The 72,089-nt window shown below is 31.2% G+C and overlaps 4 protein-coding genes, 1 long non-coding RNA gene, 1 other non-coding gene and 1 pseudogene across 7 annotated transcripts; 6 read left to right on the top strand and 1 right to left on the bottom strand.

Annotated features, from left to right (window-relative positions):
- The first annotated feature begins 24 nt into the window (after window positions 1-24).
- Window positions 25-5,904, top strand: LOC110660439 (derlin-2.2-like; annotated as a pseudogene).
- Window positions 5,905-5,968: 64 nt separating this feature from the next.
- Window positions 5,969-7,609, top strand: LOC131168867 (uncharacterized). Of its 2 annotated transcripts, none has more exons than XR_009141476.1 (2): window positions 5,969-7,137; window positions 7,300-7,609. It is a non-coding gene; the product is annotated as an uncharacterized LOC131168867 (long non-coding RNA). The 2 variants fall into 2 exon arrangements; XR_009141475.1 differs by having other exon boundaries at window positions 5,969-7,159.
- A 16,836-nt stretch (window positions 7,610-24,445) lies between these two features.
- LOC110662180 (disease resistance protein At4g27190) lies at window positions 24,446-28,299 on the top strand. Its single transcript, XM_021821073.2, has 3 exons — window positions 24,446-27,656; window positions 27,835-27,906; window positions 28,054-28,299. Exons 1-2 carry the CDS (start codon window positions 24,453-24,455, stop codon window positions 27,856-27,858), a joined length of 3,228 nt encoding a protein of 1,075 aa, XP_021676765.2. The 5' UTR covers window positions 24,446-24,452; the 3' UTR covers window positions 27,859-27,906; window positions 28,054-28,299.
- A 13,043-nt stretch (window positions 28,300-41,342) lies between these two features.
- LOC110660450 (derlin-2.2) lies at window positions 41,343-46,942 on the top strand. The gene is made up of 6 exons (XM_021818777.2): window positions 41,343-41,648; window positions 42,414-42,513; window positions 44,373-44,587; window positions 44,685-44,768; window positions 44,987-45,040; window positions 46,518-46,942. Exons 1-6 carry the CDS (start codon window positions 41,550-41,552, stop codon window positions 46,698-46,700), a joined length of 735 nt encoding a protein of 244 aa, XP_021674469.1. The 5' UTR covers window positions 41,343-41,549; the 3' UTR covers window positions 46,701-46,942.
- A 420-nt stretch (window positions 46,943-47,362) lies between these two features.
- Window positions 47,363-53,612, bottom strand: LOC110660422 (tobamovirus multiplication protein 1). Its single transcript, XM_021818758.2, has 11 exons — window positions 53,167-53,612; window positions 52,507-52,597; window positions 52,363-52,415; window positions 52,086-52,178; window positions 51,869-51,940; window positions 51,218-51,290; window positions 51,025-51,070; window positions 50,839-50,902; window positions 49,065-49,118; window positions 47,748-47,825; window positions 47,363-47,662 (listed from the first exon to the last, which is right to left on the bottom strand). The coding sequence occupies exons 1-11, from the start codon at window positions 53,323-53,325 to the stop codon at window positions 47,570-47,572; spliced, it is 876 nt and encodes a 291-aa protein (XP_021674450.2). The 5' UTR covers window positions 53,326-53,612; the 3' UTR covers window positions 47,363-47,569.
- A 12,648-nt stretch (window positions 53,613-66,260) lies between these two features.
- TRNAW-CCA (transfer RNA tryptophan (anticodon CCA)) lies at window positions 66,261-66,332 on the top strand. Its single transcript has one exon. It is a non-coding gene; the product is annotated as a tRNA-Trp (tRNA).
- A 109-nt stretch (window positions 66,333-66,441) lies between these two features.
- On the top strand, window positions 66,442-67,896 carry LOC110660416 (pentatricopeptide repeat-containing protein At1g61870, mitochondrial). Its single transcript, XM_021818746.2, has one exon. It carries the CDS (start codon window positions 66,527-66,529, stop codon window positions 67,733-67,735), a length of 1,209 nt encoding a protein of 402 aa, XP_021674438.2. The 5' UTR covers window positions 66,442-66,526; the 3' UTR covers window positions 67,736-67,896.
- Window positions 67,897-72,089: the final 4,193 nt, after the last annotated feature.

The following is a 72,089-nucleotide window of genomic DNA, read 5'->3' as shown; positions in this document are numbered from 1 at the left end:
TTTGCTGAGACTAATCACTGCCCAAGCTAGAACCCTACCCACGTATGTTAGCTGTCCTGCGAGAAGCTCCTCTTTCCTTTTGCTTTCCTTCGGTTATTCCAAAACTCTGAATCGATCTTCAAAATCCCCTTTGCGATTTCTTCTTCGAAATCATTATAAAAGCAATGCGTCTTTTGGGTCTCAAAAATTTTAGCCGTAATCGTTTTATTAACAAGAGATTAAAGGAAAATTATAATTATGGCTCAAGCAGTTGAGGAATGGTACAAGCAGATGCCTATTATCACTCACTCTTATCTAACAGCAGCTATTGTCACCACCATCGGTTGTTCCCTCGACGTATGTTTCCTCTACCCCTTTAATCCTTTATGATGGGGTTCTTTTATATTTTTTAAATATTAATTGGAATTGAATATTTGTTTGGACAAAAGGGTTAAAAAGTTTTTGCATTGATTGCTTAATAGTTGATATTTTGTTTCTAGACAAATGGATATTATTGTTTTTAGTTGATTTCTAATGGTTTGTTTAATTTTGCGAAGTGGAGACATTCCCTTGTCATGTTTTGTGTTAATTGTTGTGTGCTTTTCGGTATATTGCTCAAATTTTAATGCTATAAATCAAAATTTTGGTTTTTAAAGCCGTATTAATTGTTTATTTGGTATATCTTATTAAGGACTAGGGCTACTGAGTTTTTGCTATCGGGGTCATTGGTATCACAGGCATCTTTCCCGCACTGTATTAACCTCAGAGTTCAGTTCAAGGTAAAACTTCCTTATTGTGGTTAGAGGATTTTTAAGGAAGAAGAAATACCATTCTTGTGGTTTAGCATTAGGAGTAGAACCATTATCAACAACACATAGAGTAAATTCACGTCAATCCGGCTATCCTTGGGGTTGAGGCTAGTGAAATTCTTTTTTTTTCTGGGATTATTTTTTTTTTATCTTGGGGCATATTTGCATTAGCTTTGAAGTATCAATTGGATTCTGTTTATTTATTCCTTTTGTAATTTTGATATCTGAATGTATAACTTGATGATTTAAAAGCTTAAGCAACTAGTTCTTTTTCTCATTTTCGTTTTTGGCAGATAACATCTCCTCATAATTTGTAATTGCATCCTGCACTTGTTGTTAAGCATATAGTCAATTCTGGCATCTCATCACCAATTTTCTGTAGTTCCGGAAAATGGGTATGTTTTAAACCTTGTGTTTTAAATGATATATGATGCATTGTCGTGATGGGGATGAGTATAATTGTGCCAGGATAGGGAAATTTGTGGAAGAGAGCTGCTTTCTTTGATGTATTTCTTCGATATTTTTAGTTTCAAAGGTAGAAAAGTTTGATAAGAGAGTATTTCATATTCACATTTAACATACTTATATAGTGATTAATATGCTAATTATTTAACATGCTTCTGTGTGCATCTCTACTCTTTATAATTTTGTGTCAGATATTTACATAGAATCTTACATATTCAGATACTTGAAATCAAACTACAAATAATATCTAAAAGGGTAATTGAATGCCCATCTATAGCAAGTTGCATTGGCATGGTGGTTTTTTGAAAACTGTGTTTGTGATGATGCCAATTCATGTTAAAAGTAGTAGTATGATTTATTCAAACATAGCTGTAGATACCAAATTTTGTCCTAGTATTTTCTAAAAAATTTTCAAAAAATTGTTAATTCTATTCTTATTTCTAATTTAATTTTAATTCAATTTTGACTTTAAGGGAATAGTGATTTATTTCTATAGAATAACTAGGAGCAAGAAGCTTTAAATTTTAATTTCAGCTTTGGCATTTATTTTTTAAATTTCAGTTTTCAAGTTTAATCAAATTTAGATTGTAGTTTCAATTTCTATTCTAACTCAAATTTAATCAAATTCTGATTAAAATATAACTTTCAATTTCAAGCCAATCTTAATTTTAATTTTAATTCAAACCTTGATTTAATTTTGAAATTAATAACTTTAGATTTTCCAGGTGTAAGGAAAGGAAATGTAGTAGTAGTTATACTTCCTTTTTATTTTCATGTGAAGCACTTGTCCTAGGGTATTCCTTTTAGTAGAAAACGTTTTTATAATCTTGTTATTATGCTATGTCAAATTACTTGATCATGGCAAATATTGAGTTTCATGTCCTGATCTGCATGCATGATTGAAATTAATTCTTTACTCTAATTTCTGTTTTTTTAATGTGGCTCTTCATTATATCAGACCTGGGCTTTTTGTTCCACATGTTCTTTCTTGCTTGATACTGCAAACTTCTTGAAGAGAACTCTTTCAGTGGGAGGACTGCAGATTTCTTTTACATGCTCTTATTTGGTGCCACTGTTTTTACTGGCATTGTTCTACTTGGGGGAATGATACCCCATTTGTCAGAATCATTTGCAAAAATCATATTCCTAAGCAATTCATTGACATTCATGATGGTTAGTAAGTCTTTGCCTGCATATGGCGTATTAATGTTGGTAGTTCTTTTTAAATGATCTCTCACCTAAGCTTCTTTCTTACTTTTCATGTGTACAGGTGTATGTCTGGAACAAGCAAAATCCATTTATCCACATGAGTTTCTTGGGCCTCTTTACTCTTACAGCAGCTTACCTACCAAGGGTGTGTTAATTTCCTCTTACTTCATGTATTGTTCCAATATGGTTATAAAATAGTTGTACATGTGTTACTGCATCCATCCACAACTTGCCGGCCATTCCATCTATATTACAAATCACAATTAACCTGATGCATTTGTTAAATTCTAATATTTCAGCTTTATTTCCATTTGAATGATTTGCAAAGTATTCTGTGGAAGTGTAAGACTTTGCTTGTATTCATGCGGGTTCTTTTGGGATTGTTTGTCTTTGTTGGTGCTAGTGCTTTGGTGGATCTACTGGTGCGTTTTACTTTCTAAATATTGCGTTCAACATCAATATTTCGATCATTTTTTTTTTATTATCTGTGCATGTTGGGAAAGTTTTTAACCATGTACTCCCGAGCCCTTTAATTCAAACTATACATAAAAAAAATTGCAACGCTTGCTCATTGAGCAAAATTCTAAACAATGTAGTCCCAAGGACATAGATGGTTATGAATTATAATATGGCTGGCTTGATTAGGATGAATGAACTTGATTAGTGTGTGTGTGTTTCAACAAGTTTGATGTTTTTGCCATTGATAGGTTAAGAGTATTCACAAGAATCAGTGAATCACATCTTAGGAAGTGTTTGTTACAAGGTTAAAAAATTGAAGGTTAAGTGTTACTCTTATAAATTTTAAAAGAGTAATTATTCAGAGAGTAAAAAACAATTAATGGTGTAATACATAATAGTGTTTGGTAGGAAGTTAATAAAAAAAAAAAATTAGGAATTGTTTGGTATAAAGTTAAAAAAATTGTGCGGTAGTATTTAGCACAAGATTAACAAGGGGTAATTATTACCTTTGTAACTTTTAACTTCTCAGTAATTTTGTTTGGGATTCATAAGAGCATAAGTTAACTTTTAAACTCCCTAGGAGTTAAATATTAATCTTGGGAGACTAAGTTATTAAAGCTTATAAATGAACACTATGCTTCATTTAAGCTTTTTATTAACCTCCTACTAAACACCATTAATTGTTATACTATTAATTATTTTTTATTCCTTAACAATTACCCCTTTAAGATTTACAAAAGTATTTGTATAAGGTTAAAAGCTTGAATGTTAAGTATTACTCCTGTAATTTTAAAGGAGTAATTGTTAATGGATTAAAAAATAATTAATAGTGTAATAGTTAATAGTGTTTGGTAAGAGGTTGGGAAAAAAAAAAAATATAGGAAGTGTTTGGTATAAGGTTAAAAAAATCAGTAGCATTTCGTGCAAGGTTAAAAAGGGTTACCTTGTAAATTTTAACTTCTCATTAATTTTGTTTGGATGATATAAGAGCATAAGTTAGCTTTTAAACTTTTTAGGGGTTAAATGTTAATCTTGGGATATTAAGTAAACAAAGCTTAACAAATGGAGGAACAACATACTTCATTTAAGGGTTTTTTTTTTTTTTTTTTTTTTTTTTTTAAAACCTCCTACCAAATACTATTAGTTATTATACCATTAATTATTTTTTACTCATTAACAATTACTACTTTAAAATTTATAAGAGTAAGTATTTGGTATAAGGTTAAAAAATTAAAAGTTAAGTATTACTTTTGTAAATTTTAAAGGAGTAATTGTTAAGAGGTAAAAAAATATTAAATGGTGTAATAATTAATATTGGTTGGTAGGATGTTAAAAAAAAAAATTAAATGAATTATAGTGTTACTCCATTTGTTAAGTTTTTAAACCTGCTGCTGCCTGTGTCTTGCATAGGTTTGATCCACGAAAGCATCCCTAACAGAGGTTAAATATTAAGGAGGTTAAAAATTAATCTATTCTCTTATAGCATTCAAACAACATTAATAAGAGGTTAAAAGTTATAAGGGTAATAATTATTCATTTTTAACCCCGTATCAAATGCTCCATTAAATATAAGATTGAGAGTGCAACTATCCAGTAGTCTACTCTCTGTGGGCATTGTCCTGAGCACATAAAATATTACTAGGGCCAAAAAAAAAAATCATTGAATGCTATGAACTTAAATGCTGTAAGAAATATGTTCTACTATATGAGTGACCTTCCCTTTCTGAGTAATATTTTCTCACCAGTAGATATCTTAGAAATTGGCTGTGTTTTTTCTCTAAAAGTCTCTTTACATTCCTTGTTTAACAATACTATTTTGTGTTTCAGGGAATGATAGCTGGTCATGCTTACTATATTCTTGAGGATGTATATCCACGAATGACCAGCCGTCAGCCCCTACAAACTCCATAATTTATTAAATCACTATTTGCTGATGAGGCTGTTGTAGTGGCCCGGCCTGCAAATGTGAGATTTGCTCCCCCACCGGCTGAGGAGGTGCATCAAGATTGATCAAGACCCCTAGAATCGTAGCCTAATGAGCGGTAGCTTTTCCTTGCCATTAGGGGACGTAAAGTTGACACAGTTCTTTGATAATATCTGTCCTAACGTGTTTTCATTTTAGAGGTTAACTATGTATATGATATTGCTGCTACAGGAGTCATGCATAACTTGGAGACGAGTTTTTGTAATTTTTATCAAGAATGTAAGTCTAGTGATTAGAGGATGTTTTTGTGCATTTGTTGCTGCTTTGGTTTTTCCTTTTTGAAACTCATGCAGCCAATGTCTTTCTCTGAAATTTATGGTTTCTTTATAGTTCATAGTTGTTCCTTCTGTTGCTGCTTCCGATGGAAACTAGATTACACCAAAGTTGAAGTGATCAACTTAAACGACAAAGACATAATGCTTGATGGAAGAGACTTGAACGCGGTCAATAAAAAATCACAACAAAGAGGAGTTATGTGCCTTTGTTGTTTTTAATATGTTGTAGCCCTTGTTTCCAAAATAAACTAAAAGCAGATGACCAAAATCATCTAACTCCGCTTCATCAAATAATGAATAGTTTTATAATCCTAGAGCAATGGTTATGATAGAGGGAGGGCATCAGGGGCCATTGTCCCTTCCCCCTCCAAATTAAAAGATTTTTCTTCAATCCTATGTAGAATTTCTTTTCTATGCCATTATGTTGCCCCTTAATCCAGCCCAAGTATTTGTCTTTTAATATCAACTCCATTTGCTTGGCCTATCTCATTAGCTAAACTCATTATTAATCAATTAATGTTTCACTCCATTAGTTCGTTATTCTTTAATAGATTAACTGATTCAGCAGCCCATCAAGTCATTATTCTTTAACACATTAATGTATTATATTGTTTTCATGTGATATTTATCAATCATGCCAAGATGTGATATATAGATAGATGTAGTATAGTTTGTATTAATCTCTGTTTGAAAAGTTAATTTTTCTTTTTTTTTTTTTGTACTATAACATTATATTTTTCTCGTTTGATATTTATAACATGTGTACTATTGTGCGCACAGTGGGAGGGGACACAAAAGATTTTTCGATCTCAATTGGATTACACCAAGGATCAGTTATAAGCCCTTACCTTTTTACATTAGTTTTAGATGAATTGACGAAACATATACAAGAAAGTATTCCTTGGTGCATGATGTTTGCGGATGATATTGTTCTGATAGATGAGACGCGAGAAGGAGTCAATAGAAAGCTAGAGCTTTGGAGAAGTACTCTAGAGTCAAAAGGCTTTAAGTTAAGTAGAACAAAGACATAATACATGCATTGCAAGTTCAGTGAAGGCCAAACTAGTGATAGGGAAGGAGTTAGTTTGGTTGGAGTGGTACTGTCCCAAAGTAATTACTTTAAATATCTCGGCTCAGTCCTTCAAATAGATGGGGGATGTGAGGAGGATGTTAGTCATAGGATTAAAGCCGGATGGTTAAAGTGGAGACGTGCCACGGGAGTTTTATGTGATCGCAAGATTCCCAATAAGTTAAAAGGAAAATTTTACCGTACAGCCATATGACCGGCTATGTTATATGGCAGTGAGTGTTGGGCATTGAAGGAGTCGTATGCATCTAAGATAAGAGTTGCAGAGATGAGAATGTTAAGGTGGATGAGTGGCCATACTAGACTAGATAAAGTCTGTAATTAGAGTATTAGAGAAAAGATAGGAGTGGTACCAATTGAGGATAAGTTGAGAGAGGGGAGATTGAGGTGGTTTGGTCATATGAAGTGTAGATATACGGAGGCTCCAGTTAGACAAGTAGAGCACATTAGGTTAGAGGATAGAAAGAAAAAAAAGGGGTAGACCTAAATTGACTTGGAGGAGAGTAGTACAACATGACCTAGAAGCATTATAAATTTCTGAGGATTTAACCCAAAATCGTTTAGAGTGGAGAAAGCGAATCCATATAGCCGACCCCAAATTTTTGGGATAAAGGCTTAGTTGAGTTGAGTTGAGTTGAGTTGATATTTATCAATGGCAGGAAAAAAATTTACAAGATCTTCACTCCCCTAACTTAAATTTTTAGCTCTACCACCGCCTATAAGACTATAACATAGTGTTTGATCATACTTATTTGGATTTCCATGCTTTTATGACATTATGTTTGTATTGGTGTTTCAGGAAGATTCATATTCAATTAACTAAAACTGAAGATGTGTTCAAGGTTTGTTGGCAAGCCAAATAAAATGGAGGTATTGATTGTACATAACCAATGTAATAAACTTCTTCCTACTCCTAACTATTTTCTTTTCCCCTTATAAGTTTTTTAATTTGTATAATTAGACTTGACTGCTTCAAAAGAGTTTCTGTTACTTTTTTTTTTCTTATTATTATCTTTTTTTTTTCCCTTGTAGGTGCAAGGTTCTTCCTTAATCCTTATATGATATATCACTGCTGCAAGGAGGTTGCAAATGGCAATATAGTGCGTTTTCGATTCATGGTATGTTCATTGTTAGGCATTAAATTAAGGTGATAGCTGCCTGGTTGTGATATTATTATTATTATTTTCATAAATTTGGCCTGCTTTGCTTAGTACAACAAGGATGGACATGCTGATAAAAATGTTTTTTTTTTTTTCATTATTATTATTTGTGGAGTTCAAATGTTAAGTACAAGACTGCAATAAGAAATCTTCAGCCCTTGTAGCTTTTATCTCTTTCGATTATATAGAAATGACACTCTGCCACATCTCCTCAATCTTTTTATTAGTATGTGATGTTTCTTGATAATTTTCACAAACACACCGCAAAGCACACTTTACAATCACCCTGCAAAGAGTTTATTTGCAAAATCTCCAATTATCTATAGCCTGTTGCATATAATCTGGACTAGTTAGCTACTGGAGAGGACACTGAATTCTCCATGCCTCAGTTGTAATCAATTTCAGTAGTTTTAAAGCGTCTCCAATCTTCTTTCTGCTTTCTCTCGTGGCCACACCATGGCAATTCCTCCATAAAAATAGGATAAATTGAATTTAAATTAGCTATGTCACACGTTCAGAAATGATCTTCCATAAAATATACAAAAGAGAAGCAAATTAAAATTCCAAATGGCATCGTCATACCTTTTATTGGTAGTTGCCTTCCTTGTTAGTTCTTCCACAAGACTTTGTAACTTCTTAAAGAGGGCAGGTAGCGTTCGCAAGGATTCAACACCATTGTGATTTGAATAGATCTTCAGCAGAATCTCTAAGCAATAAAATAACCTTTCTTCTCGCTCCTGGAAATAGGTTATTAGGAAAAGAAATTCTATTTTTTGATAATGAACGAAAAGCATATATTTTCCTAAAAATAAGATGAACACATGAGAAATTCCCAAAATATTATTCCTGTTGATCCATGGCTTTCAATTAGTACTTAATCAAATGTTGATAATGGGTTAACATTCTGGAGAGTTGAGAGTGCATGCTTTAAAACCTCATTGTCAAGTTTGCTTTGGCTGACTGAATGAATTAGCTTCAGCAAAATGCTAATTGCCCCAGCAGTGACAAGTTCCTATACACGAAAATTGGTGCTGCATTGGTCATAAGGGACTCGTGTGGCGTGTTGTTGCATGCTTGCCAATATGTGTTTGGTGGTCCTCCTATCCAAAGCTGGTTGAGGCACTTTCCTTAACAGAGGCGTTGAGTTGGGTAAAGGCTCTTGGTTTCCAGTAGGGGTGTTCAGTTTTGATTCTGGTACAATTCTAGCTAAGAAGGGGATCTAGAACCAAATATTCGGTTCTTTGAACTTTAGGAATCAAATTTGGAATCAAATTTCAATTTTAGTTCCAATTCGGTTCTAGCAATTTTGATATGGTTTCAATTCTAGTTTCGGTTTTATTTTGGTTTTAAATTTAGTTCTAATTCCATTTTAAATCTTGATTTTTAAACATAAAACTACAATATACTTGTGTTTATTTTAAAATAGAAAATATAATCTTAAATTTCTAATATGAAAATAAAAATAAAAATAATAAGACTAAAATTAAAATAATAACTTTAATATCAAAAATATAATTCTTAATAAAAATATTATATTATCTTTTACATATTTTTTAATTATATAGTCTTTAATTGAAAGATAAATATATAATTAAGAATTAAAAAGTAAATTATATGATTTAGCCATACAGTTAATGATTATAAGATGATTTAATATATTAAGACAAAATAATTTTTAAAAGTTAGAAAAATAAAAGATAATATTAAATTATATACACATAATTAAAGATAAATTATATATATATATATATATATATATTACAATACTAATTACATTTAAATATACATAATGTTGATGAGATTATAAAATTGTCTAAAAATTATATTAAAAAAATATGCATAAAATTAGTTTTTTGATTCGTTGCGACTCCAATTTAGTTTTAGTATGGTTTTGATTCAATTTTGGTATAATTCTAGTTTGATTCTTATAAAAAATTAGAATCAAATTAAAATAATAAATATAAATTTAATTCGATTCTTATAGTAATTATTTTTTTAATTTTTTAATTTTTGTATGATTCTTCGATTTGGTTTTGTGCCCATAAACCGTCCATAACACTAATTTCCAGCATGTATTGTTTGAAACGAATGCTCTATTCTTAGTCCAAGCCTTGCGCAGGAATGTTGATGGTGCTTCTTATTTTGGAGCTTTTATCAAAGATTGTAAGGATATTTTGCAAGAGCTGCCTCATAGCTCTATTTCTTAGCTCTATTTCTTTTGTAAAAAGTTCAACTCTTATTGACAACGACATCTATTTTTGTGTCTGATACTCAGAAGCGGGATCCTGTCCCTCCTAATTTTATTTAAGTTGCTGTAATTTTTAATTTTTTTTAAGATAGAACCCCAAAAAAAGTAAAACCTCAAACTATGCCATATTTTCCTCTAGTTATGTGAACAATAACTCAAACAAATTGAAGATTTTGCCAAATTATTGTATAATAAATAATGATATCAAAATTGTTGGCGTGGTATTGATGTTAGTGCCCGTCATTATGATGTCAGTGCGCGTATGCATGCAATATCAAGGCTATGGTAGTGCAGGTCTAGCATTGTTTGTCACTTTAGTTTAGGGACAATAACCAGTAGAGGATCGCAAAAGTTATTTTATTTAAATTTAAATCTAATTATATTTTTAAATCTCAAACTCAATTAAAATTTATCATTAATTACTCAAATTCATTTCAAATTCAATTATCATTACTTAAAAATATTTGAATTATTTTAATTTTATATATTTTAATTAATAATATATATATATATTTTATTCTTAATTTATATTTAAAAATTTAATAATTTTATAAACATTTAAATTCTATTTATTTAATATATTTTATATTTAATTAATTATTTATATAAACGGGTTAGAGTAATACCCAATATGTAAAATCTGAACTCATCACAAATATTATTTTTCAATCCTAAATTCGTGCCAAACCCAATTATACACCACCTAAGTCAGTCATATTAAGATTCTGTCAGGTCGGGTACCTTTTAAAAGTTGACCTATTGTCATCCCTACTTTGATGGATAAATTTTGACAACTGTCCTTGAACTTATCTAGTTGTAACATTACAGTCCCTTAACTTAAAAATGTAACATAAAACCCTATCAACTTTCAAATTTTGTACAGTAAAATCCTTCTAACCTCCAATTATCAGTTAGATGTTGACCTGAACAGCTCCAGCATAGAGCTTAGTCAGTATTTTTCTTTTCTCTCTCAAACTATGTGTAAATTGAATCTTTTTTCTCTCTATAGACAGAATAATTTTTCATGTGTAAAGAGAATAATTTTATATTTTGCATAAGAGAGGAGAGAAAAATATTGACTAAGTGTTATGCGAGAGCTATTCACATCAGTTTCTAACTGAAAAATTAGAAATTAAAAGTCAGAGGAATTTTACTGTACAAAATTTAAAAGTTTAAGGGGTTTTATGTTACATTTTAAAGTTAAAGGATTATAGTGTTACTACTATATAAGTTTAAAGACAGTTGTTAAAATTTATCCTTACTTTGACCTGTAAGTGCTAATGGTATTACACCATGAGCCTTTAAGTGAAAAACCAAAAAAAAATTCATACCCCTTTAATAAAATGTGTAAACCACAAGTTATCTAAATGTATTTTTCCCTTAAATTTTTAAAATAAATCGCATATTCATTTATGATTATAGTAAATATGAAATGATTCTATTGATTATTGTATGCATAATGTGATAGATTAAAATCTACCGAAGAATTTGTTTTAAATCAGTGCCTTCAGTAGAAGTTTAGCATATATTCTCAATCATCCCATGAAAAGCAAGCTAGGAAAGAAGATTAAGAAAAAGAAGGGCAATGATATCTATTGCCACTTTTCCATCCCAACAAGGAAAGTATAAAACAAGAAAAGAATAAATTTGCTTGGCCTTTGATTATAAATTACAAGCCATCCACATTGGCTATTTCTTTATTATAATATTGTGATTTCAATTATATACATTGGCTATTTATTTATTTGAAATTTCTTGGCAGCTGGAAGCTATCAAAAAACAGGACAGGTACGTTCACAATTCACTTCCCTTCTATTGGATTACTTTTAATAATAATTAACTTGTATAATCCCATATATAATTTAATAATGTCAAATTAATTCTACCCTTTGTTAGTTGTTTTTATGGCTTGCTAGACACTATATTTGACCTGAATTCTATTTGATTGCATGCTTATTATCTTTTATAAATTATAATGCAACTGCTAAATATAGTTTTAATATTTATGATAGTTTTATTAGGATGGAGGAAGTGTCTCCTGAACTAGTTCCTTTAGTTTTTGATTCTGATGCATCCATTCTATGCCTTGAGAATTATATGCAAAAAGCCCAGTACACAAGAGTATATTTTGTTAACTTCGAATTTATTTATTCATTTCTTTATTTTACAAATTAAAATAAGCATTTGCTAGCACAAAAATAGGATAAGCCACCCCACACAATTTTGTTTTATACCCTTTGATCTTCTTAATATGTAAATAAGATCTTGAATTAATTAGAAGAAAATTCTATTGTGTCTGTCTCACTCAATCTTCTTTCCCTAAAAATAAATAGACCTAATATATATATATATATATATATATATATATATATATATATATATATATTAGTTAATTATTAAATAATATTAGTATTTTCTACATAATCTTTGAAGGAGCGGAAGCATGAAAACTATCAGATTAGAACACTGAATTCAAAAAATTTCTTTTAGGGTCTCATGCATCATGCAATATTCATTATTTGCCTAATTGATTTCAATGTTCAATTGCATATTAAAACACCTTTTAATATGTATTAGGATCTACATTTGCCATTTAATATTTTAGAATTAACAAATTAATTCATTAGAACCCTAGATTAATACAAGAATATGTGCACTAACCTTTTAATGCACTGTAGATGTGATTGGTACCTTTGGGAAGCATCTAGGACCCCAAATGTTATCCCTCTAATTTGTCCACACCAAGATCACCAATGGCAGCCCCTTGAACAGCTTTTCAAGCCTTGCCAACCAATTAGAAATTAGGGATTTGCCTTTAGAGAGGTTGTAGATGTATATAGGACACTAGAAATAATTTCTAGCAATTTTAATTCAAGAGAATATTGACAATTCTCTTTGAATTGATGAGAGAAGAAGAAGAAGAGAGGAAGAGAGCTTTATGGGTGGCGGCACCTCTTTAGAAAAATTAGAATGTTTATTTGTTCTTTCATTCTTTCCCTTTTATAATTAGGTCATCACTTAAAACCCTTGCCACATGTCATTTTCTAATTGCATCTTAATTTTAATTGACCTAATCACATTAAGCCAAGTGTCAAAGCTAGGTTTAATCTTGACTTTGATCATCATGCATGATAGGAAGACAAATGACAAACCATGATGCCATGTGTCACCATCTCATGGTGCCACATGTCACCCTGTGAAATGACCAAATTACCCTTGTATTGTAATTTTGAGTTCTCAACCCAAAATAATTATTTCTCCTCTTCTAATCAATTTATATTAAATATAAATTAATTAATTAATTAATTAATCTCTATTAATTAATTTCTTATAAGTAAATTCATATTTAAATACTTTAAATATAAATTTAACTTATACTATACATCCAATAACTTAAATTTAGTTTCAAGCCATGCAGGGACTTTGCAATCTAATTGCAAACCAAATATATTTAATTAATCAATTAAACTCTTTAACTAATTAATTAAATCATATTTAACTTGGTGATTACTTGTGTATGTGTGTGACTCACTAGACTCATCACTAATTGGCAATGAGATATGATATCAACTCTTAATATCATAAGAACTCTTTCTTACCATAAATGATTTCTCTAAATCATTTTAGACACCTCATAGACCAAGGTTAACACCTAGCATAGCATGCCATGGCCACCCAATCAGTAATAAGGAATACCTTAAATGAACCTATAATCATATGTTACCATGCACTAGAATCTCTCTGTTACAAAATTCCAATTCGAGCTGGAGTCATGGTTTATGTCAAATCCCATTTGCTATGAATATTATGTTCTCTTTTAATTCCAGTTCTTGATTAAAAAGATTTTTTTTTTCTCATCAAAAACTCTTTTCTGATTAAATCTGTCTGTCCTGGCCAGGAACTTGAAACATCAAGAACAATTAAATGAACATAGGATTTTATCCCTATTTACTTAGGGTAACAGATTCCATCTTGATCAACACCTATCTCCATATATAACTGGTAGGAATCAACATATACCCATACACAGTACAAGTATGAAAGGAGTATCAAACTCAAACTACCTATATACAAGATAACAATGCTATCTCAGGTCTAAAGATTATATGCACTGATATGATTTATGACAATACATTGACAAGAGTAAACTCCACGTGATTGTCATAAGTGCCACTTGTTCGGCGTACTTATTATGTATAAGTGCCTATCATGTTTGTTATATGGCATGAGACTCACCATTCCATCTTATTTATATCTCATATAAATACATTGGGAACAAACATGAATACAATTTTTCTGGATAAGTCATGTCATGTGTGAAGTATCCTCGATTGTGAACCAATTTATGATACTTTGTGCTAGAAATACTGTCACTCATATTTTTAACAACTTAAGAATAAAATTTCTAACAAAATATCAATGAACCTTTTCTACTACACATAAATAAATTATGTAAACGGAAAAGTAAAATTGTCTTTTATTAATAAAACATGTACAAGATACATACTAAATGATATGCTCTAGGGCATATTACTAACAATCTCTCACTAGCACTAGAGTCATTCATTACAATACCTTAGACTCATCTTCTCAAGATGTCGATCTAACTGAGCTTGTGACATAGGCTTAGTGAATGGATCAGCTGGATTTTCAGCTGATGCTATTTTCTGCATGGCTACATCGCCTCGCTCAACTATCTTTCTGATAATGTAGTAGTGCCTTTCTATGTGTTTGGATTTCTAGTGAGACTGGGGTTCCTTAGCCTGTATGACTGCTCCATTGTTGTCACAGTAGAGTGGAGCTACTAACTCAATGGAAGGAACTACTGCAAGTTCTATCACGAACTTCTTTATCCAAATAACTTATTTTGCAGCATCTGATGCAGCAATATACTCAGCCTCTATAGTGAAATCTGTAGTCGTACTCTGTTTGGAACTCTTCCAACTGACTGCACCTCCATTACAAATGAATACAAACCCAGAGGTAGACTTTCTATCATCGATATCTGATTAGAAATCAGAATCAGTATAACCATCCAATTGCAAGTCACAAACTCTATATATCAAGAATAAATCCTTAGTTCTTCTCAAGTACTTAAGGATATTCTTGACAGCTATCCAGTGTTTCAAACCTGGATTGGATTGAAACCTGCTAGTCAAACTAACAGCATATGTGATATCCAGCCTAGTACACAACATTGCATACATCAAACTTTCAATAGTCGAAGCATATGGAGTCTTGGCTATTTTATCTCTTTCTTCAGGTGTCTTTGGAGACATCTCTTTAGAAAGGTGGATACCATGTCTCACTGGTAACAATCCTCTCTTGGAATCAAGCATGTTAAACCTCTTTAATACCTTTTCCAAGTATAGACTTTTGGATAAACTAATTATTCTTTTCACTCTATCTCTATAGATGCAAATCCCAAGAATATGGGTTGCCTCCCTAAGTTTTTCATGGAGAATGTATTTGACAACTATACCTTTACAGTTGTCAACATACCTGTGTCATTACCCATCAACAAAATATCATCCACATATAAGATAAGGAAAGTGATAGCACTATCACTAACCTTCTTATATACACATGGTTCATCCACATTTTTTATAAAACCAAATGACTTAATGGCTTCATCAAAATGGATGTTTCAACTCTTCGAAGCCTGTTTTAACCCATAAATGGATCACTTTAGCTTGCATACCTTGGAACCATCTTAGGATTCAAAACCCCTTGGTTATTCCATGAAAATGTTTTCTTCAATGTATCCATTGAGAAAGCTGTTTTGATATTCATCTGCCAAATCTCGTAATCATAGTATGCAGCTATTGCTAATAGAATCCTAATTGATTTAAGCATAGCAACAGACGAGAAAAGTCTCCTCATAGTTGATTCCTTGCCTTTGACGAAACTCTTTCGCTACTAGCCTTGCTTTATAGGTCTCTACCTTTCCATCGGAACCAATTTTCTTCTTGAAAACCCATTTAATTTCTTATAAGTATAATACCTTCAGGTGGGTCAACAAGATCCCAAACTTGATTCTTATAAGTGGAATCAATTTCGGATTTTATAGCTTTAATCTATTTTGAAGAGTCTATATCAGATATAGCTTCTTCATAAGTAAGTGGATCATCTCTATGATCTACTTCTTCATGAGTAAACAACTCTTGTTCTTCTTCATGAAGAAAACCATATCTCACTGGTGGGTGAGATATCCTGGTTGATCTACGAGGAACAGCTGTAGATATTTCATCAATAGATGTAGGTTGACTAGATGGATCTATATCCATCTAATCTGTTGGTTGATCAGAATTCTCTAATTCTAACTCTATTTTCCTTCCTTTGCCTCTTTCTTGAATAAACTGTTGTTCAAGAAATATGACATCTCTGCTTACCACAACCTTTCGTGATGTAGGCAAATAAAAATAATATCCAAAACTTTCTTTTGAATATCCAACAAATCGACCTTTTTCTGATCTGGTTTTTAATTTATCAGTGTTCAGCTTTTTGATATAAGCTGGACAACCCCAAATCTTAACATGCTTAAGACTTGGTTTTCTTGTATGCCATATCTCATAAAGTGTGGAAGAAACTGATTTTGATGGAATCCTATTCAGAATATGCAAAGCTGATTCTAATGCAAATCCTCAAAAGGAGATTGGCATATCAGTATAGCTCATCATACTACGTACCATATTTAATAGGGTACGATTTCTCCTTTCAGATATACCATTCGGTTGTGGCGTTCCTAGAGGAGTCATCTGGGAAACAATGCCATATTCTTTCAAGTATTCATCAAATTCAGTACTTAAGTATTCACCTCCACGATCTGATAGAAGAGCTTTAATACTTTTTTCTGTTTGATTTTCTACTTCAGATTTAAATTCTTTGAACTTTTCAAAGGATTCATGTTTGTATTTCATCAAATACAAATACCCAAACCTTGATTTATCATCAGTAAAGGTAATAAAGTAATGAAAACCGGCTCTAGCAATTTCCTTAAATGGACCACATACATCACTATGTATTAGCTCCAAAATATTTTCAACTCTTAGTCCTTGTCCAACAAAGGGTGATCTAGTCATTTTGCCTTGAAGGTAGGATTCACAAGCTAGAGTAGGTTCAGAACTCAATGAGGATAAAATCCCCATTTTCGCAATCATATCTTCTGCAACATGACCTAATCTTAAGTGCAAAATATATTTTGAACTTGAGTTAATTTTCACCATGGCATTGCATTCTTTTAGATCGCTTGCATTCATTTTGTGTTTATCATTATTATCCAAATAATAAAGATCATCATGCATATAACCCGAGCTAATATATTTATTTCCAAAATAAATATTGCAAACATCATCTGTGAACTAAAATTCATAGCCATTTCTAGTCAAACTAGATATAGAAATGATGTTCTTAAAAGCATCAGGTACATATAAAATATTATTCAAATACAAAACATGTCCAGACATGTAAAAAGATTTAGATCCTATGGCTAAAGCTTCAACAGTTGAGCCATCACCAATCTGGAGTCTAACATCTCGAGAATGCAAGCTGCTACTGTTTGCTAGTTCCTGCATATCATAAGAAATGTGAGAACTAGCTCAAGTATCTAAAACCCAAGCTGTAGATGAACTATGAGTATCATCAGAATCTAAATAACAAGACACAGACATACCTTTTGAAGGTCTATCCTTCTTGTCTTTCAAAGAAGCAAGATACTCTGGGCAGTTCTTTTTCTAGTGCCCATCCTTCTGGCAGTAGAAATACTTTTCTTTGCCTCCATCAGCTTTGGTCTTCCCCTTCTTTTTGGCTATCTTCTTAGAAGGACTAAGAATTTGAGGTTTCTTTTTCTTATTGCCCTTCTTCTTGTTGGACTTTCCAGTAGAAGAAGATGCAATCAAAGCTACCTCTTTTCCTTTATTGTCTGGCATATTCTTTTGGGCAATAACCAGTATGTTAAGTAAACCAGCCAAGGTGTATTCCTGCTTAGTCATATGAAAATTTGTCACAAAATTTCTAAATGACTCAGGAAGGGACTGAAGGATTAAATCCGTTTATAGTTAGAAATCCAAGTTAAAGTCAAGATGTTTCAGCTGCTTAATAAGCCAAATCATCTTGTGGACATGATCCCCAACATTCTGTCCACCAGACATCCTCATGCGAAATAGCTGCCTAGATATCTCATACCTGGCATTCCTGCTATGTTCACCATACAACTCTTATAGGTGAAGGAGGATCTCACTTGCATATTGTATGTTCTCATGTTACTTCTGTAACTCATTACTCATAGAAGCAAGCATATAACACTTAGCTCTCATATCATGCTCCTTCCACTTGTCCAAAGTATCATGTTCCTCTTGAGTGGCATCTGGAGATAAGGGACCAGGAACATTTGAGTCTAGAACATATCCTATATGTTCAAAGTTCGGGAAAAGTTTTAAATTTCTTAGCCAATCAGAAAGATTAGGTCATGTCAACCTATTGTGATCAAGTATGCTCGCAAGAATATTGGATGGTGATGGTTGTGGTGTGCTCATTATTATCAGAAAATTAACTGCAGAAAATAATCAGATTAATTAGTAAATGTATCATGTATTTAACCAAAATGATTATGGTCTTTTAATTAAATCGGTCCTCCCACTAATTTAGCGAATCCTACACTTCCAAAGTAGGAAAGGAAAATCCTAGTTGGATGGATTTCTAGTAGGTGATTGAATTCTTATAGTCTTATTGATCATCCTCAAGCACATCCATTATTGAAATTACAATAAATTGTACATGAGCAACTCCTTGCCCATCACATCTCATATGAGGTTCAATCATTTACCTAGCCCCTAATGCTCAAAATCTCAGGCACATCCATTATTGACTTATCTTGCATTAGCTAAGCTGATTTCATTGACCCAGTAAACGTGCAAATAATTTTAATGTCCTCAGTCACATCTATTATTGGCCACCAAACCATTTACATTTTTACAACATCTCATGCTTAACAATTATTCTTAAGAAAATCTCTTAAATTAATTGCATCATATGTAAGCATTTAAAAATTCTTAAAATAATTGCCTCAATGGAGGGCCCATGATATAATTACTTTAATTATATTATTTTCAACTTAATCATTTGTTCGGCCTAATTACTATTATGGTCTCACTTTGCACATTATCCAATTAGCATGCATATATCATATACTTGCATACATTCATATACATCTCATGCAGACATGGATAAACAATAAATATTGTATGATCATGGACTTTCTAAGGAATTCAATTCTGAGCCACCAAGAATTGAATCAGGGCATTCCTAGGTGCATGTCATTCGTTCATATTACAAGAATTGCTGAAGGAGTACATAATCAACACTTGATCTTGAATTTCTCCCACTGGTCTTACCAATGCTCTTGACCTCCTTGATCTTCTTGCAATCTAATTACATTTTAATCATTGGCATACCAAGGTGAATTTACAAGAACATGGACTTTAAAGTCCTCAAATAAATCAAATTACAACCCAAAATATTACAACCTTTATAATACATGTCACCAAAATTAAATTAATTAATTTACAACCCAAAGAAAAATAAAAGAAATAAATCCAATCACATTGGTCTTTTATTGTCCATGATCATCCATCATGCATATTACTATTTAACAATTAAATAAAACATACGTACTAAAATTAAATTGAATATCTCATATTCAACTAAAAAATCCAGATTTGAATATGATTCAAACAAATTTAAAAATTCAGATTTGAATCACATTCAAACAAATTTAAAAATTCAGATTTGAATCAAAATTTAATTGTGGGATTAAAACTCCTAATTAAACATTTTAATTAGTCATGGGCCTAATTATGGGCCTTGAAATCAAGCCCACACTCAAGCCCAAAATCCATGCGCATGCTTAGACCCATCAAACATGGCCAAACCATGCGCACCATCATGGTGATAACCAAGCCGCCACCTTTGTTGGTCCAACCAGCAATGAAACAATCAACTCTTGATCAAATCACACAATTAAATCACATATTGAATAATCTAAATGACAAATATAGTGGCTCTGATACCAATTGAAGGAGCTGAAGCATGAAAATTATCAAATTAAAATATTGAATTCAAAAATTTTCTTCTAGGTTCTCATGCATCATGCAATATTCATTATTTGCCTAATTGATTTTAATGTTCAATTGCATATTAAAGCACCTTTTAATATGTATTAGGATCTATATTTGCTATTTAAGATTTTAGAATTAACAAATTAATTCATTAGAACCCGAGATTAATACAAGAATATGTGCACTAATCTTTTGATGCACTATAGATGTGATTGGTACCTTTGGGAAGCACTTAGGACCCCAAATGTTATATCTCTAGTTTGTCCACACTAAGATCACCAATGGCAGGCCCTTAAACAACTTCTCAAGCTTTGCCAACCAATTAGAAAATATGAATTTGCCTTTATAGAGGTTATAGATGTATATAGGACACTAGAAACAATTAATAGCAATTTTAATTCAAGAGAATATTGACAATTCTCTTTGAATTGATGAGAGAAGAAGAAGAAAAGAGGAAGAGAGCTTTATGGGTGGACGCACCTCTTTAGAAAAATCAGAATATTTTTTTATTCTTTCATTCTTTCCTTTTTATAATTAGATCATCACTTAAAATCCTTGCTACATGTCATCTTCTGATTGCATCTTAATTTTAATTGACCTAATCACATTAAGCCAAGTGTCAAAACTAGGTTTAATCTTGACTTTGATCATCATGCATGATAGGAAGACAAATGACAAACCATGATGCCATGCGTCACCATCTCATGGTGCCACATGTCACCCTGTGAATGACCAAATTATCCTTGTGTTGTAATTTTAAGTTCTCAACCCAAAATAATTATTTCTCCTCTTCTAATCAATTTATATCAAATATAAATTAATTAATTAATCTCTATTAATTAATTTCTCATAAGTAAATTCATATTTAAACACTTTAAATATAAATTTAACTTATACTATACATCCAATAACCTAGATTTGGTTTCAAGCCATGCTAGGGACTTTACAATCTAATTGCAAACCAAACCTATTTAATTAATCAATTAAACTCTTTAACTAATTAATTAAATCACATTTAACTTGGTGATTACTTGTGTATGTGTGTGACTCACTAGGCTCATCACTAATTGGCAATGAGATATGATATCAACTCTTAATATCATCAGAACTCTTTCTTACCATAAATGATTTCTCTAAATTATTTTAGACACCTCATAGACCAAGGTTAACACCTAGCATAGCATGCCATGGCCACCCAATCAGTAATAAGGAATGCCTTAAATGAACCTATAATCATATGTTACTATGCACTAGAATATCTCTGTTACAAAATCTCAATTCGAGCTAGAGTCATGGTTTATGTCAAACCCCATTTGCTATGAATATTATGTTCTCTTTTAATTCCAGTTCTTGATTAAAAAGATTTTTTTTCTCATCAGAAACTTTTTTCTGATTAAATCTGTCTGTCCTGGCCAGGAACTTGAAACATTAAGAATAATTAAATGAACATAGGATTTCATCCCTATTTACTTAGGGTAACAAATTCCATCTTGATCAACACCTATCTCCATATATAACTGGTAGGAACCAACACATGCCCATATACCCATACACAGTACAAGTATGAAAGCAGTATCAAACTCAAACCACCTATATATAAGATAATTGTGCTATCTTAGGTCTAAAAATTATATGCACTGATATGATTTATGACAATGCATTGACAAGAGTAAACTCTACGTGATTGTCATAAGTGTTACTGGTTCGGCCTACTTATCATGTATAAGTGCCTATCATGTTTATTATATGGCATGAGACTCACCATTCCATCTTATTTATATCTCATATAAATACCTTAGGAACAAACATGAATACAATCTTTCTGGATAAGTCATATCCTGTGTGAAGTATCCTCGATTGTGAACTAATTTATGATACTTTGTGCTAGAAATACTGTCACTCATATTCTTAACAATTTAAGAATAGAATTTTTAACAAAATATCAATGGACCTTTTCTATTACACATAAATATATTATGTAAACGGAAAAGTGAAATTGACTTTTTATTAATAAAATATGTACAAGATACATACTAAATGATATGCTCTAGGACATACTACTAACAATCTTTACTCTTTAAATCCTATTTTCCTAATAATTCCATACATTATTTAAAAATCTAGTTTTGTTTATAATTTTATAATAACCTTTCTAATTTCTCCTACTTTCTAGAGTTCTACATTGCAGGTTTATTTATTCATAATTTTTTTTTGTTACAATTTTTTTTTACTTATTTAACAAAAAGATAATTATTTAATATAATCATTAATAAAAAGTGATTTGTCCACATAAAAAATGTGCCATGAGTACTAATATTAAAATATAAATATATTAAATAGGGGAGTGAGAACTCAAATTGACACCTATCAGATAAATAATATGCATTTAGTTATTAAACTAAATTAGGTTGGACATTAAAATATAAATATTGTTAAATAAAAATTCATAAAAAATTAGTATACATAAGTGATAAGACGCACTTATGACCAAAAAACTATTATATATAAAAGAGACATGATAACCTATAAAAAATGCTGACACGAATAGAAGAAAAAGCGTTTGAATAGCATCTACTAACATCACTGAAAATATTATTAAAATATTTTTAAGAGAAGTAAAAAATTAGTATATAATATAAGTGATAAGACGCATGTGTGACAAAAAAACTATTATATATTAAAGGGGAGTTTCTATCATAACTTTGTTTTCTTACAAAGTAAAATTTTACTTTATTAACAACTACCATTAGATGAAATGTAAGTTCTAATCTAATAGTGTAAAGAACAAAGTAAAAACAAAGTAATCATAGAACGTAATACATATTTACAAAGACCAACATATAATAAAATTATGTATGCAAATCCTAATCTAAATGAAATTCTATTTATATTAATGACTAATTTAAATTAAATGAAAATTTATTAACATAATTTAATAAATACCTAAATTATATATTGTGTATTATATAACTAAACTCTAATTCTATTGTCCACGTGAGATAACATAGAAATTAGGGGGAAAAAGTTTAGATTAATAGACACCACATAGATTTATAGGACTGTTGAGAGATTACGAAAAGTAAAATAACATTAATTATTGATATGAATACTATATTTTGAGATATATTTTCTATTTTGTATAACAATGTTAAAAATAAAATTTAAGACTTGTCACAAAAATTTTATAATTATTTGGTCAATAGACGATAGGTAGACAACTAACATGTAAACTGACTAAAAACTAAGTGATTAATTTTATATATTTACAAAAGAATTATCTATAATTTATAATATTCATAAAAATAGAAATAATGAATAAGAACACACTTTTAATCTTTTATGTTATTAAAATTATAATGTCATTTAAATTTTAATAATTACAATCATTAATAAAATATTTATATTATAATTTTATTCAAATTTGACAAGTAATTCTAAATTAAATAAATTTTATCAATTTAATTAGTTTTTACATTAAAATTGGTGTGTTTTAACTTATAATTATCTATTATTTATATTTTTAAATTTTATTTTAAATTTTTTTTATTAACTTAAAGCTTATATCTCAATCAATGATAATATGTTTTGATAAGTTTATAAGGGATTTTATGGTTACTTTGTTCTTTATCACTATCTTTGCTATTTGACTCTCTTAATTGAATGCTTTTCAATCCCATAATTTAATAAATTACAAACATAAATTATGAAAATTATACCATAGTTTAATTTCAATTAATTACTATCTTATTGATATGAATATATTATATTGTTTTAATAATTAATTTGAAATTTCAATTTTTTTAAAAAATTATAACTTAATAATTTTTTTCCTATCTACTTATTTTTATCAATGATAATTAATTTTAATTTTTGTATAGAATATGTTGTAAAAATATTCTATAATTGATATTTTACAATTATCATCGAAATATCAGTGTCAACAATAAATTTAACAATGCAATATCCAATGCGTATACAATTTACCTATATATAACATTTATAACATTTTTTAATAAACTGTTTTATGTTTTTAAAATTTTATTTTATTTTTATATATCATAGTACAAATATAAGAGTTTTTATTTAGTTGCAAAAAAAAAAAAATGTCTTAAAGTAAATTAATAATATGAGTACAATGTTATCACAAAACAACTAGATGTATTGAAAATTAATGTGCTCTTTCTTATGGAATATGTGCAAATAAACATATTCTTCTTCCCATAGACATATTATTCTTCTAATATGGACCAGTGTGTTACAACATCTCTAAAATTTTATTTTCACCTATTATATAGTTTTGTATCTTTACATATTAAATCCTTTAATAACACTTCATATATTGTATTTTTGCTTTTTAATGAATTAAATTATTTTAGTTATTGAGCTAAACAAATCTTACTTATTATATATATATATATATATATATATATATATATATATATATATATATATATATTACACAAAGCACGGCTTAATACACACACATGTACAACCCATCACATATTCAGTAGTTGCTGAAACAGTTGCCTAGCAATTAACTATGTATGCTCAAGTTTAGAACTCAAAACTCAATGTGAAGAGTCAAGCGTGGTTTTACTTTGTGTGGATGTTCATAACCTTGTTTAATTTTTATACCTATTTTAGTCCACAGACAGTATAGCCATGGATGTTGTGATTTCTATCGCTGGAAAAATTGGAGAACTCTTGATTGAGCCAATCGGTAGACAATTTGGCTATTTTATTCGCTACAGCAGTAACATTGAGACTCTTCAGAAGCAAGTTCAAATACTTGAAGGAGTGAGGAAAGACGTACAGGCATCTATTGATGCAGCAGAAAGGAATTGTGAGGTCATCAGAAATGAGGTTCAGAATTGGACATCAGAGGTTGATGAGATCCTGTTGGAGGCTAAGAAACTTCATGATGAGGCTTCCAAAGCAAGGTTTCATAATTTGGCTTCACGTTATCAGCTAAGCAGGAAAGCTCAAAAGATAACAATTGCAATTAAAGATTTGAAAAATGATAGCAAGTTTGATAGAGTTTCCAATCCCGCACCTCCACCAATGATAGAGTTTCCATCTCAAGATGTTGTGATTTTCGAAAGCACAGAATTGGTTATAGAGGAGATTATGGGGGCTTTGAAGGACAACAAAACCAATTTCATTGGGATACACGGAATGGGAGGGGTGGGTAAAACCACTCTGGTGAAAGAAGTTATTAAAAGGGCTCAAGAGGGAAGGCTTTTTGCTACTATTGCAATGGTTGTGGTTTCACAAACCGTTGATGTGAAAAAGATTCAAGACCAGATAGCAGAGAGGTTGGGTTTGAAATTGAAAGAGATAAGTAATGAACAAGATCGAGTAAGCCTGTTGCATGCCAGACTGAAGAACGAGAATAAAGTCCTCATTATCTTGGATGATTTGTGGGCTAGACTTGACCTTGCAACTGTGGGCATTCCATTTGGCCATGATTATGCAAGCTGCAAAATTATGGTCACAACACGTCGTAGACAAGTATGCGATGCTATGGTCGACAAAAGAAGCGTGACTGCAAAGATAATCCCTATTAATATTTTATCGGAGAAAGAATCATGGGTATTGCTTAAAAAGAATGTTGGCGATGATATCGAGTCTCCAACGTTGAATTCTTTGGCAAAAGAGATTATCAGAGAATGTGGAGGCCTGCCTATAACTCTTGTTACGGTGGGAAGGGCAATGAGAGGCAAAGATCCTGACGAATGGCGAGTAGCAGTTGAGAAGCTCAAGAAATCACAGCCACAATTCATTGAAGGGATGCATAAAGATGTGTACAGATGCCTCCAGTTAAGCTATGATTACCTTCAAAATGAGGAAGCCAAGAAAGTTTTGAAGTTGTGCAGTTTATTTCCTGAGGATTTTAACATTCCAGTAGAAGACCTGGTAAGATATGGAGTTGGACTGAAGATATTCGAAGATGTTGTGAGAATGGAGGATGCAAGACGAAATGCTATTTCTATCATAAAAAACCTGAAAGCTTCCTGTTTGTTATTGGAAAGTGATAAAGAAGGCTGCGTCAAAATGCATGATGTTGTGCGTGATGTTGCTTTATCAATGGCATCAGATTATTTTGTGAGAGACGGTTTCAAGCAGTTGGAGTGTTGGCCAAGTGCAGAAGATATGAAGATTTTCACTGGCATCTCAATAACTCAAAATGAGATTTCTCAATTTCCTGATGCTTGGGATTGCCCAAATCTCAAGATATTGTTGATGCGAGACATTTATGATCACATTGAGCCGTCGAGTATGCCAAATGCAGTCTTGTTAGGGATGAAAGCCCTTGAAGTTTTTCATCTGGGAGGCCTTCGGCGTGGTAGTTCTTTCAATGGGCACTTGAAACAAGAATTTGGTCAATTAACCAATCTCCGGACACTGATTCTTCAGGATTATCTGATTGGCGACGCTACAGCAATTGGGGAACTGAAGATGCTTGAAATTCTTGACTTCAAAAGGTGTCAGTTCCGGGAGCCATTCAGTACAATAACGAAGTTGACTAAGCTAAAGTTGCTGGATGTGGAATATTGTTCTCATTCTAGGCGCATCTCTTCCATATTTCCAACCAATGCTATATCTAGTTCATCCCAGTTAGAGGAATTGTACAAGCTTGCTTTTGATTTTTCGAGTGCCTTCTCAGCTATGTACATGAGTGCGAGATTGCTATTTGATGACTTCGACATAACTGAGTTGAAATCCTTGTCTCGCTTGACTACCCTTACAATTACCATTCGAACTATTCCTGAAGGCTTCATATTCCCAAATTTGAAGTTTTTCAAAATTCATTTGGCAAGATGGATACCCTACGGAGCAATAGGATACATGAAAGGAATGATTTTGTCTCACGAGTCCAACTATCTGGTTCTTTCTGATGCCACAATTTCCTCGCTAGGTTGCTTCAAGCCGTTACTGCCAAGAACAAATTATCTATATTTAGTATATTTTGAGGATTTAAGGAATATCATTCCATGCTTATTATTTTCAAACGGAGATGGTTTAGCTGGTTTGAGGAGCATGAAAATTGACAGTTGTGCTAATTTCGAGTACCTGATCAATGTTGAAGAATGGCAGATAAGGTACGCTTATTTGTTGGAACTGGAAGAACTATATCTCGAGCAACTGAAAACCTTCAAAGCATTATGCAACACTGAACTACCTCCTGAAATTTCCTTGTCCATGAGTAAGCTCAAACGCTTGTACTTTTCTAGCTGTGGGGAATTGTCGAATGTTTTCGCTCCATTCAATCCACAGCAACAATTTAAGCAACTTGAAGCTCTTGAAGTTTATCATTGCAATGCATTGGAGTGTATATTTGAAAAAAAAGGAACGCCTCTTTCTATAAGAGAACTTCATCTGAAATCTTTGGAAGGAATGAAGCATATATGGGAGAGCCCTAGTGAGTTGTTGCACCTGCACAATCTACAAATTGTAAAGATAGAATCGTGCAAGAAATTGAGAGTTATCTTTCCTGCTTCTATTGCTCAAGGACTTGAGCGGCTGAAAGAACTGGATTTGTGTGATTGTGATGAATTAGAAGCAATTGTTGCAGAAAGGCGAGAAGGGGAGGAGACGATTGACAATGTGGTGTTCTATCAATTAATAAAGCTTTCACTACGCACACTTCTCAATCTTAAGGCTTTTTGTATGGATAACTTACCTTTCAAATGGCCATCCTTGGAAATGGTAGAGGTGAGCAATTGCCCTAAAATGAAGACATTTGCTGCTTCTGATGGAAACCAGAGCACACCAAAGTTGAAGGTGGTCAAAGTAAACAACAGTGACATACTGCTCGATGGAACAGACTTTAACACAGTCATACAAAATCACTACAAAGAAGAGGTTTGTGCCTTTATCATTTTTAATTGTTGTAGCTTTTGTTTCCATTCATTAAAAGCAGATGACCAAAATCATCTAATTTACTTTTCTCTGCTTTATCAATGAATAGTTTTATAAACTTATAACACAGTGTTTGATCACACTCATTTAGATTTCCTTGATGTTCGTATTTGTGGTTCAGGGAGTTGCAGGTCCAAGCAACTAACAACTGAAGATGTGATTAAGGTTTGTTGGCAAGGCAAATAAAACAGAGGTATTGATTGAACATAACCCATAAACTTCTTCGAACGCCTAACTATTTCCATTTTCCTTTCAAAGTTTTTTGCATTGGAATTAACAGCTTCGAAAGAATTTCTGTTCTTATATTTTCTTATCATTGTTAATTTTTTTCCGCTTTCAGGTGCAAGATTCTTCGTTGATCCTTGTGATATATCACTGCAGCAAGCAGAGGGCAATATTGAGTGTTTTTTATTCATGATATGTTCAATGTTAGGCGTTAAATAAAGGTGATGGTTGCCTATTTATTATCATTATTATAATAAATTCAGCCTATGGACGGGCTGATAATTGTGGGTTTTTTTTGTATCTTTTAATTATTTGTGGGGTTCAAATGTTAATTATAAGACTACAATAAGAAAATCTTCAATTCCTGTGGTTTTTATCTCTGTTTTCATTCCATAGAAATGTGTTAATCCTCTGCTAAATCTCCTCGCCCTCTTCTGGATTTGCCAAATTTCTAGATAAGTTAAATGAATAGAGTTTATTCATGGCACATGTGACTTCATTCTAGTAATATATGAATGACCTCAGAATTAAAATTAGCCCATTTCAATTAGGGATGGGTTTGTGCTAACTACTAAACACAAGTTCAATGTCTCTTTTAACATTTTCTTTCTTTTTCTCTTTCAAGAGGAGTGTCTTCTCTAATTACTTTAGTTTTTTAATAATTTATTTTTACTTTTGTTTTTATATGTAAATTGCTTATATTATCTAAGATTTATTATTACTTTAATTTTAATAATAATAAAATAACAGTAGAAAACCCTTCAAGAGAACAGGTTATTTGTTAGAGACTAATTAAATGATTTTGGTAATATATTATATTATATTCTTTAAAAATTGCTATTCTTATATTTTTTCCCTTTACCTCTTTCTGTAACTATATGGATTTAAAAGATCATACACAATATAGCATGTTAGCTACTGGACACGACTTTGTAAAATTCTCCATGCCATTAAGAGTCTAATGGAGCTATATATATATATATATATATATATATATATATATATATATATATTCATCTGGATATTTCCACACTTAGTTGCAGAGTCTAACCAAGTCATTAGTTGCAATCAATTTCAGGAGTTCAAGGGCCTCTCTCAATCTTCTTTTTGCTCTGTCTGTTGAAGCCACACCATGGGGATTCCTACATAAAAATAGGATAAACTAAAGTTAGCTATCTGTCAGCTGTGCAGAAATCATCTTACATAAAATATATAAAAGAAAAGCAAAATTTCAAATGGCTTCATCATACCCTATATTAGGACCGTGCAATTTCGGTTTCAGTTTGATTTCAATTTTGATTCTGATTTGATTTAGTTATCGGTTTCTACATTTAAAATTGTAGTATTATCGTATTTCTTTTAAAAAATAAAAACAATTATATATTTCTAATATCAACATATCAATAAAAATAATAGCAGTAATATTAAAATAACAATATTAATACCAAAATAAAATATCAATAAAGTAACATAAACATAATAACTTACTCAAGAGAAATACTAAAATTAAACTAACAATTTTCACATAAAAATATAATATAAAACCAAATATCCATAATGTTGGCGCTGAGTGGAGATAACTCAATTGGCCAGCATCCTATCTAGGTTCCTTCGACCCATAGCGCTTAGGCTATTATGCTAGAAGAAATTAGAGTTGTATCTCTGCTAAAAGTTTAAACTTTTGACACGGTGGTAAGCACTCGATCCTATAATTAGTATCACAACCAAGGTAATGAGTTTGAATCCCTAGCAGGTGTTGGGAGTGGATTGCTAGCATTGAGGAGGGATAGCTCAGTGGGCTAGCATTCAACCCAGATCTCTTCAGCTCATAGCGCTTGGACTGCTATACTATAAGGGGTTAGAGTTGTGTCTCTACTAAAAGTTTAAATTTTTAGTGTGATGGTAAGTGCTCGATCTTACACATAATAAGTCATATAATATTTCCATTCAAGTTATAAAATGACTGCAAATCAATGAGTACAATATGAGTTATGATTAATGTAGCCTAAACTAAAAGCACAAAACTATATAATTTTTGGTTTTAAAGAAATTCTTTATTATATTTTTATTCAACTATTTAAAATTAAAATTTTGATAGATAATATACAATTTTTACTAATTTAAATTTTAATTCAGAATAATAAGTATTAAAAATAAATTTAATTTTAATATAGTGAATGTTGTTTACAAAAATTTTGTAAATTATAATTAAAATTTTTTCAAATTAAAAATAAGATAACTAATGTAATTTTAAACTTAGTGAATTTAATTACTAACGCTAATTTTTAAATATTGTTTTAGCTCATACTCTCCACTATGACCACATACCTCACAAAATATTTTATTCAGATCGCACCACTGACATTTTGAGTGGGTCGTAATTCAATCCCATGAAATAAAACATACACAAATTCAGTCACTTTATAATATGTATCTTAATAGATATATTTTACTATCATATACATATTTTTCAATTATATAATTTTTAATAAGACAGTATACTCATGATGAAAAGGTAATTTAATAAGATAATTAATGACTATAAAGTGATTTAATGTATTTATATTTAAAAATAATAAAAGTTAATATTGGATTACATATATATATTTATAATTAATAACAAATTAATTTATATATAACTACCTTAATTGCATATAATATATATAATTTTATTGAAACTATATAATATATCTAAAATATATATATAAAAAATAGATATGTATAAAATTGTTCTTCAGTTTGGTTTCGTTCAGTTCAATTTCGGTCTGGTTCTGATTTAGTTCCAATTCAGTTCTTATGAAGAACAAAAATCGAACTAAAGCTGTAAAATAACTTTGGTTCTCTTCAATTCAGTTCCTACGATAACGATTCTTTTTCGGCTCCGATTCGGTTTCATTCGGTTCTTCAGTTTGGTTCAGATCCCTAAGAACCGTGCACAGCCCTAACTTATATCACTAGTTGCCTACCATGTAGTTCTTCCACAAGACTATGTTACCTCTTCAAGAGGGCAAGCAACTTCCCCAAGGATTCAACGCCTTTGTGAATTGAACAGATCTTCTATGGAATCTCAAAAGCAATAAAATAACCTTCCTCCATGTTCCTGGAAAGTGGCTATAGGAAAAAAATATATTTTTAGATAATGAATGAAAAACATATATTTGGCAGCTAATTCAAAAGATAAGATCAACACCTAAGAAATTCCCAAAAAATTATTTATGTTGATCCACGGCTTTCAGTTAGCACTTCAGTTAAATGTTGATAACAAGTAAGGTTCCGGAGACATCCAGGCATCTGATTATAAAATATACTATTAATGCTTGATTTCAGAAAAAAAAAAATGAAAAAAAAAGTAAGGTTGTGGAGAGTTGAGAGTGCATGCTTTAAGACCTGCTGATCAAGTGTGCATCGGCTGACTAAACGAATTAGCTTCAGCAAAAATGACAATTGCCCAGCAGTAATAAGTTCCTTGCAACATTTCTGTGAATGTTTGGTAGTCATATTAGACACATAATCTATAAACTTCTTCTTTAAAGAACCCCCAAGGTTCCTAGCTTATTATTTTTACAAAAGATACATCAATCACTTCTCATGTTCATCCTATTCACATATTTAAAGAAAGTTTGCTTCCCTCCTGCCCAAACATATTCTCATATATATTATTTAGTTATTATTTATACCAAAAGTAATTAAATTATTTATTAATTATTTTTAGGCCTACAGAATTAATTAAATTAATTTTTTGTGAGATTAATTTAATTAATTTTATTTTATTAATTTAATTAATTTTGACTTGAGATAATTAATAATTTAATTAAAGATGGTTATTGGAGATAAGGAAGTTGACAGCAGTTGCAAGCAGTTCTAAGCAGTTCAAAGTAATTCCAAGGAGTGGTCAGGTTACTGCAAAACGTGGTAGAGTGGGTTTTAGAGTCTTCCAGATTTCCGCAAGAGAAGCTATAAGAGTCAGATACACTGCAAAGGAACGAGCACCCAATAACATTGGCAACACAACTCAAACTTGCAATCTTTTATCTTTACTTTTATCAGTCATTTATTTTGTCAAAGCTTCTTACATTTAGTTTCAAGCATTGTACTCTCTTTCCAATTAATTTAAACGTCCTTTTGATTTCCAAATTACTTGCCTTTTTAATTTTTGGAGTGACATTGATGAAATTGCGTGCAGTGCAGTCAGTTCCTAAGATCGTTTGGGCTAGAAGTCAGACCACAATCTAGGTGATACACTCAGTATCTAGCATGTCCACGCAATTCCTAAGTTATGTGACAGTCAAATTATTTCTAAGGAAACAATTTTTGGTGCGTCCAGTGGGACCACGGTCTCATTTCATTCGACATCACTTTATCATTTTCATTTTTGCAGGTAACACCATGCCTCCAAAAACTAAAAGTGCTCTCGGTAAAGAAACCATCGGGTCTCAGGATATAGAGGGGAGTCCTACAGCAGTTGGCCCCAATCTTCAAGTTCCTCTCATGGTAGAACGATTTGAGAAAGTATCAACTACTCATGGACAAGAAGTGCAGAATCTAAATGTATTAGAAACTATACATACCTTGACCAATGCTTTCTACCAAAAATAATTAAATTATTTATTACTTATTTTTAGGCCTGAAGAATTAATTAAATTAATTTTTTGTGAAATTAATTTAATTAATTCTTGGCCAGAGATAATTAATAATTTAATTAAAGGTGGCCATTGGAGATAAGTGTAATACCCACTATTTTTAGATATTGAAATATCTGTCCTTGATGGAATATTCTGGTAAAAAGTAAAACTTCACCGATAAAGGAGTGGCAGTAAGATGTGAAAGCATATTCATGTATGTGGGTTTGAAATGTTCAAAATATATTTAAAAATGAAAAATATTTTAAAGGTTGTATTTCCTAAAGGTTTTTAAGTAAGTGTTTTTGGCAAAAGGAGTTTCGGCAGTCAAAGCCCCTTTTCTTACTCAAAAGCTCTTTTGAGCAGAATAGACTCTGGCAGCTGAAAGCTAGACTTTTGATAGTCGAAAGTCCCTCGACAGAGAGGGTATAAAAAGGGGTCAAAAGCTTATTTTACTGAGAAAACACTTAGGGTTTTTTTTTCTTTCCTCTCTCTCTTAACTTTGGGGCATATAATGAGCTCTTATTTCCTTTAGTTTTTGAAGATTTGGAGGTGGATTCTTCCATTTAGAATTGTGGAAGAGTAGACTCAAGCTTTAAAGTTTTAGTTCTTTCACTTCCAAACTCCAAGAAAAGAGATAATTTTCCCTTTCTTCTTGATCTAATGGGTAGATCTAAGAAAGTTGATGAGGGAAGAGGTTTCTATAACTTTAATTTCATGAAAAGTTGTTTTAAGTTAAGTTGTGGGGAAAATTTATGCATGATAGGGTTAGGGTTTTGTGATGTATATGAAAATTTCATGTCTTGCTATTAGTTTGGGAATGTTTAAGTGTTATGGGCCTTAAATGGCTAGTTTCCCCTGATGTATTTGAAGAAATCCATGTATATGCTATGTTGAGTTTGGGAAAAAACTAAGATTTGAGTTTTTGATTAATGTATGTAGGTGTTAAGCATGCTTTCAAGTTGTTTTAGGCCCTAGAGATGGGTACTACTGTTTAGATTGTGTTTTGAAACTTTGGGATGAGTTTTGAAATTTTTGGGAGAAGGACTCTACGGGTTTTTGACTTGAAAATTCTGAAAATTCCCAGGTTCGGCTGTCGAAAACCAAAAGTTCGGCAGTCGAAGCATGCAGTTTATTGAAAAATTTGGAAAATTTCTAGTTTCAGCAGCTAAAGTCCAAGACTTCAGCAGTCAAAGTCAACTTTGGACAAAAGGGGGCTTCTAAAGCGTAAGACTTTGGCAGTCGAAGTTTAGGACTTCAGCAGTAGAAGTGGGTTCTGCCTGACTTTTTCTCTCTTCTTTTCTAAGGTTCCAAAACAAGCCTAGAATAAGATGTTATGATAAGTATAGAGTTTTAGAACCTTATATAACAGTCTAAGGTCTGATTTATAAGATCAGGCTTTAGAGACTCGAAAGGTTAAGAATTTGAGGATAGCTACCGTTTGAGTAAGGTGGTTGATAGGCTTCAAAAGGTGAGTGACTCTAACCTTAATAAAATGGAAACTAGTTACAGGTAATTAATGATTATTCTCATGCATCATGTTATATTTATTTAGGATATATGTATTTAGAACACGAAGATGTTGCATAATTACATAATTTATTATTAATGCATTGATAGATGTTGGATGACCCACCGACTCTCCTCATGTTTATGACTATTATAATATCCCAAATTTTTTATGTCTAAATTTTAATATTTTAATGTATTAAATATTATGATATTTTAATTTGAATTTTGTAGGTTTTTAAAATTGGGTTTTTATTTTTATGGTAATTAATTTTAATAATTTTTAAATTTTAATTTAAAGACCACGTGGCAAGTTTGAAAATGTTTTTGGACTTCATAAATTTTTCTGAGTCTTTTACAATTTTTTCTGAATTTCGGGTCTTTTGAATCAAACTGATTGAATCGAATCAGTCCGGATCAAACTGGCCTCCCTTTTCTTTCCTTTTTCCGCTTCCCTTCTCGCACCTGATGCTCTCCCTTCTCTCCCTCTTTTCTCTCTCCTCCATTCCCACCACCGCCTGCCACCACCTCCCCTGCATTCCTCCCTCGCCACCTACTGTCCCTTTTTCCAGCCAGAAATGCTCCCCAAATTCCCTTATACGTGCGCTCCACTTTTTGCCTTCCTTCATTGTTTTTGGCTATTCCCGCTACTGATTGGACTAGTTCTTGTCCCCTTTTTTTTCTAACCTTGTAAGCTTTCTACAGACACCACTTTCATGAATTTTCATCAGGCAATTTGTGCGAATTAAGCCCGAGAAGTTTTACCCTTTTCGACTTTCAGGCTAGATTTCTCCCAAACTATAAATCCTACCAATAATCCGAGACCACTAGTGCGTCCTACACATAGAGAGCTTTGCAACAATATTAATTTGGAATTTTTCTGACACTGAAATTTGGTTGGTCCTATGAGCTTGCCAGTGATTGTTTGAGTCTTTAATGAGTCTTTTTAATTAAATAAAAATTATATTTTAGCTTCTGGTATTGTGGGTTTTGCGTAGTTATTTTCGTTTCAAATAAATTTCACCGACTATTGGGACTGCAATTTCGGGCTAGATACACGGGCTGCTGGATCCACTTTGGAAGTGGGTCAATATTACAGTGCTTCCTACCATTCTTAGATGCTCCAGACGTGTTTTGGGTGTCAGAATTGGTGTAGGTAAACCCAAACTCTAAATTCTCCTTTTTACCTAATGTTAAGTTTAGAATAAAAATCCATAAAATATTCATGACTAGCTAAAAAATTATATTCCAATTGCAATAATAGAATAGTATTGTTAAGGACTATAGGGAATAATTATAGAATTTTAGGGTTAATTTGGATAGTTTTGGCAAAAATGTCAGTTTTAAGCTAAATAGCTGAATTGTGTATTTATATGAGAATTGTCTGGTTTGGTAGGCCTAGGAGGGACATTGTATTATTGTTGTGTTGTGGACTTGAGACCTTTGGATTAAGAAGTGTTAGTTAAGTTGTTTTGCAAGTTGGGTTAGGTCCTAGATACAGAAAAACTCTACCGAATTTTCAGCGTAAATTTAGGATGTATTTAACTCTTTAGTTCTTTACTTTGATTCATTATTGATAAATTCTTGAATATAAATGTTTAGGTGATCCAAGTCAACCTTTCTCTTCTTCTCAGCTGCCCCAGTAACACTTGAATAATCTGTGAGTTTGATATTAATTTTATTTATAATTTCAAAATTATTAATTTATATTCAAGGCATGCTCATGCATCCACTTATATATATATGTATATAATAGTTAAATGCTAGGCACACTCCTTTATTGCATATATTATTGAATTTGTTTGTGGATGTCACCTTAAGATAACTTGGAGCTATATGTGTGTGTTGGTGTGATGTATGGTGTGGATATAGATATGGGTAGGACGAGTAGTCGCAGCTGGAGCTTGACTCACTAGGATCTGATTCTTATGTATAGATAAGTTAGGGTGAGTTGATCTCGCTGGCCCCTGCACTTGGATTATTAAGTGAAAGTCTGGCTTGAGTTGACCTCGCCGACAAATATTGGATTAAGAGAGCTCTATAGGGGATAAGCTCTCATATATGTATTGATGTGACACATGGATGCGTTCGTACTCTAAATTATCTTTTGTGCGAATATTAGTAGAATTGTTTGATTTGTGTGAATATATTGCATTCATACATAGGAATACATTGGATTTAGATAGTCACTGAGTTAAACACTCACCTTTGTTCAACTATTTTTCCTCAGGTGACAGATGGCTTATTTTGTGATTATTCTACTTTCTTTTTCTGCAGGTTTAAGCAAAAAATATTTTGATTTGTTTTTATTATCTTTTAATTTAAATCTAGAACTCCGCATGGATCAATAGTTGTATTTTTATTTGGGTTGTAATAACTTAAATTTTAGAGTTGTAAAATTAATTACATGAGACTACATGGATGTATATGATGTTTATTATTATTGATGGAGGGAGCTGAGCTCCCAAATGTTGATATATGATATTTGAGGATTGTGAAGGTGAGCTGAGCTCCCCAAATTTTTGATATTATTTGTTTATAAGTCGGGTGAGTTAATGCTATCAGTTGGATAGTCCAATTTATGGCTGGACTTTGTTCATTTATTTTCGTGAAATTGGGCTACCTTAACGGGCCTTATGAATGATTTGGAAATAGTTAGGCTTACTACAAGTTTGTTTATAAGTCGGGTGAGTTAATGCTATCAGTTGGATAGTCCAATTTATGGCTGGACTTTGTTCGTTTATTTTCGTGAAATTGGGCTACCTTAACGGGCCTTATGAATGATTTGGAAATAGTTAGGCTTACTACAAGTTTCAGGGTCCTTATGCTGACTCAAGTCCTACTGTCAGTCTAGCTCAAAAATCGGGTCGTGACAACTATGTAATGTGACATATGTTATGGATCCATAAGTAAATCCCATGGGGAGATATTTAAGTTGCCCCGATAAAGGAGATCTGTAAATTGCCCCCAGGTGTATGACACAGGTCATTTTTTAAAGGAAAGTTTGGGGAGTTACTGGTGACAAGTCTATCCTACGTGAAATGTTTGTATTATGAAAAGTGAATGATGTAATGCACATGTATGAATTAAATGATATAATTTAATGATAGTTAGTTTACTTACTGAGTTTGTATAAACTTACCCCTTTCCTTAACCCCATGATGCAGGGTTACAAGTGTAACATCCCTAATTTTCAAATAATTATTATATATATATATATATATTTTATTCTAACCCTGGTATTGTGGACTTCGCGTATGTACTTTCATTCCGTGGAAATTCGATCGTCGCCCGGATCTGCAATTTCGGGCCGAGCAAATAAGCTGCTGGAACCATTTCAGAACTAGGTCAAGATTATAGGATACCCCACCATTTTCAGACGTTCTGGACGCTTTCCAGTTGTCAGATCTGGCATAGGTAAACTTGAACTCTATATTACTCAATTTTTGCCTTGTACTGAGTTAGAATAAAATTTATAAAATATTCGTGGATGATAAGAAAATTACGATTCCTATTGCAATAGCCTTATAATATTGTTAAGGACCGCGGCGCAGGTTTATAAAATTTTTAAAGTTAGTTTGGATAGTTTTTGAAAAATATTAGTTTTGAAGTCTTATAATTGAGTTGTCTGATATTATGATTATTACTTAGTTTGGAGGGCCCAGGATGGGCCATATAATGATGATGAGATATGGATTGAGTTTAGAAGTGTTATTTGAACCATTTTGCAGGTTGGGTAGGTCATAGGTATAGAGGAGACTCTGTCGGATTTTCAGCACAACTTAGGGTGTCTTTGGTCTTTTCTAAACTAGTATTGAGTCAAATATATTAAATAATTGTAATGAAATTGTCAGGTGAGCCGGAACAGCCTTCCTCCTCCGCCCAGCTGCCGTAGTGACCTCTGTTCAAGTTTGTGAGTAAAATATTAATTTTAATTGTAATTTCGATATTATTATATGTTCAAGCATGCCCATGCATTACTTATAAATATGTATCTATGTAGTTAAAAACTAGGCACATTTTATATTGTATTCATAATTGTTGAAGTGTCATGGATGTTATTTGTGGTAATTTAGAGCAGTGTGTGTGCGTGACGTGCGTGTGGTATGGTATTGGATAAGGACAGGACGGGTAGACACGGCTTGAAAGACACTCGCTGGGATCCTGCATTTGGTTTATTAAGCGAAAGTCCGGCTTGAGAGACACTCGCTGGCAGAGGTTGGATTAAGAGGGCTGTATAGGGGATCAGCTCCCATATATGTATTGCTTGACAGTGTTGGGTGTGTGAGTGCTCCAAATTGCTTTTTTGCTGTTATAATATGAAAATTATGACGATGTTGCATTTCACTCCACAAGGTGCATTAGTTTTAGATAGTTATAGAGATTATGATTAAAATTAGTATTTTACTCTCTGAGTTGAACGCTTACTCCTGTTCATCTATTTTTCCATGCTACAGGAGGATTATTTATTATGGCTAACCTGCTCTTCTTCTTCGCAGGTCCATTAATAGTATTTAATGTATTTTGTACAATTGAGTTAAATTTTAGACTCCGCATGTGTTAGAAGCACTTATTTTTATTTGGGCCTATATTATAAAAGTTATGTTGGACCTGTAAAATTATTAACTGTATGCATGATGAGATTGAATGAGGGAGCTAAGCTCCTATTTGAGTTATGACATTTTGATTATGTGGAGGGTGAGCTGAGCTCCCCAATTTATTATATATTGTGTTTACAGGTCGGGTGAGTCAAAAACTCCCATTGAATGGTCTATTTTATGGTCGGACTCTGTCCGGTTAAATTCTTGAAATTGGGCCCAAATGGGCCTTAGAGTTGGGTTGAGGAATAGTTAGGCTTACCACGGGCCTCGGGGGCTTTAGGCTGGCCTAGGTCCTAGTGCCAGTTCAGCCCATAGGTTGGGTCGTGACAGCAAGACTAGAAGAGTTTCTTGAAGAGAGAGTTTCAGGGGTAGCTTAGCCTTTTCCTTTATATATGATGTATGGGTATATAGACATGTAAAATATGAATGGATAGTACTGTGCTGGTAATTAAAGAAATTTGAAGTTAAATAGTATTTTTAAGTATGATGATGTAAATGTTATGTTAACCCTTTTGTGGGAGCATGCATGTCGAATCATTATACTTTAAAACTTATGTTTGTTAAGATTCAAATTATGAACTATTTTTATGTTAAGGATGTTTATGTATGGATGAAAAGACTAAGGTGTAATGGTTTGAAATTTGCTCAAATGGTGGGACACAGGAATATGTGTATGTTTTACAAACTTTAGACTTATTGCGGGTTCCGGCAGCCTTAAGTTGACCTAAGCCCTAGTGCTGACAATGGCCCTGAGTTTGGGACGTTACAATAAAGAAGTTGATAGTAGTTCTACGCAATTCAAAATGGTTCTAGGGAGTGCTTAGGTTACTGCAGAATGTGGTAGAGTGGGTTCCAGAGTCTTTTAAATACCTGTAAGAGAAGCTATAAGAGTCAAATACACTGCAAAGGAATGAACACCAAACAACATCAACAACACAACTCAAACTTGCAGTCTTTTATCTTTACTTTTATTAATCATTTATTTTTCCAAAGCTTCTTGCATTTAATTTCAAGTATTGTACTCTCTTCCCAATTAATTTAAATATCCTTTTGATTTTCGAATTATTTGCCTTTTTAATTTTTGAAGTAAAATTGACGAAACTGCATTCAGTGTAGTCAGTTCTCACAATCATTTGGTCTAGAAGTCAAAACATAATCCAGGAGATACACTCAGTATTTGGCACACCTACACAATTCCTAAGCTATGTAACAATCAAATTGTTTTCTAAAAAAACAATTACTTTTATATGTAATGTATTTGTGAATAATAGTATCATGTGAATAATAGTATGTCATATTTTCCTGATAGTAATATGAATAATAACTCAAAAAAAATTGAAGAATGTTGCTAAATTATAGAAAGAATAAGAAACCCTTACCCAAAGTTGCACAATTATGAAGGATTCCACTAATGCTTTCATTCTCAATAGTAGGGGTGTACAAAGAATCTGTCAAACCAATCAACCCGACCATTCCCAATAAATCCAAATCAAAATTAATGGTTTTATAAATTTAAATATTAGTTGTGATTTGAAAATAATTATAAACCGAATTTTCGGTTTGGGTTTCTGATTTACATAATAAAACTGAACTCAAACCGAATATATATATATACATGAATAATTTTTTTTTATTCTTATTTTTTTTATTGAATAATATATTTTAAATTAATATTTATTTTTCAATTGATGTATGATAATATGTATATGAAAAAAGTTTAATAAGAGTCAAATTATAAAAGTCTAAAAAGTATTAAAATAAGTAAAAAGCGCTCAAATTGAACCCAACTTGATTAATGTGAAAACTAAACATATGTGGCTTTATAATTTAATTCATTGGTTTCAGTTTGAATATTATCAAAACTGACTTTTTTTTTTGTTTAGTTTGGCAAAATACATTCAACTCGCCCAAACCTATACATGTACAACCCTATTCAGCAGTTCCTTCTTTTTTTTTTTTTTTTTACAAAAAGAAAGCATTAAACTGTCCAATGGGCCTCAAAATACAAAATGGAGTTCATGGTATCAAGAGTCTATACAATCCAATTAATAGGCAAATTTCCTTATATGGACAACTTAATAAGAGTAGGGATGGCAATAGGCAGGTATCATAAAAGATTACTTTACCAAATTTAAATTTGATTAATATTCTCAAAACTCAAATCTAATTAATATTTTCAAAACTTAAATTCATTTCAAATTTATTAAAATTTATTTTTAACTACCAAAACTTATCTCATATTTTCGATTGTTATTATCTAAAAAATATCTAAATCTTTTTAATTTTATATATTTTAATTATTAATTTATATAAAAATTATTTTTTAGTAATTTATATTTTAAAAATTTAATAATTTTTAAATATTATTAAAATATATATATATTAAATATTTATATAAACAGAAAGCACCAAATCATTAAAATACAAATCATGTCAGCTTTAAGGTACATGCTATATCAATGCCGCGTACATAAATTCGAATTGTAAATAAAATAAAATTCTAATAAAAAAATCAATTTAAAAAACCAGTGAGCTAAAAGAATTGAAAAAATAAAATAAATATATATTTTTGGAAAGGGATTTCTTAACTGAAACATAAAAAAAAACTATTGGTTTGTGAAAGCCACGCCCTTTTTGATTCGCTGGGGCTAGTCACCCAAACCAAGCTAGAACACTTCCCACACATTTAGCTATCCTGCCAGAAGCTCCTCTTTCCTTTTCCTTTCCTTCGGTTATTCCAAAACTCTGTGTCGATCTTCAAAATCCCCTTTGCGATTTCTTCTCGAAAGAGGATTGTTAATTACAAAATCTTACGTCTTTTGCGTCTCAAAAATTTTAGCCGAAATCGTTTCAATAATAGAGATTAAAGGAAAATTATAATTATGGCTCAAGCAGTTGAGGAATGGTACAAGCAGATGCCTATTATCACCCGCTCTTATCTAACAGCAGCTATTGTCACCACCATCGGTTGTTCCCTCGAGGTATGTTTCCTCTACGCCTTTAATCCTTTATGATGGACTTCTTTTATAATTTTTTTTTTAATTATTAACTGGAATTGAATATTTGTTTGGACAAAAGGGTTAAGAATTTTTTGCATTGATTATTTATTGGTTGATATTTTGTTTCTAGACAAATGGTTATTATTGTTTTCAGTTGATTTCTAATCGGGTTTGTTTAATTTTGCGAATTGTGGACATTCCCTTTTCATGTTCTCTGTGAATTGTTGTGTGCTTTCGATATATTGCTCAAATTTTAATGCTATAAATCAAAATTTTGGTTTTTAAAGTTGTATTAGTTGTTTGTTTGGTATATCTTATTCATGGATAGGGCTACTGAGCCTTGTTATTGGGGTCATTGGTATCACAGGCATCTCTCCCGCACTTTATTAACCTCAGAGTTCAGTTCAAGGCAAACCTTCCTTGTTGGGGTTAGAGGATTTTTAAGCAAGGAAAAATACCATTCTTGTGGTTTAGCTTTATGAGTAGAACCATTATCAACAACATATAGAGTAAATTCACGTCAATCAGGCTATCCCTTGGGTTGTGGCTAGTGAACTTGAATAGTAAATTCTTATTTTTTTTTTGTTGGGTTTATTTTTTTTATCTTGGGGCATATTTGTATTAGCTTTGAAATATCAATTGGATTCTGTTTATTTATTCCTTTTGTAATTTTGATCTCTGAATGTATAAATGGATGATTTAAAAGCTTTAGCAACAAGTTCTTTTTCTTATTTTCTTTTTTTGCAGATAATATCTCCTCATAATTTGTACTTGCATCCTACACTTGTTGTTAAGCATTATCAATTCTGGCGTCTCATCACCAATTTCCTGTACTTCCGGAAAATGGGTAGGTTTTAAACCTTGTGCTTTTATTGATATATGATTGCATTGTTGTTATAGGGATGAGTATACTGGTGCTAGGATAGGGAAATTTGTGGAAGAGAGCTGCTTTCTTTGATACATTTCTTTGATATTTTTAGTTTCAAAGGTAGAAAAGTTTGATAAGGGAATATTTCTTTTTACACATCCAGCTTGTGCATCTAGCTACTCAATTTTGCATTTTGATAACCATCATGATCATGGAATCAGATCTCTGTAGAGATTCAGGATCAGTGAATGTGTTCATTCTCTTATCATATATAATGCATTAAGGTGTGGAATGTAGGTTATGAATCAACTTATCTAGAATTTCATTCCCAATGAATTCTAAACGATGGACCTTTTGGGCATATTGTAATAGGCCTTTGAAGATTAGAAGGTCCTATTTTTACCTACACAATGTATATTTTCCCATTATAAACAAACTTGTAACTGCTTGCTTGTAGATAAAGTTATTTCGAGTGTAAACTCATGTTAAAGCAATTCATTGCAAGTGTTGCAGCAATATGTCTGATGAAGTGCATTAGAAATGACAAATTGCTTTTTTTTTTTTCTAACATATGATATGTAACTTGCTACAATAGCAAAGTTTAATTGTTCAAGTGCTTTTTTCATTGAAAATACTCTTGCTTCCCAATTTTAAAAGAAATTAACATTTTGTTAATCTAAACTGCATCAGTTGCATGTCCCACTTGGTTTGAAATTTTGGATAAGCATGAATTCACATAATTTTAGTTTTTGAAGTTGTTTGAGTGAATGGTCTCAGTGACTGCCACCGTGTTGTTCTTACAATTGTGATATTAGATAAAGTGAAAACTGGGAGAAGTGATCCCCAGTTTTTATATGTAAGCACACTGAAGATGGAAAAGTGTTATAAACTTCTGGCTAGGTGATCAAAAGTGCTGCACAAACTCCTAGCTTTGGGATTGTGTTTGAATCTTTTAGCTAGTTTCAAATTCACATTTAACATACTTGTATAGTGGTTAATATGCTAATTGTTTGACATCCTTATAGTTGCATCTCTTCTCTTTATAATTTTGTGTCAGATATTTACATAGGATCTTACATCTTCAGGTACTTGAAATCAAACTGCAAATAATATGTAAAAGGGTAATTGAATGCCCATCTATAGCAAGTTGCATTGACATGGTGGTTCTTTTAAAACTGTGTTTATTATGATGCCAAATCATGTTAAAAGTAGTAGTATGTTTTATTCAAACATAGCTGTAGATACCAAATTTTGTGCTGGTATTTTCTAAAAAATTTTCAAAAAATTGTTAACTCTAATCTTATTTCTAATTTAATTTTAATTCAATTTTGACTTTAAGGGAATAGTGATTTATTCTTATAGAATAACTAGGAGCAAGAAGCTTAAAATTTTAATTTCAGCTTTGGCATTTACTTTTTTAATTTCAGAGTTTAATCAAATTTATCTTGTAGTTTCAATTTCTATTTTGATTCAAATTTAATCAAATTCTGAGTTTAAACTTTAACTTTCAACTTCAAGCCAATCTTAATTTTAATTTTAATTTTAATTCAAACCTTGATTTTAATTTTGAATATTAATAACTTTAGATTTTTCAGGTGTAAAGAAAGTAGTAGTAGTGGTAGCAGTAGTAGTAGTTATACTTCCTTTTTTTTCTTGTGAAGCACTTGTCCTAGAGTATTCCTTTTAGTTGAAAACATCTTTATCATCTTGTTATTATGCTATGTCAAATTACTTGATCATGGCAAATATTGAGTTTCATGTCCCAATCTGCATGCATGATTGAAATTAATTCTTTACTCTAATTTCTGTTTTTCTAATGTGGCTCTTCATTATATCAGACCTGGACTTTTTGTTCCACATGTTCTTTCTTGCTCGATACTGCAAACTTCTTGAAGAGAACTCTTTCAGGGGGAGGACTGCAGATTTCTTTTACATGCTCTTATTTGGTGCTACTGTTTTGACTGGCATTGTTCTACTTGGGGGAATGATACCCTATTTGTCAGAATCATTTGCAAAAATCATATTCCTAAGCAATTCATTGACATTCATGATGGTTAGTAAGTCTTTGCTTACTTATGGCATATTAATGGAGGTAGTTCTTTTTAAATGATCTGTCACCTAAGCTTCTTTCTTACTTTTCATGTGTACAGGTGTATGTCTGGAGCAAGCAAAATCCATTTATCCACATGAGTTTCTTGGGCCTCTTTACTTTTACAGCAGCTTACCTACCATGGGTGAGTTAACTTAAGCTTACTTCATGTATATAAAATAGTTGTGCTTGTAAATGTGTTACTGCATCCATCCACAATTTGCTGGCCATTCCATCTACATTACAAATCACAATTAACCTGATGCATTTGCTTTCTTAGATTCTAAATTTCAGCTTTCTTTCCATTTGAATGATTTGCAAAGTATTCTGTGGAAGTGTAAGACTTAGCTTGTATTCATGCAGGTTCTTTTGGGATTCTCTGTCCTTGTTGGTGCTAGTGCTTGGGTGGATCTACTGGTGCGTTTTACTTACTAAATATTCCCTTCAACATCAATATTTCAATCATTTCTTTTATTATCTGTGCATGTTGGGAAAGTTTGTAACCATGTACTCCCAAGCCCTTTAATTCAAAATATACATAAAAAAAAAATTTGCAACGCTTACTCATTGAACAAAATTCTAAACAATGTTGTCCCAAGTATATAGATGGTTATGAATTATGATATGGCTGGCTTGATTAAGATGAATGAACTTTATTAGTGTGTGTTTCAACAAGTTTGATGTTCAGCCATTGGTAGGTTAAGAGTATTTACAAGAATCAGTGAATCACAACTTGGGAAGTGTTTGGTACAAGGTTAAAAAATTGAAGTTTAAGTGTTGCTCTTGTAAATTTTAAAGGAGTAATTGTTCAGGGGCTAAAAAATAATTAATGGTGTAATAGTTAATAGTGTTTGGTAGGAGGTTAATAAAAAAAAACTTAGGAAGTGTTTGGTACAAGGTTAAAAAATTATTCGGTTAATGGTGTAATAGTAAATAGTGTTTGGTAGGAGGTTAAAAAAAATAAAAAAATCTTAGGAAGTGTTTGGTACAAGATTAAAAAATTGTTTGGTTGCATTTCGTGCAAGGTTAACAAGGAGTAATTATTAGCCTTGTTACTTTTAACCTATCATTAATTTTGTTTAGATGCTATAAGAGCATAAGTTAACTTTTAAATTCCTTAGGAGTTCAATGTTAATCTTGGAAAATTAGGTTAACAAAGCTTAACAAACGGAGGAACACCATACTTCATTTAAGTTTTTTTTATTAATCTCCTACCAAACATTATTAATTATTATACCATTAATTATATTTTATTCCTTAACAATTATTCTTGTAAAATTTACAAAAGTATTTGGTATAAGGTCAAAAAAATTGAAGGTTAAGTACTACTCCTGTAAATTTTAGAGGAGTAATTGTCAAGGGATAAAAAATAATTAATGGTGTTATAGTTAATATTGTTTGGTAGGAGGTTAATAAAAAAACTTAAACGAATTATGGTGTTGTTCTATTTGTTAAACTTTGTTAACTTAATCCCTCAAGGTTAACATTTAACTCCTAAATAGTAGTTAAATATTAACGAGGTTAAAAATTAATCTATTCCCTTGTAGCATCCAAACAACAATGAGAGGTTAAATTTTATAAGGGTAATAATTATCCCTTATTAATTTCATATCAAATGCCTCAATAAATATAAGATTGAGAGTGCAACTATCCAGCAGGAACTTGAATGCTATGAACTTGAATGCTATAAGAAATATGCTACTAGGACCCCCCCAAAAAAAAAATCATTGAATGCTATGAACTTGAATGCTATAAGAAATATGCTTCACTATGGGAATGATCTTCCCCTTCTGAGTAATTTTCTCTCACCAGCAGATATCTTACAAATTGGCTGCCTATTTTTCTAACAAGTCTCTTTACATTCTTTGTTTAACAATACTATTTTGTGTTTCAGGGAATGATAGCTGGCCATGCTTACTATTTTCTTGAGGATGTATATCCACGAATGACTGGTCGTCGGCCCCTACGAACTCCATCATTTATTAAATCACTATTTGCTGATGAGGCAGTTGTAGTGGCCCGGCCTGCAAATGTGAGATTTGCTCCCCCACCTGCTGAGGAGGTGCATCAAGATTGAGCAAGACTCCTAGAATCGTAGGCTGATGAGCAGTAGCTTTTCGTTGCGATGGTCATCCCTTGCTATTAGGGGGCGTAAAGTCTACTCAGTTCTTTGATATTATCTGTCTTGACATGTTTTTATTTTAGAGGTTAACTATGTATATGACATTGCTACTACAGAAGCCATGCATAACTCGGAGACGAGTTTTTGTAATTTACATCAAGAATGCAAGTTTAGCGATTGGAGGGTGTTTTTGTGCATTTGTTGCTGCTTTGGTTTTTCCTTTTAGAAACTCATGCAGCCAAGTAATTTTTTATGAAATTTATGGTTTCTTAATAGTTCTTAGTTGTTCCTTTTGTGGACGAAAAAAGGTGAGTTTTGCAATGTGAATTCTGCCACACGCTTTATGAGTATGATTTTCCTTTTTCATACTTGATTATTCAAACTTTTAGTTTCATCTATGTACTTTTGGTCTCTGGTAGAATAGCTCCAAAGGGGGGAATTTGCAATTTGCAAATTTGTCAACGCAAGCCTGTTCGGGGGTTGAGGTTTGGAAGGAACAAAATACTTTCTGAATGGCAACTACCACAACCTACAGAAAATTTTCTTTCCAGCCAAATTTGAATGAATAAACTGCATACAAGTTATCAAACAACCAATGAAAAAGGCCATATAACCCATTAAGAAATCAACTAAAAAACCTTCCCTTAAGCAAGCTGCAACTAGCTGTGTAATGTACATGCAAAAAGAATTGCCGCTATCTTGAGCCATACCAGAATAGTCTGGATTTGTTTTTCTGGCTCTGACCTGCTCCAATATCACCTACTTCGAACCATGAAAAACCATTTCCTGTGGGGAAAATACAATAGAATAAAGAAACATTGCAGTTAACGAATCGGGTGATATTGCGCTGATACTCTCTTGGGAGGCAACTTCCGGAGGATGTAGAGCACTAGAGCTGAGGGTAGAATCTCAACCAGCTGTAAAATTCAATAGAACGATTAAAATTATGGATCTAATGAAGGAGAATAGTGGAGCTTAATTATATTGACAAGCCAAGAATACCATGTAATAGATCACATTCAAAACTGGATGGTCCAAAACATCAAGTGATGCATCTGAATCAAAAGCAGAAAGAAGAACCTGCAGGTTGAGAATTGAGTTAAAAGCACATCAACAAAACCCATCATATGATGAAAGTGAATTTCACATCATTATTGCCATATGACTGCTCTTTCCACTTAAGCCAAAAGGATAAAATTTAAACGTGACAAGTTTAACTTTTGGGGTCCAAATACAGGATAGTCTAATCTTGTTTGATCTTCTCATCCCAATAGAGCTACATGATATTCTTGAGCAACCAATTGTCACATTAGATTAATCTTATATAAATCTTATATAAATCATGACCAAAATAAGCATAGAACACACTGGTTCTTAGCTCAAGCATCTCTAGAATGCCTCCACTTCTTGCCTATCTTGCTCAGCACAATTCCACCTTACTCTCAGAATATCATCATTACAACCAATTCAAACGTGGCTACGTGTTGCCAACCACTTTATATGAAAATGTCACAGATGCTTATACTCCATCACGTCAACGCAGATAAGTAACCAGCGGTCATCAAAATATGATGTGAGAAGAAAATTTGAAGCAACCTCTTCACAAAAAGTTCTCATAAGAGAAGAATTACATCTCGACATTCCAAACTGCCATGGTCCATGGATAAGCTCATAAAAAGTATTTAGTACCCTCCATGCCATACTCCCCACTGTAACAAAGATGTCTGCTTTGTGAATGCCCAATCTTGATCAACAAGAATTGTTAAGATAACAAGGGTGAATACCTAATTCCCATGCTACTTCAGCTGCACATGTACAGCACATTTACCAAGAATTTTCACAACAATGGGATCACACACGCTGCCTCAAGCTGAAAACTGAGTTCAGAATTTGTAATGATTTTTCAAAGTGAATTACTTCTCAAAGTCTTTAAGTGTTCACATTCATCTTTGATCAAGCAAGGAGAAGATCAGGAAGCTTTAGCATCATATCGTCTGCAGGCTAGTATGTGACTGCATATGTCTGTGCACTGGCTATTAATTGATTTATTCATTCTTTTGCAAATGAAAAATGATTTGCTTGATGTTTTATCTGTATAATTTAATAAAACTAAGGTATATTAGAGAAAATAAATTAGGAATGCGTCAGAAGATAACAATGCTAGATGTCATTTTCCACTGCAATTGACAGCTTGCCTAGTCAGATGGGATGGCATTCAAGAAATAGGTAAAACGAGTAGATCCACAGTTTTGCATTTTTGAGCATATCTAATATATTTTCACAACATTCAACAATGAAAGATTATTGTTTCAAGCTTACCACAAAACATCTTATAAGGAAGCACGTGAAACATATAGCTGTAACTGATCCAACCTGCAACAGAGCAAATGTTAGTTTAAACTCAAATAATGAGTTTTTTTTTCTTATATTTTTTATTATAATGACAAGAAGATTAATTAGTTTTCCCAATTCAAAGTATAGGCGATGACTCTTTAAAGGTTGTGATAGTGTTTCATAATAATGATTTAAATCATACTTGAGCATGTGGGTTCATTGGAATGTGTTAGAACAAAAGAGGGTATCTATTAGGTACATACAAGTATTGAAAGATATGTATGAAGGAGCAACTACTATTGTGCGCACAGTGGGAGGGGACACAAGAGATTTTCCGATCTCAATTGGATTACACCAAGGATTAGCCATAAGCCCTTACCTTTTCACATTAGTTTTAGATGAACTGACGAAACATATACAAGAGAGTATTCCTTGGTGCATAATGTTTGCGGATGATATTGTTCTGATAGATGAGACACAAGAAGGAGTCAATAGGAAGCTAGAACTTTAGAGAAGTACTCTAAAGTCAAAGGGTTTTAAGTTAAGTAGAACGAAGACAGAATACATGCATTGCAAGTTCAGTGAAGGCCAAACTGGTGATAGGGAAGGAGTTAGTTTGAATGGAGTGGTACTGTCCCAAAGTAATCACTTTAAATATCTAGGCTCAGTCCTTCAAGTAGATGGGGGATGTGAGGAGGATGTTAGTCATAGGATTAAAGCCGGATAGTTGAAGTGGAGACGTGCCACGGAAGTTTTATGTGATCGTAAGATTCCCAATAAATTAAAAGGAAATTTTACCGTACAACCATACGACCGGCTATGTTATATGGTAGTGAGTGTTGAGTACTGAAAGAGTCGTATGCATCTAAGATAAGAGTTGCAGAGATGAGAATGTTAAGGTGGATGAGTGGCCATACTAGATTAGATAAAGTCCGTAATGAAAGTATTAGAGAAAAGGTAGGAGTGGTGCCAATTGAAGATAAGTTGAAAGAAGGGAGATTGAGGTAGTTTGGTCATGTGAAGCGTAGACATACGGAGGCTCCAGTTAGACAAGTCGAGCACATTAGGTTAGAGGATAGAAAGAAAAAAAGGGGTAGACCTAAATTGACTTGGAGGAGAGTAGTACAATATGACTTAGAAGCATTACACATTTCTAAGGATTTAACCCAAAATTGTTCAGAGTGGAAAAAGCGAATCCATATAGCCGACCCCAAATTTTTGGGATAAAGGCTTAGTTGAGTTGAGTTGAGTTGAGCATGTGGGTTCATAATCAATTTATATTACCCATGCATGAGCTAATTCAGTTGCACATCAATGATACCAAAAATTTGTACCCTAGAGATCATATACACAATCAAAAGGACAGAATTCACCAGAAACTGCATATGACTTTCAGATTGCCATGGAGACATAGCAAACTTGCAATCATCCAATCATGTGATTTCTACTGCATATCCAGATATTAAGAAGTAATTTGTTGCAAAGTGTGACAGTAAATGATTGCCATCACTTAACATTGTTGATTTTCTGAGAAATACTTCAAACATGCATCCATAACTAACCGGTAAAACTTTTTTTTTAATTAGTGTAACATAGGATCTGTCATTTTCGTACGTCAACATAATAAACACACAGAATTCATCCCCCATGAATTGCTTGCTTTCTACTTTTTTATGCATCTAGCATGAGGTGGAAAGACTAATAATGAGTAATGACTGTAAATGTAATGCCAACAAAGGATAAAGGGAAGGCAATACACCTCATGGAGCTTCTTTCTTCTCCCTTTAGATTCAATAGGGAAGCGTCTCAGCATGAAAAATAACCTGAAAGCATTGTAAATAAAAATTCAGAGGAAGAGGAAAATCTAATTTCTACATGGACAAATATAGCTGAGTCAGCTCCAAATAATATAATTACCATAATCATAATAATAGAGAAGACTCACCTTCCTCCATACAACAAGAAACCCAATGCAGCTATTATTGATACCACTGAAAATAAAAATAACAATAATATAAGTACAAATGTAAAAATAAAAGAAGCAAAACCTATTTTACAAGAACACATACAAAGAGAGCTTCAAAATTCAGAAATCAAAGTCATCAAACTTATCATGGCAGCATATAATAAGGTCTAACCTGCAATAAAGATCTTTCCAATGAATTCAACAACGCTGTTGTCATCTATCCACAGGTATACCCAGATGCAAACCTGTTCAAAACCTCAATTTGGCAAGGCATTTTACAAAAATATCACACAATACAAAGGTCCAGCAGTGCACCTCACAGTGCCAGGTCAACTTTTTATATCAAGAAAGAAATGGATGACCAACTTTACAGCTAAGTTGACAATGAGCCCATTCTGATAGTCCTAAACCTTTACTCTCAACTGCTACACCTATACTCCTCCAGAGCAAGAAGGCTCAGGCAAATAATCATAAGAATTCAAACTAATGTGTGGTTATGAGGAGGAAATCCTCAATATCGAATAGGCTTAGATACAGCATTTGTTGATACACATCAAGATACATATTTGACTGCTAACACAAACCTTGCACAATTTTGAATTGTTTGATTTTTATACCTTAATTCATGTTATAATGTTTCAACATGGGTCCTCAGCATATAAGTTGATAATTCACAAAATGTAAAGGAAACTGATAGAAGCTAGGTCTCCATGGGACTAAATGTGCATGAACATCATGAACCACCAGCGAAAATTGCTAAAGAAGATTCAGTGGTGGCCTTTGTGCAGATATGCAGTAAAACAGATTGAAACATTAGGCATACCTGTATGAAGTAAATTGCACCATTGACTGAAATATAAACAATTCTGAGCTTATCTGTTGGCAAACTTCTTGCCTGAATGTCAAAAATTGAGAAATTTAGAATTTCATAATTTTTTTAAATTTAAAAGAAGAAGAAGAAAAATTCCATGAGCAACTGAGAAAAGCATGCAAGTAAAAGGCCTACTACTCATGAAACACCAACTCCCATAAGTACTTGCCTGGTGATATATCTCTGCCCAAAATAGGACAAGCAGGGTGTAAGTAGAAAAAAAGAGGAGTCCCGGGAGATCCAATAATACCAACGTTAGAAGCTGGATTGCAGGTGCAGTAGCACTATGTTAGTGTAAAAGCCTAAGGCATTCTAGATACTATGTGATGCAGAAAACAACTTTATGCATGAACATTATCAAACAAGTCTTTTTCAAATAAATGAGCCTGAAACCAAGAGTATGTTTAGAGGCAGAACTGATGTTTTTTAAAGCTTCAGCAACAAACCTTGGGATGCAAAATAAATACTTGCTTGTGAAATCCAAACACAATTGCACGCACTGAAAAATATATAATTCCAAAAGAACAAGTTAGCACTACAGTGACAAAGTTATAATGAGAATCAGAGCATCACTGATACCTAAGCATCACCTCCATTCACAATGAAGTTCATAAGGTGGAAAACTTTCTGCGTTGTCCAACCATACTCGGGCACTCTCAACTCAATCCTTATTAATTGAATCTGAATATCAAATAGACAGATACCAAAAACAATCTGAACTTAGTTAACCTATTAGATACAAACCAGAAACATTAGAGCAGAAAATTCCACAAAACAGCATGTGTAAGCAGACAAAACTAGGTAATAACAAGACTATCGAACAGTTTAGTTCACTTGAATTGTACCCAAGGAACTATACCCATGAACTCAAAAGAGTTCAATTTCAATTATTTACCACGGAAACATACAATATCCAGGCATTAGCTGTGTAAAACGGAAAATACTAATACTATTATACAGGTTAAGAGAGAGAAATAAAACTAACCAATTAATTACCTAACATGTTAACCAATTATTAAAGTGAAGCTCTAGGAACTTCTGATATGATAGTTTAAAAAATATATATCAAAAATTTCAATTCCAGGCCAATCAATACTCCTGCCTACTCAATTTGACAGGGGGAAAAAAAAAGAGTATTCAAGGAATTTGAAGGTGAAATATTCTTAGCCAAAAGAAATCACAATAAATCAAGATCCAAAGAATCCACTCCAAAAAATATACAAAATAAAAGAATAGAGAAAGAAAGAGACCAGAGCAACAGAGGAGACAAGGGCATAAGCAGCACAGAGAGCATAGAAGATCCCATCCTGCCACCGAGTCGACTCATTGATCTCATCCCACCAGTTCCCAACCAAACCAACAATTTCCATAGAAGCTAACTGCACTGGCAATCTTGCCATTCTCCCCATCAAAAATTTTCCCCAGAAAGTCCAGGAGAAGTCAAAATCAAAATCAAAATCCTCGCCCCACCAACGCCCCACCACTACCAAGCCCAAAAAATAAAACAGAAAAAAGCAAATGAAAAAGAAAAGCAAAACCAATAAGGAGTGGGAAATTCAAAGCTAAAGAAGGAAAGACAGCAAAGGATTGAGCTTTCGCTTAGCTCCACCAGACGGTCTACGGATTTCAGCACCTAAGCGTCTATCTTAAAGACAGATGATGAGATTTGGTGGTTGTAGTCAGTTGCATTACATATTTACGCCTTCTCTTTCAATTATTAATTTTTATAAGTCCTACTCTCAATTTTTTAATTATTTTTTAATTAAAAGATAAGGATATGATTTCCATTCCCTTTTGGTTTGAACTTTGCTCTTTGGATTTTTTTTTATTGAAAGAAAAATTAAAAAAAATAATGAGGAAATGAAATTAGTTAAGAAAATATTATCTAAAAAAAGTAATTAAAAAGAGACTTATTTTATTAATAATAAAATTATAACTTTATTCTAAAATTTTGAAAAGTAATCATAACGTTTAGAAATATATTTATAAAATGTAAAATTATAATATTACGTTTGGATTTTCTGATTTAAATTTAAAATTTAAAATTTATAAATTTAAAAAAAATTAATAAAAGTGATTAAAAATTATATTTTAATATAAATTTAATATATTTGATTATAATAGGACTAATTTAAATAATTTATCTTAAATTTCAAATTTTTTAATTTATCTCAAATATAAAAAATTTAAATAAATAAAATTTATTTTAATTTAAAATATTTAAATAATTTATTTAATTTAAATTTATAAATCAAATCTCTCAATCTTGATTAGCATAAATAAAAGAAATATATTATAATAAAATAATAAATTAATATTTTTATTTTTATTTAAAAAAAAAATGGGCAAAAAGACGGGTATGGAATTAGACAAGGTTTCAGCATATGATGTGGGCGAAGGGATAGATGCTGTGGGAGATTCCAAACATTACATGTGGGTCCATTAACAGAAGCAGAGAGAAAGAAAGAGAAGTTACTATTTTTAACTGTTTGTGACGCGAAATTTCTCACGGCACGACGTGGCATGGGGCGGTTTGGCGGTGCCTGCCAAAAGTAGAGTAATTTACACCGATGGACAGTAATTTAAAATAATTTATTCTTTAAAACTTTTGTTTTATTAATAAAATAATTTATATTTTTATATTTTATATTTAAATAATAATTTATTTTATATTAAAATATTTATGTAAAATTAATTTTTAGTAGAAATATTATTTTATATTTAAATATTTATATAAAATTAATTTTTAGAAAAAATATTGATACATTATAATTAATGACGAAGTTAAGGATGGATTAAAGAGACATTGGGCTCTGAAATTTTAAAATTTTTAAAAATTTAATAGTATTTTTTTTTAAAAAAATTATTTTTATATTAAATTTTAATGGTGTAAAATCTTTTTTTTTTAAAAAGTTTTTTTTATAAAAAAAAAAAAAATTTTTTTTTTTAAAAAAATAATAATACTAATATAATAATATAAAAAAAAAAAAAAAAAAATTATTATTATTATTGTCTTCTATTTTTTTATTTTTTTTTTTTATTTTTTTATTATAATTTATTTAAAACATTAATTTAATTTTTTAAAATCTTCTCATTTTTATTTTTTTTTTTTTTTTTTTAAAAAAAAAATAATTCTTTAAAAAAATTCTTTCATAATATTAGAATTTAAATCATGTTATTTATTTTATTTAATCTATAATTTTAGTTGAATTGCTTTTCATAATTTTTTTTATTTTATTTAATCTATAATTTTAACTGAATTTGTTTTTTATAATTTTTTTTAAAGACATAGTTTTGAGATAAATTGGACAAATTTTTTAATATTAAGTCATCAATATAGTATAGCTTTAGCAATTCACAATATTAATCATTCATTGTATTTTTGAACTAATAGCAATTCTATTTAATTTTTAGCAAATCAACTGTAACACCCCTATTTGCATAGCCTGGTACATTTTACTATTTCGGTAACTTGTGTCGGTCCGGACAATTAAGGGAAGTAGAACCGTGTCTAAGATATATAGATAAGCCCTGAATGAAAATAAATAGAGATCGTCAGACAGTAAATGAAAAAAATTAAATGAGCCGGGAGTCACATCGATAGGTAACCTTCCAGGGAAGTGACTGCGAGATCAGTCTTAAGTCAAATTTTGAATCGGAAAATGTGACGCTGCGGTCCTTAGGACTATTGTGAACACAGTGGAAAAGAGAAAATCACGAAAAAGAGTTGATAAGCAGGTCAAATAACTAGGTCAGAGATTTGAAAGAAATATCGATTAACTTGCAAACCGGATTGAACCAGCGAGGGGCAATTTGGTCAATTCACCCCTAGAGCTAACTCCTGACTTAACTATCCAATAAAATCAGAGAAACGAAAATTTCGGAATCGAGAATTAAATAAAAGAGAAAAAAAAAAAAAGAAAAGAGAAAAAGTTTTATTGCATCATGTGATGACATCCATAATGATGTCAAAATTAATTTTATTTTCCGACCATATTTGACTAAGTCAATTACACAAAATTAATCATAAAAGACATAAAATTGAAAAAGAAAATTTCATCTTCTTTCCCATTCATTTCGGCAGCCCCTTTCTCCCTTAGCCATCTCCATGTTCAACCTCCATTAAAGCTTGAACTCAAGCTTGTAAACTCCCACTTAACCCTACTTTGCCCCAAAATTATTTTATTAAAGCTTGTTAACTTCACTTGAGGAGGCATTTGAAGAAGAAAAGAAAAGGAAAAAGGGAGTGAAGTGAAGAATTGAAGTTCAAAGTAAAGGTAAGCAATTGAAATTGAAAATTTTGGTTTAATTACTTGTGTTTTAACTCAATTCACCTAGAAATCAACTTAAAAATCAAAAGAAAACTATTATGGGGGATTAATATGGAATTTCGGCCAGCTTATGTGAGGGTTTGAATTGAATGAATTTGGTGCAATTGAATTGCTAATTTAGGTGAATTAAAGGTGTAGACAATGAATATATATTTTGATTTCATTAGATTTTAAAATTGTATAATTAGGGTTCTTGGCATTTTGAAAATTGGGGAAATCGGTCAATTGATGCAATTGACCTTAATTGAGTTGAGAAATGGTCAATTTGGACCATTTGTGGCGTGTGTGAATTGGTAGAATGAGATTTCAATTCGGATTGGTTAGTGTTCATATTCTATGTGAATTGGTAGAATGAGATTTCAATTCGGATTGGTTAGTGTTCATATTCTGGCAGCTTGACCTAGGTCCCTTTTAGGGACCAAAACTGAAAATTTACCAACCCAATTGGTGTGAGGCCAATTGGGGATGAAACCAGACACATAATAGTACATTTTTTTTTAGAAACCATGCCCAGAAAATTACCATAACATAGTGAACAATTAAGTCAAACTAGGGTGTAATGCACTATCATTGTACCAAAATGACCAAATGAATCTGTTTATTTGGCCATAACTTGGGCTATATATGTCCAAATGACCTGATTTTTGTGGCATTGGAAAGGTATGACATAGCACTACAACTTTAATGAAGAATACCAACCCAAATTCTGCCCATAAATTAGTCATTTTTCCACCTAAATTTAATGACCCAAAACTGCCAGAACCAAAGTAGGTGCTCAGAAATCTGGGTTAGACCAATCCGGCCAGCCATGTTCAAATGGCCATATCTTAGACTACAAAACTCCAAATGGAGTGATTCAAAAAGGAAATTAAAGCTAAGACAATAAATAACAACTTTTATAAAGAACATTTAGCCAAATTTCTACAGCAACTTGACCAATGGAACAGTGCAAAATAGGATACCAAAACTGAAAATTTGGAAATACACTTAGGAGACCTAGAAATTGAAAGGGCAACTAAAACCAACAAATTAGGTAACCAAAATATGGTATGTGGGTGTAGTTGAAATTTCCATACCTATTAAGCATAAGATAGTCAACATTTTGACTTGAATAGTAACACCGAAATAAAAATTTCAAAAGACATTAATTTACGCATATTAGGACTAGAATTGAGTATACATGAATTTAATTATTGGATTTATTATGAAATAAGATACTGAAATACTGTAAATTGTGTGTTTCAGCTGAAAAAGACCCGGAAGAGATAAGGAACTGAGTCAAGGCCTAGAGGCGACTCACATCAGATTTGTGCACAATAATTCTTATTTAAGTATTTTATTCTTAAAAATTTGATTTTTATGTTAATTATGAATTGTGTTGTCATTTTATAATTACAAATATGACTTTGGACATTGATCAGATTTCTCACAAATTATTTGAATTAATCGTTTTGAATTGATTTTGTGTTCATACTTAGCATTACAGTACCACATTATTCCTCCTCCATTTATGGGGTTGAGATCAATTATTTTCCTCCCTCTCTGGCTTACTAGTTGAGGTCGAGATCGGATGAGTACTCATTAGCTAACTAGCCACCTCTCTCATTGATTTCGATTAGTGAGGTTATAGATTGCTTTGTCGTGGTGTTCAACGCAACATTGATCAGAAATTTTGTGTCATGGCTTAAGATGTGTATAGCTTGGCAGCACTATGTTATTAAATTATTTGACTAAAATTTTGTTATAATGAGTTGTAAAATTTATGAAAAGAAATTGTGAATTGTTAATAAATGTTTTACATTACGCATTTTACATTTTATTGTGCACCACTAAGTATTTTTATACTCAGCGATAGCTTCTTTTGCTGTCACCAATAGAGGCAAGAAAAAAGCAGCAAAGTGAGCTGCTAAATTGTTGGGGATTATACAGAGACTTTTGTTCGGGTATTTAATTATACCCTTGAAATTATTTGATATAAATAATTTTGGAGTCATATGTATTATTATAACTGAGCAGTTGTATATTTAACTGTAAATGTAATCATATTATCTTTTGGATTTTGATGTCTGTATATTTAACTGTAAATGTAAGTTACTTATTTTGAATGCGTTGTGCATAGCTTATTTTGAAATATTTGAGATAAAAATTTTATTTTGAATTGTGGAGATGGATGGGATTTTTGATGATATGAGTTTTGGTGGTTGATTTGGTAAAGTGTAATATTATTGGAAGTGTTTTTTCTATAGGTAAAATTTTTTATTTTTCTCAATTACTGCCGGTACTCTGTCGAAATTTTTTCAAAATTTGCTGAAAAATAAAATTGATCAAAACTTTCACATAGCTTTTCAACTTCAATTAAATGTTTTTAATTCTTACAAAAAATGATCGCTATTTCTAAAAAGTAAGAAAATTGTTTTAAAAACCCTTGTAGTGTATTTAATGGGTTATCGGTAGACGGAGTCGGTAATTCATTAGGTATACTACGGGATCATGTTATACCTTACAGAGGGGTAAGGTGTGACATCAACTTTTTTTAAAAAATAAAGCGTTTATTTTTATTATTATATTTATTAAATGTTTTTATTTTATAGTTATGAAAATGTTATCATCATTAGTTAATCAATCAATTCAATCAATACCTAAGTAAGTAATTTATTAACAAATCATATATTTTAATTGGGCCCCCTAAACTAAAATTCTGGCTCTATCACTAATTATGATCAAAGTAAATCTCAAAATGAATGACACATGTAAAACACCTGAAATAAATAATACATTTGCCTCTTAATATCACACTCAAAAGTACCCATATGCATGTAAAGAAGGCCCTACACCCTAAGCATTAGTAATTCCGACCCATCGCCTAATCTTAAGTCACAAAGGGCTCAGGCTCAGGCTCGTCACTCAAACTGAATATCGAGTTAAAGTCATAATTAACTTGTGCCGAGCTAAATCTTAATCTTGAAAACCATACCAAGGGAGTCGTTGACTGATATACCTAATAATCAATAAGCAATTAGTTGAATGATACGTATATCCTTTATATAAGAGGTTGAAAGGTACTTGGCCTGAGAGCAAACATGTAAATGCACTCGGATCTTTGTTCGAAGGAGGTTGGAGAGTCCGAATACTTCATGTCACACGTTATCTCTCTGTAAGGCATAACATGATCCCGTAGTATAGTTAATGAATTACCGAACTTTGTTTTCCAATAATCCAATAAATATACTACAAGAGATTTTAAACAAATTTCCATCCATTTTAAAATAGTAGGTGATTTTGAATAATTATTAAAAACCTTTAATTGAAGTTTATGTTATGAAGTCAAATTTTGATTAATTTGATATTTCGAAAATTTTACAGAAATTTCGGCAGAATGTCGGCTATAAATTGAGAAAACTGTTCTTCAAAACCTGTTAAAACATTTCCAATATGTATATAATACCCACAACTCCATTTATGGTCGACACAATCCAAGTCAATCAACACAAATTCAAACAATTTTAATAGCATTTCATTCGATTCAACTTAAATATAAAACTTTGCAATTCCAAAAAAGAGAACAAAATATTAATATTACAATTTTGATTGTACAACTGCTCATCTAGTTGAATAGATACATATGAACAAAAATTTACATCAAAAGAAATGCACGAGGGTATAAAATATTATACCCATAAAAGATCCAAAAATAGATTTCCCCTGCAGCTATAGCAGCTCACTCTGTTGCTTTATCCTTCTTTTTATTTGTGACAGCAAGAAAAAAGCCATCGCTAAGTAATTTACTTAGTGGTGCACAATAATAATTCCTAAAATCATCAAAAATATAATCATTCATTGATAATAGGAATTTAAAAATTTTCACAATCACAGTTCACAAAGTTGATGTCAAGATTTTTAATAACAATTTATCAAAATAAATTGTAAATAATGGTGTTGCCAATTAATATACAACTTAGTTCATGACACATAATTTCACGATCAATGCCGTGTTGTATACCATGATAAAGCAATCTACAACCTCTCTAACCAAAATTAATGAGGGAAGTGGCTAGCTAGCTATATGAGTACTCATCTATCTCAACCTCAACTAGCAAGCCAGAGAGGGAAGAATATAATCAATCTCAACTCTATAGATGGAGGAGGAACATAATAATATTGCTATGCCAAGTGTGATTTCAAAGTCCAATTCAAAACCAAATCATTCAAATATTTTATACAATTCACAAATCATATTTTATTCTAAATTTTTCATTTACAAAGTAGGCAACACACTATTTTTCAAATAAGATTTTCAAAGCCATAACAATCAAAATTATTCACAATATTTATTTCAAGAATTGTCAAGTAGAAACAAACAATTTTAAGTTTGTTGTGCACAAACATTTTATGTTGCTTTGAATTAGTCCACTCTTCCTCTTTCTTTGGAGGGCTCCTTTCCAACTGAAACACATAATTTAAAGTGTTTCAATACCCATCAAATTCATTTCTACTAATTAATCCAACCATTAAATTTTTCATACTTCATTTTACTTATAAGTTTTCCTTAGGATTGAGTGCTTTGTATTTGATAATATTGTGGTTACTATTCACATTACTATTCATGTAAATTTTTGACTTTTTCATAATTAATTGGTATACCATTTCTAAACACATAGTCATACCACATTTTGGATCACAAATTTATTGGCATTGATTGTCAATTACAATTCAAGGCCTATTAGATGAAATTCCAAAATTTCAGATTTGATCACTTATGTTTACTATTCCATTGGACCAATCTACAATGGAAATTTGGCTAAACTTTCTTCATCAAAGTTGTTCCTTAATGTGTCTAGTTTAATTCTCTTTTTTAAATCACTCCATTTGGAATTTTGTAGCTCAAGTTATGATATTTTTACCATAACTGGCCGGATTGGTCATTTTCAGATTTTCTGGGTAAGTTTTTTATTCTGGCAATTTTGGTGACCTAACTTTGGTTAGCAATTTGACTAGGTTATGGTTAGAAATTGGGTTTCTATTCTTAATGAAAGTTGTTTTACTATGTCTAAGCTTTCCAATGGTTTAAAAATCAAGTTATTTGGACCTCTCTACACAATATTATGACTATTTAAACATCTACCGTTCATTCGGTCAATTCTACCCAGAATCATGGCACTAATTTTGGATTCAACTTAATTTTAGACCAACTTATGGTCAGTTTTTTAGCAAGGTTTCTTCAAAAAAAAATGGAGCATTATGACCTTAATTTCATCTCCAATTGGAGCAACATATTTGGAGTTTTGTAGCTCAAGTTATGACATTTTTACTATAACTGGCCAGATTGGTCATTTTCAGATTTTTTAGGTAAGTTTTTGGTTCTGGCAGTTTTGGTGACCTAACTTTGGTTAGCAATTTGACTAGGTTATGGTTAGAAATTGGGTTTCTGTTCTTTATGAAAGTTGTTCTACTATGTCTAAGCTTTCCAATGGTTTAAAAATCAAGTCATTTGGACCTCTCTACACAAAATTATGACTATTTAAACATATACCGTTCATTCGGTCAATTCTACCCAGAATCATGGCACTAATTCCGAATTCAACCTAATTTTAGACCAACTTATGGTCAGTTTTTGGGTATGATTTCTTCAAAAAAAATGTAGCATTATGACCCTAATTTCATCTCCAATTGGAGTAACACATTTGGAGTTTTGTAGCTCAAGTTATGGCATTTTTACCATAACTGGCCGGATTGGTCATTTTCAGATTTTCTGGGTAAGTTTTTGGTTCTGACAATTTTGGTGACCTAACTTTGGTTAGCAATTTGACTAGGTTATGGTTAGAAATTGGGTTTCTATTCTTCATGAAAGTTGTTCTACTATGTCTAAGCTTTCCAATGGTTTAAAAATCAAGTCATTTGGACCTCTCTACACAAAATTATGACTATTTGAACATGTACCGTTCATTCGGTCAATTCTGCCCAGAATCATGGCACTAATTCCGGATTCAACCTAATTTTAGACCAACTTATGGTCAGTTTTTGGGCATGGTTTCTTCAAAAAAATATATAGTATTATGACCCTAATTTCATCTCCAATTGGCTCACACCAATTGGAGCAACACAATTCAACCTATGGCTTGTTAACCTAGCTGGACTCATTAGTCCAGAATTCCACAATTCCATATCCACAACTCAACTCAATTCCAATCATCAATTCACAATTCAAAATACCCTAAATGACCAAAATTGAGCATCATACACATCAATTAGTAAAAAATTTTCAAAATCCCTAATTTCCCCCAATTTCCATAAACCCTAATTTGCCATCTTACTAATCCATGCAATTTCATGAAATTTCTCTTCACTAAACACATATACCACTTCATCTAAGTCTCAATTCACATCCAATTAAACTAAAACACATTAAAACCCTGGATTGCTGGCCGAAATTTCATCTCTCCTCACATCCATAATTTTCACGTTTCTTTACATAATTTCATCAATTTCCACTTATATTCATGCATATACACTTAGTTAAGTAAAGAGGGAACTCACCTCAAAGATGCTCTTCTCAACTTCTATTCTATCACTTTTCTCCCAAATTTCTTGATTTAATTCATCTCTTCTAGGGTCAATTAGGAGTTTTCTATAGTTTATGGTTAGGGTTTATGGTAAGAAATCAAGCTTTGGAAGCTTGAATTGGCTTGTTAATGAAGGAATTTAGAGAGAGATTTTGAGAGAGAGTGGGACGGCCAAACAAGAGGAAGAAGACCCAATTTTCTTTTCTTTTAATGTTTGTCTTTTTATTATATCATTATCCCCAAATTTTCAAAATTTAAAAATTATAAATTTTTATTGTGTCATTGATGATGTCATAAAGCATTTAATTTGAATTTTTTTTCCTTTTTCCTTTCTTCCATTCTCCTCTTCACTTTTTAATTTATTTTTCATAATTTTAATTTCCTACATTTTAACGGACATTTAGGCCAAGAGTCACCTCTAAGGGTGAATTGACCAAATTGCCCCTTATCGGTTTGATCAATTTTTCTAATAGCACTGAGTTACTTCATAAACTCTGATTCAAATATTTGAGCTTGTTCTCTATTCTTTTATGTGGTTTTCATAATACCATTAGCTTCGCAATTATCTTTAGGTCTGGGGTGTCATAAGATTTCACATGAAATTATGGCAGCAACTGAGCTCGCAGTCACTTTCCAGTTCGATCACCTATCGCCTGGACCTCGGCTCATTTAACTGATTATGCTTTATTTTTCTTATTTTCATTTCACTTTCATATAATTTTTATTAATTTTTATTTATGACTTTTCTAGATGGCATAAATATAATTCTAAACATCCTGACTGTCTGGACGGACACTAGTCACCGAAACAATAGAATATATAGACTACTTAGTATGGGGGTGTTACACTTCACCCACTGAGTACATTGAATTTGTAAGTTATGGAAGTGGTTGGATTACGAATATGACTAATCCCCAAGATTAGACACATTGTACTAACGCGCATATTCACCAAAATCATATACTAGGAACCAGAGGGGAACCCAACTCCTAACCCACTAGAATTTCCACCGGTTAGTATTAATAAGTCGTCCAACACACCTATCCTATCCAAATAGGTTGGATAGGCAATGCTCCAACTTGCTAACCAATTAGTTCACATTGGTCTAAATGCATCAGGATCTATCAGTACAAAAGGAACATTTAATTTGACCTTAAGACAAATACTCTTGATCTAGACAACCCGCTTGTGTGAACTTTATATGTGTCTAACTTACATTGGCTCTCAAACTCTATAAATAAGGACTATCTTCCAATAAAAGGATTTAGATTTTAATTTAGCTCATATTCTGTGTCGACATGAGTCCTCTTTAGAGAAAATTAACTAAAGATCAACAATAAAACTAGTAAATTGTGCCACAGTTTATCAATCATCTTCTTTACCCTCAAAACCTTCGATCACGTGTCAATGCCATATGTGCTTACCAAATCTTGAGTTATCAGATACAATTATAAAATTATTATAAAAAACATATCAGTTATTAATAAATGGGTTTCATTATAATCCATAGACTTAATTATAAATTATTTAAAAAAAAAAAAAAAGGTTTTTGAGACAACTTGGAATTGGAGGAAGAAAGTCCAATGGTCAGTTACAGCAGCTGTATCTTCACTTCCAGTGGCTTTTGATATCCCACGAGCAGGGAAGGGGGGGATCGACACGGCTGCCAAACCCATGTGGGTGGGTTGAGATTTTTAAATCTAATATATCATTTGAAAAATATAAATAATAAATTTTATGTAAATAAATAAATAAATAGTATTACATAACAAGTAAATTAATAATCAATAATTAAATATCTATTCTATAATATAAATATTAAAAATCAAGGATTTAAAATATCATATGAAAACTAAAATTAGAAAAACAAGCAATTGTTGAGTTGGTCAACAGAAACATGTATATATATAAAGTACAAATGGACATTGAATTTGAACATTAAGTAAAGGAGATGTATGACTATAGTTAACTTATTTTGAATGGTTTTGCTTTGCCTTTCATAAACTGACTTTTCCATTGCGATCTTGGGTCTCTTGACGCAGCCTGCCAGGCATTCCATGGGCTGATTTTGAGTTGAAATCATTCATTTCCATTTTTCACATTGGGAGGTTGAGGAAGTATACACTTGCCAAATAAGAAATATGCTTTCAGTTATTAAATTAAATTATTAGATGATTTTGATAATTTTAAAATTTTAAATTAATTTTACAATTTAATGTTTTTAAATAAATATTTTAATTTAATTAAAATTATTTAATTTAATTTCAACTTAAATTCATAAATTATTTATAAGTTAACTTATTTTTTTATAATAATTTGTAGATTTATAAGATAAAAAAATAAGTTGAAGAATCTAATTTTTTATTTTGTTACTTATAAATTAATTTATTTAAATATTTAATTATATTATTTTTATTTAATTTTTAAAATTTTATCATAAATTTTATTTAATATATTTTTTAATTATTTTAATAATAATTGTGTTTATAAATTATTTTTTACATTTTAATTATTTATAAATATTTTAATTAAATTTATAATTATTTAAAATTTTAAATACTTATAAATTAATATTTATTAAGCCAGCTGAATGTATTTTGGCCGGGTGGCGTCTTAATCTTTACTCGGTGGTTTGGATCTTAAGTTAGTGAATACACGGCGGGCACAGATAAGCAAATCTCTGAGGGTTTGGACTTCAATTAATCCCTCTCATCGATGACATGGAAGCTTTAGCCTAGCAAATAAATGGATAATGTTCAGCCGAGCAACATCGAAAAGGACATAAAAAAAAAAAAAAGGGTGACAAGTAATTGACCATTCATATTTAAAAGGCAGAATCTGTAATTGAAAAGTATTGATACATAAAAATTCTAAATTTATATCTTTATCATATGAAAAAGATATATTATCTGTTGTAACAGTTAAATTTAAAGAGAGTGACAAGTAAATTATAATTTAATTTATTTTAATTTAAATTTATATTAATGATTAAATTAATTTTACATAAATAATTAATTAAGTAAATATTATAGTCTAACCAATTGTTGAGATTATAAAATTTATATCTAGAAAATATAAAAATAAATAGTAGATATAAATGATTAAATTACTTTTTAGATTAAAATAATTAACTAAGTTAATTTAATTATTTATATTTATTTTTTTATTTTTTATTTTTTTATAAAATTGTATACTAAAAAAATAATATATATATATATATATATTAAATAATTCTATTAATTATAATAATATATTTATTTATTTTTAATTTGCTTGATAAGTGTTTTAAGATATAATTTCTCTTAATTTTTTTAATATTTTAAAATAATGTCTAATAATAAATTATATATTTTTAAAGATAAATCATTTTAAATTTGTGCCAAATTGTGGCGGAGAAGGTGAATTACTGAATGCATACAGTAAAACTACAACAAACAAGTTATTTGTCACTAAGGATCCGTGGCGCAATGGTAGCGCGTCTGACTCCAGATCAGAAGGTTGCGTGTTCGATTCACGTCGGGTTCAATTCCCCTGTCGGATCATTTTTTTTGCTGATTATTATCCTAAACTAGAATCGTCCGCACCTGATAATTACCCCTAAACCTTTTCTTTCCCCCTTCTGTATCTCTTACTTCACTGAAAACCCTAATCACTCCTTCTCTGAAAAAAAAAAAAAAAAAAAACCCAATTTCTATCAAATCGTTTCATTTTTTTCAATAATGGCTCTATTCTCTCGTCTCCGAATTCACCCTCTAATCAGAAACAGGCGCTATTTCTCGACAATCCTCTCTCCAGGTTCCACCACCCCTCTCTCGTCCAAGGAGAAAACCAGAGCCGCGCTTTCTCTTCTAAAATCGGAAGAAAACCCAGAAAAGATCGTTGAAATCTGCCGTGCAGCTTCTCTGACCCCTGAATCTCACTTGGACAGGATAGCCTTCTCCGTCGCCATCTCCAAGCTTTCCAAATCCAATCATTTCTCCTACATCCAGCAGTTTCTCGACGATCTCCGCTCTTCCCGCGCTGACCTTAGGTCCTCCGAACGATTCGCCGGCCACGCCATCGTGCTTTTTGGCCAGGCCAACATGATGGACCACGCTATCCGCACCTTCCAGGAATATCACGCCGATGTTGTTGGTTCTGGTACTGGGTCTGTTAAGGCTCTGAATGCTCTGCTTTTCGCTTGTATTTTGGCTAAGGATTATAGGGAGGTGAAGCGGATTTTTCTCGAGTTCCCTAAGATTTATAGTATTGAGCCGAATTTGGATACTTATAATACGGTTATCAAGGCATTTTGTGAGTCTGGGAGTTCCAGTTCGGGTTATTCGGTTATAGCAGAGATGGATAGGAAGGTGGTGAAGCCAAATGCGACCACTTTTGGGAATTTGCTTGCTGGGTTTTATAAAGAGGAAAAGTTTGAAGATGCAGCTAAAGTATTGGAAATGATGAAGAAACATGGGATTCGACAAGGGGTAAGTACTTATAATATTAGGATCCAGAGTTTGTGTAAGCTAAAGAGATCTGTAGAGGCAAAAGCTTTACTTTATGGGATGTTGTCTAGGAAAATGAAGCCAAATTCTGTTACTTATTGTAATTTGATTCATGGTTTTTGTAACGAAGAGAATTTAGAGGAAGCAAAGAGGCTGTTTAACAGTATGATTAATGGAGGGGGAAAACCAGATGCTGATTGTTATTTCACGCTTATGCACTACTTGTGTCGAGGTGGGGATTTGGATACTGCTTTGAGGATTTGTAAGGAAAGCATTGAGAAGGGATGGGTTCCAAATTTTGGGACTATGAAGTCACTGGTGAACGGGCTTTCTCGTGTTGGGAAGGTGGCAGAGGCAAAGGAGCTTGTTGGGCAAATGAAGGAGAGATTTACGAAGAATGTTAATATGTGGGATGAGATTGAAGCCAGTTTGTCGCAGTAGGGGTGGGGACATTTAAACTTCGTTTTGTTTTGATAAGACCATCAAGGTAAGACTCTGTGAGAATGTCATATTTGCACAATTAAGAGGAAATAAGAATTTTGCATTAACTTAATGAGTTATTGGACGTGTTCATCATTGAATGAAAATGTTGCTGGTTTTCATTTTCATGGTGTTGATTATATTAGAGGTTCAAAGCTCATTAAATCATATGGCTTTGCAGTCAAATTATAGAAAAGAATCAATATTTAAACTTGTTTTGCAGTACTCTTTTGTTATGAGACTAGTGGTAATAAATTGCTAGGTCATCGGTAACTAGGCGCATGCCCAATTAGCTATGGTTGATAGTTCATGAATTTCTGGGTTCCTGATTAAGAAATAAGCTTTGACTGCCTGTGGATTACTAGTTACTACTACAAGCCATTGCATTGTGGTTCTTGGGGAGCAGTGGAATGGAAGTTGATTATCTTGATTGGCTCGGAATTATGATTATTTTGCTCAAATGAGCACATCTTTTGTTTAGAAATTTTATCAAGATTAAAATTCAACTACATCTAGCAACTAGCAAGTTAGTAATAATGGTGATTTAACTCAGTGACTCTAGGAAAATGAAGTCATTGTAGAGGCTGCAACTATTAACGTGTTGGTCTTGAATTCGTAGAAAGGCAAATATCTTGTTGGGGAATGAGCTGTAGTTATGTATTAAACAGGCATCTCTAATATCTATGTATCTGTATCTATATAATAATAAATATAATAAAACTAGTCTCTAAAATAAATTTACTGCACTGTATTAGATTTTTTTTTATTTGTTAATTGTACCTTTATAACTATTATTACCACTGTTTAATACCTGACTTTTTACTTTCTTAATGTTTAACATAAAAATTTAATTATTATCAATTATTTAATGTGATTTTTTAATTTCTTAATGTTTAATATAAAAATTTTTGAAAAATTAATATATATCTATATTAATAAATTATAATAGCAAAAAATTATGCTTTTTATCATTAATAATGATTAATTTCTAATATGTATATCAAATTAAATAAAATTTATTAATAATAATTAATATGTATATAATAATATTAAATAAATATATATTTTTTATCATTAAAAATAATTAACATGTATACATTAAATAAAATTTATTGGACTCGTAATTTTGCTGCTGTTTTTTTTTTTTTTTTTTTGCACTTGCTGCTGTTCATTTAACGAAGACTTTTTGTCAACATTATTATATATATATATATATATATATATATACACTAAAGCTGAATCCTAAGTATCTGTTCACGGGAACAGTGATTTGGGGTATAGCTCAATTACTAAAATGTCCTCTTTGTTGCTGGTAATACGGTAATCTGGGGCGGGTAATGTGTGGGGTATTTCTGGTATAAAATAACAGAAATGTGATAGAAGTTGATGCAGAATATGTCCACCACTTGGTGGTCTATATACGACGTCGGTTTATATACTTTGATGCGGGTAATTGGCGGCATAAAAAAGTCCTATGCCACTATCACAACTAAAAATGATTACATATAATGTTCCAAAAAAAAACGTATAAATTACAAATTTATTTTTTTTTTTGCACAAATTTATTCATTATTATCCGAAAATAGCTTGAGAGTAAACTTAATATAAATTCTGTAGGCTTATTGAATGACACTTTAAATATTATTAATAATAAAATACTATCAATAAATTTTCAGCATTAAAAATTAACCTTAAATTTTTTTATCATCTTTTTTTATTTTTTTTTCTTTTGCTTTTCTGTTTTTTATTTATTTCCTTTTTTATTTTTCATATAATTAAAATTATTTATATTTACATAAAAAATAATATTATTTAAATATGTTGGAGTGTAAGTATTATTTTACTTTTTAGCCTTTTAACCTTACTTTTTTTTTTATTTCTTTCCTTTTAGTTTTTTTTTTTAAATCTTTTATATGACTAAACTTATTCAATATTTACATAAAAATAATATTATTCAAATATTATTTTTTTTTATTTTTTTCTTTTTCCTTTTTTTACTATTTAATATTCACATAAAAATAATATTATTTAAATATTTTCGTTTAACTTAAATAAAATATAATCAAATTCTAAATTGAACTGTGCTATTTTACTTTTTGGCATTTTTGTCTTGCTTTTTTCGTTTTATTTTATTTTTTTTCCATTATTTTTTATTCAATATTTACATAAAAAATAATATTATTTAAATATTTTTTAATAATTCAAATCAACTCTGAATCAATTATAAAATGAATGTAAAAAGTATTTTTATTTTTTTCATAAATAAATACTTTAATGACATGAATTTATAAAATATAATTTTTTAATGATAATAAACTAAAACCAACCTATAATGTTTTCATTAAAAAATAATGTAAATTGTAGTATTATAAAATTAATCACACAATATATATATATATTACGTAGTCAATCCTACTTCTACATATAAAAACTAAATTTTGAGTTATTATATTTAAAAAAAACATATTATAAAACTTTTATTAGAATTTATTCCCTTTTTCTTCTTATTTCAATTGGTTGAACTCTCTCAATTTCTTCATTTGACTTTTTTTAATATCTAACTTTAAAATTATTTCATTACATTTTAATTATTTTTAACTATTAAATAATTATATTAATCTCGATTACTATAAATATTTTTAAAGAAAAAAATATAAAAAAAATCATAGTATATTTATATTGGGATTTTTTTTTCAAATATTTTTTTCTAATGCTTTAGTTGTTAATTTATTAAATGATAGTATTATAATTTTTACTGACAAACTGCATAGGTGAAAAATAAAATTAATTAAATAACTTTTATAATAAATTATAAACAGTAATTTTATCAAAAAAATTATTCATTTATAATAATTTTATTAAAAATTATTTATCAAACTAATATAAAATTGAACTTTCCATAGATAATGCTTGAAAAAAAAGTCAATTGTAAAAGATTTTGCAAAACATTCATGCGGGTGAATGATAGGAGAAAATTGTGCTCTAAAAATTGACAGTTAAATTGGCATTTTCTCAAAAATTGTCAAATCATATCACATTAACTCATGGTGTGAGGGGACAAAAGAAAGCACATTAGTGGATGGGCAAATGCATTATCATGACAAAACTTGAAAAAATAATGAGAACCATTATACGTATGTCTAATATTTGTATAATTCTAATTAGGAATTGAAGATCTTAATCTATTTAGAAATTTAAAAATTTCAATTTAATTAGAAATTCTAATCTAATTAAGGATATATATTCATAAAATCTTTAAAAATTCTTATTTTTGTATATTTTTCTTAAAGTAAGTGCTTTTAATATCTCTAAGAATATAATTTGCATGAGAGTAACTTCTGAGAGATAAATTGGAACTGACTACAAACAAATGAAAACAAAGCAAAAATATCACTAAAGTGATAGCGAATAGAAAAATTATACTTGGTTAACACAACCACTACCAAATCTTAGTAACAATCAACCTATGATAAACATCTAGATCTTGCTAGCAAAGCCATTCAAGAGTGAACCAGCAGCAAAAAGGAGTCCACCAAAAACCACACTAGCCCTCCGTCCCCATTAGTCTAGTTATGTACTAGCACATAACTACCAGGGATGGAAAAGGTATTGGGTCGCGTGTGCCGGAAACAATTCCGATATGGAAATGGGATGATAGAGCGGTGAAATGTTTCCGAGCTGTTACCGGAATTTCTAGAAGTCAAAAACGCATTTCTCCATTTGGAACACGTTTCTTTAAAAAAAAAAAGGAAAAAAAATATTAAAAACATAGCCTCCTTTCCTCGCCTTGGACCTGTGCTACATTAGAAGAGGAGAAGGAGGAGGAGGAGATGACTTACCTAGCAGCGACAAACAGTGGCGACATGGCGTAAGTGAGTAGATTCCTTGCTCTGCTTCTCTCCTTTAAGTTTCCCATGCTCTGCTACTATTTTGATTGGTTGTTTGTTTTATATTGAGTTTTGATTCTTTCTGAAACTAGATTTGGTTTAGAATTTAGATTTTTAATTGTGGGTTTGATTTAGATTTTAGAATTGCAACTAATCAAGAAACCATATATATATATATATGACCTTATATATATTTGAAACCTTAGCTATGACTTAAAAAAATAATATTTATTCTTTTTGAAAAAAAAATATGCAATCTATAGTTGTATATTTAACATTTTTATAATAATTTATGTATAATTTGTTTAATTCAATTTGTTTTATGTATAATTATATATTAAAATTTTTTGTAATAATTTCTATAGTTAATATATTCAATTCAATTGTTTAATTTTTTAATTTTTTTAGTAATAACTAGTTTTTATCTT

Source organism: Hevea brasiliensis, chromosome 11, assembly GCF_030052815.1.
Source record: "Hevea brasiliensis isolate MT/VB/25A 57/8 chromosome 11, ASM3005281v1, whole genome shotgun sequence".
In the NCBI taxonomy this organism is placed as follows: Eukaryota; Viridiplantae; Streptophyta; class Magnoliopsida; order Malpighiales; family Euphorbiaceae; genus Hevea; species Hevea brasiliensis.
This window is presented reverse-complemented; position numbering and strand designations above follow the sequence as displayed.

Coding starts and splice junctions, on each gene's coding strand:
- LOC110662180 (XM_021821073.2), top strand. CDS start 24,453: ATGGATGTTGTGATTTCTATCGCTGGAAAAATTGGAGAACTCTTGATT. Junction 27,657..27,834: donor AAAATCACTACAAAGAAGAG/GTTTGTGCCTTT, acceptor TTTGTGGTTCAG/GGAGTTGCAGGTCCAAGCAA.
- LOC110660450 (XM_021818777.2), top strand. CDS start 41,550: ATGGCTCAAGCAGTTGAGGAATGGTACAAGCAGATGCCTATTATCACC. Junction 44,769..44,986: donor CAGCAGCTTACCTACCATGG/GTGAGTTAACTT, acceptor GTATTCATGCAG/GTTCTTTTGGGATTCTCTGT. Junction 45,041..46,517: donor GTGCTTGGGTGGATCTACTG/GTGCGTTTTACT, acceptor TTTGTGTTTCAG/GGAATGATAGCTGGCCATGC.
- LOC110660422 (XM_021818758.2), bottom strand. CDS start 53,325: ATGGGGAGAATGGCAAGATTGCCAGTGCAGTTAGCTTCTATGGAAATT. Junction 50,903..51,024: donor TTCTTGTTGTATGGAGGAAG/GTGAGTCTTCTC, acceptor CAATGCTTTCAG/GTTATTTTTCATGCTGAGAC. Junction 47,663..47,747: donor TGAATGTGATCTATTACATG/GTATTCTTGGCT, acceptor TGAATTTTACAG/CTGGTTGAGATTCTACCCTC.
- LOC110660416 (XM_021818746.2), top strand. CDS start 66,527: ATGGCTCTATTCTCTCGTCTCCGAATTCACCCTCTAATCAGAAACAGG.